Below are 72089 nucleotides of genomic sequence, written 5' to 3'. Positions count from 1 at the left end.
GATAAATGGAAGGAATTTGCAACTTACTTGTCAGTGGAAGGTCAATTTGAATTAGGCAGTGATCAGCGTGTTTGTAAATATTGTGATAACAAATTAGGAGAGAACAAAATGCCTACAAGAGCAGTACATAATAAGTTAGAATTAGTAGCTATTCCAGAGGAACTGGCAGATTTGAATATATATGAGTCAGTTCTAATTCAATCTGTTCATCCATTTCAAACTATAATTTGCATGGAGCCAAAATCAGGTAAACTGTCACCAACAGACTTACAAAGAGGGCTGAAAGGAAGAGTAGTGTACTTACCTTTGGATTTTAAGAAAAATATTGAAATTGTTGGTGGAGACAAAGATGAAAATGAAGCAGTAGTCATTCTAGTAAATGGAGTACCAACAAAGAGTCGGAAAATATGGCAAGAATTTGTTGATGAAAAAACTTCAAAAGGCTACTTTATATCTTGTGGTGAATAATATTTTTTATAAAAATGTAAATGTGGAAGAACAGGTAATAAGTTTGGAAGATTAATCTGAAATTTCAAGTGGTCGAATAGAGAAAGTGGACAAGTCAAGGAGTGAAGAAGTTTATGAATATTACACAACATGTCCTCGACATTCAAAAGAAGTAATAGGAACAGCATTGAGTTATTTCAAATGAAAAAAGCAAAGGGAACTCCAATGAGTGTATGGGAGAAAAGCTTAGAAGCTTGTTGTTTCCACAGCTGTTTCCCACTGGAGAAGGTGGACGATATGATGACCGACCTGTACGGATTCCAGCTTCAGAATATCACTAAACAAGATTATACTCTGAAGATGCTAGATTCCGGCAGTGTATTCCATATATACATTTCACCTTTTGTTTGAAAGTGATCTGTCTTCTCTGTCCCATGCAGTGAACCACATACTGAAAACTGGAGTTCATCAATCATTTCTTTCAGCAAAAGACTTTGTGGAGAAAGTTCAAGAAACAGATGAAAATTTAGAGGCACAGTTAATTAATTTGATGGCATGTCAACGAGGAACAAATGAGTATTGGTATCGTCGTCATGGAAAACTGAAGTGTATGTTACAGAACTTAGGTACACCAACATGGTGTGTGACACTTAGCTGTGCAGAGTATGCATGGGAAGATTTGCTTGCATTTCTATGAGAAGCAAATTCCAAAATAAAGAATGTTGAAATGAAGACACCTGGAGAAATGTGTTCTTTGGATCCTGTAAATGTGTGAAGATATTTTAATCATAGGTTTCAAGCTATGATGTCTTTCATCTGCAATAAAAAGAATCCACCTCTTGGAGAAGTTACCGATTTCTTTTGGAGAAAGGAGTACCAAGCAAGAGGTGCTCCTCATATACATATGTAATTGTGGATCAAGGATGCACCTAAATTTGGAAGTGATTCAGATGAAATAGTATTGTCTTTCATTGAACAGTATGTGACATAAGAGGTTTCAAGAGAAGGAGGAGATAGAAGCTTGAGACAGCAAGTTTTACGTTTCTATAGTCACCGTTGTGGAAAGTACTGCCGACGAAAATACAAGTCTAAAGGAAAATTTTATACCAAGTGTCGGTTTGGATTTCCACGTCCAGTAATCACTAAAGGAAGAGTACATACTTTTTTTTCTTCTGTAAGGCACGTAATAACTAACAAATCTCCAAAGAATACCTACAACTTAAAAAGAACAGAACTGTCAAATTATATTAATGACTACAATCCAGTTATTTTAAAAATGTGGAATGCAACCATGAACATCCAATATGTTGCAGACAACTCAATTGCTGTTGCACGCTATGTAACATCATACATAACGAAATCATAAAAAAACGGGATGAAACAAATGTGGAAGGAAATTGCACAAGAGAAGAGCCTTAGCAAAAAATTGTACAGCTTTACTTTAAAAATGCTTTCCCACAGAGAAATTGGATGAATGTTCAAACAGCTTGTCCTCTTCAAGTTTATATTCAAAATCAAGAGGGATCATTTGGGTAAGTGTAGGTCTTGCCTGATCACGGAATAGAGTGTTGAAATCATTAGAAGAAATTGAATACTTAGCAGCAAATGAACCAGACAGTACAGACATTCTTAAAACTAATATGTTGGATACATACTATCCGAAAAGGAGTCGACATCTGGAACAGCTATGTCTGTATGAAGTACTTCAACATTACAGCTTCAAAAGAAATGTTAAACAGAATTTAAGAGAAGGAAAATATGCAGTAGTTGGATGTCATGGATGTTTAGTAAAACACACAAAAGGAAACCTTATCAACCACAAGAAACTCAGCTGTGAAACTCCAGATAAGTGAGAATTTTACTATTTAGCACTTCTCCAACTGTTCAAACCATGGCATCACGAAAGTGAATTACTTGGAGTTTTTGACTGCTACGAAGATTCTTTTAATGCATGTAAATATAGCATTGCATGTTCAATTTTCCCTACATATTTAAAAATGTTGAATGATGAAGTTGGATTCATTGGAAGGACAAGTAATTCCAAGGCGAAACGTATCATAAAGCATAGGAGGAATGAATCCATACAGGGAAGGAGGCCGCAGTATTAACTGCCAAACTTGTGGCCCGTGGCTACCCCAAGAAACTGGTCAACAGAGCAAGAAAACGAGCATGGTATAATCATCGCGACACTTTACTTACCCCTAAAGAAAAGAGATCAAACAGCCAGATCCCATTTGTGTCTACCTTCTCACCCTCCAGCAACAAACTAGCCAAGACCATCAAATCTAACTGGAACATTCTAGCCCCACTGACCATCTTTAACAAACCCCCTCTATTCTCTTACCGCAGGGGCAAAAATATAGCTGACCACCTGTTACATGCGATCACTTGGCCACCTTCATCTGCCATATCGGAGTCTATTCATAGCTCATGGAAACTACCACCGGTACGGGGCCACTACAGATGCCAAAGATGCGCAGCATGCTCCTCTACGACCGACGCAAAAACTTTTGAGCATAACGGTTTGAAAGTTGATCTGAACTCCTTCACCAACTGCAGATCCCAAAGCGTGATCTACCTGATAAAATGCCCCTGCAACAAACTCTACATCGGACAAACCACCCAGATGGTCAAGGACCGCATCCTGCAGCATCGTAGCCGCATTAGATGTGGGGTCCTAACAGCCCCTTTGGTCTCCCACTTCAAAGAAAAAAATCACAATGAAACCGAGTTCACCTGGCTGGTAATTGACAAACCGTCCACTCCATTGAGAGGCGGAGACATTCAAAGACTTCTGAATAGATGTGAATGCCGTTGGATTGCTCGCTTCAACACCATTGAACAGGGCTTGAATTCCCTTGACGAATGGAACTCAACCCTTGCATAATTATGTGCTACTGACCTTCTGCCATATCTGTCTAGCTGATACGTTCTCCAGCACTACCAATCTTGTTTACCTACCTTCTTCTGGGTTTCCTTCTCTTTAAAACCCCTGCCTCCCCCCTCCCCCCTTTCTGTGGCCTTCCTTCCCCCCCCCCTTCACTTCCTTCCCTTCCCTTTCTCTATCTCATTACGATTACTTTGTTGTTTACCCCCAATTACATATGTAATTTTGTCAAACTTGGTTGCAATTTCCCTTTTTTCTCATATGCCATATGTACTTTTGTTGAACTTGGTTGCAATTTGCTTTTTTGTCTCCCCTGTTCCCACCCCTCCTTTTCCATCCTCGTCTGTGTTAATTAGTGTATTTCCCCATGATCTGTAATCTGAAATGTTTTCTCCTCGATTTATACGATGGCATTGTAACAATATTGCAACAACTGTTATTACACTTTTTTGTCTTTCCCTCTTTCTTCCTTCTTGTTTGAGCGTTGCATGCGCCGTTCCACCTTCGTGACTCATGTCTCGGTTACTATGACTCCCTACCCCGCGCCTCGCAACAAATCACTACTCTGCTTCCATTTGCATGCGCCTCATCCGTTCTCTCCCCTCCTGCGATTTGTCCTCTTAACTCGTGACCCGGAAGCTCTGCCTCTACTTCTTCTGCCCAGGGCCCTTGCACTTCACTCGCCACCTGATTCGCGCCGGCCAGCCTCCAGCCACGGACCCCTTTCCGGTGATTCATTCGCCTTCACTTGTGAGTACTTCTCCCCCCGTTTGGCCCTCTCCCTTCACTCCGCTATCTGGCCCGATTTAACCCCCCCTCCCTTCTCCTTTTTCAGCTTTTCCATCAACTGCGTCCCCCGTCCTTTTTCAAGTAAGTGTGGCCCCCATTTCCTTCCTCATTGTCGCTCCCGCACCTGGCCTTCCCCTTACCTCCCCTTTCTCCCCCTCTAGTTTAGACCCTCACGGACCTCCCGACTTCCCCCGAGGTCGTTCCCTGCTGGTTAATTCTGCCCACCAGTTCCGTGCAAGTAAGTTCTTCCGTTCCTTCACGGAGTACACATTGCCTGTGGCCCGCGCGTTGCCTGTTTTTGATCACTTGTCCCCCCGCTATTCACTTCACCGGACCATCTTGCTTGCGCACAGTCATCAACTGTAGTCTTGATTCGCAGTCTAGATCACGCATTAGACGCCAACTACCAGGGCATTTCACGATGCTCATTTTCACACCGATTTATGTTCACGACTTCATATAGTCCCCTAGGCAGTGCACGCATTCATTCGTCCATTGCTCTCTTCGCATGCGTGAGTCACTCGTTTCGGTCTCTGCATACTATGCACTATAACCATTCCTTCTGACACTTCTAACAATTGTCTTTTTGTCCACATCCCCCTGTTGCCCCCTCACCCTTGGCCGCCCAGTAGTCCTTCACTCTTGGTCGCCTTCCGTCGCCCATAGTCACCACTTCGCGGCATGGCTCTCCCTTTCCTCTTTCTACGGTCCATTTGAAATCGAGTTCTTTTTCCTTTTTTTGAGATTTGTCTCTCCTTTTGACCCTAGCACTGCCCCAAATTTGTGTAACCAGTCCTGATGATGGCCTAGAGTATTACGGGCCGAAACGCCGTCGACCGACTTCAACAGCGTTACTTTTGGCGTATTTGTACCATGGGCATTTGCTCTATTGTTCCTTGGAGATTTCTACATTAATTGTGTAAATGCCCTAATTCTGGCATATTTAATGAACCATTGTTCTTTTTGTTGCGCCCTTTCACCGCTGTACATACCACTTTATGTGTCACTTGCGCGTCACAAATTCCACGAGTACCTGTGCACAGTATTTTGTTGGTTACATTTTCACTAATTGTCACGCAGTGCTTTTTACCTATGTAATATGTACATATGACGTAATATGTCCATCATGTGTTGAAAATATAAATTCCTCCATGCATTCTTGGTCTCCCTGTGTCTTCCCTGTATGGATTCATTCTTCCTATGCTTTATGATACATTTCGCCTTGGAATTACTTGTCCTTCCAATGAATCCTACATTGAGACATTGTTGTTAGATGCCATGTACCGCCCCAGTCTCACTGTGGTTTATGGGCTACCTCCTGTGGTCTGATACTGTCAATGATGAAGTTGAACAGGAAAAGACTATTACAGCTGAAGTTGCTATTGAAAGTTCTTAAGATAGTCAAAGTTCTGGTCCATGTAGTCAAGATGCACTTGGGCAACCAATAGTGGAAAATGAAGCAGCGATTGCTATGCATGAAGTCAAAATTGCAATGCAACAAGCACAAGAGGAGAATATTACATTGGAAAAGTCAGAAGAACAAGTAAATATTGAACAGAAAGAAATATATGTACAAGTGAGAGAACAGGTAGAACATGGTTTGTTACATGAAAAGAAAGAACCTGTATGTTCATCATTTAAACCAAAGCTGAAACGGGTAAATGTTTTTAATTAAAAATTTGACCAGTTATCTGCAAAAAACTACTGGTTCACATTTATCTTATGTGGTAACTGCTCCAACTGGATTAGCTGTGCACAATGTTAAAGGAATAACTTTGCATAGAATACTGATGTTACCAGTTGAGCATGATAACAAATTAGAATATCAGAAGTTGTCTGGAGAAGCTTCTTATGAAGTGTCAAGAGTGCTGAAGAAGATGAAACTTTTAATTATTGATGAGGTGAGCATGGTCTCAAACTTAATGCTTGCTTTCGTGCATTTAAGAATGCAACAGGTATTAAAAACAGATTACGACATTCTCTTTGGAGGAAAACATTTAGGGGCCGATTCCGATCCTGGATAAACCGGGTACGAACCGTCGGACGGAGCGTTTTCTCCGTCCGACTCGTACCCGGTCGAAATACCTTACAAACATGCAAGTACGATTCGTACGCAAACACCATTTGCGTACGAATCGTAAAAAACACCGACCGAACAAAAAATACCCACAATTCCGATCCGGGACACCGCGGACGTGACGTCCGGACGGAGTCAGGCAGCGTTTCACGAACCAGCAAGTACGATTCGTACCGACGTCACTCCGCACGGACAATATTTTACGGGAAATCATGACGACGCGCACAAGGAGCACCTGTACGCGACGGACAGCCATGGACCCCAACCTACGTGTCATCCCGGCCCTCATTGCAGTCCACCTGGTGTACAGGAACCGACGCAGACGCTGCAGAAGGTCAGAACAACACCCAGGGTCAAAGGGGGGGGGGGCAGGGGCAGGAAACATAACCCCCACCCAAGTCCAAAATCAAACATGCCCTGTACATACCTGACCCGCAGGGCCTGGTCACTTCGGGGGTGGGGGCGTCTCCACCAAGGCCTGCGTCCGCCACAACGGAAGTCAACATGGACACGAACCGGCAACACAACAATTGTGGTACGCACCGTACCCACGCCTTAAGAGCGTGGGTACGAGTCGTACCACGCCCACCCCTACGTCACCCCAACATTGGCGGGAACGGCCCGTACCCACATCCCAAAGGCATGGGTACGAGCCGTACCGCCATTCTTGGGGTGACGTAGGGGTGGGCGTGCTACGACCCGTACCCACGCTCTTAAGGCGTGGGTACGGTGCGTACCCCTATGGCACCCCAACAATGGTGGTACGGCCCGTACCCACGCCCCCAGAGCATGGGTACGGCCCGTACCACGCATACCCCTACGTCACCGCCACAATGGTGGTACGGCCCGTACCCACGTCCCACAGGCATGGGTACGGCCCGTACCACCATTGCAGTGGCGATGTAGGGGTACGCTTGGTACGGGCCATACCTACATCCTAAAGGCATGGGTACGGTACGTACCCCTACGGCACCCCAACAATGGGGGTACGACCCGTACCCATGCCTCTAGGACGTGGGTACGGCTCGTACCAAGCGTACCCCTACATCACCACTGCAATGGTGGTACGGGCCGTACCCAGGCCGTAGGACGTGGGTACGGGTCGTACCACACCAGTGGACAGACACATAGGGGTGTGTGGCCATCAGCCCCAGCAGTGCCCAGACATAGGAGGGGTGGGTGCAGAGTCCCCCCAGCAGTGCCCAGACATATGAGGGGTGGGTGCAGAGTCCCCCCAGCAGTGCCCAGACATAGGAGGGGTGTGTGCCTATCACTCCCAGCAGTGCCCAGACATAGGAGGGGTGTGTGCCTATCACTCCCAGCAGTGCCCAGACATAGGAGGGGTGGGTGCAGAGTCCCCCCAGCAGTGCCCAAACATAGGAGGGGTGTGTGCCTATCACTCCCAGCAGTGCCCAGACCTAGGAGGGGTGGGTGCCAATCATTCCCAGCAGTGCCCAGACATAGGAGGGGTGGGTGCAGAGTCCTCCCAGCAGTGCCCAGGCATATGAGGGGTGTGTGCCTATCACTCCCAGCAGTGCCCAGACATAGGAGGGGTGGGTGCCTATCACTCCCAGCAGTGCCCAGACATAGGAGGGGTGGGTGCAGAGTCCCCCAGCAGTGTCCAGACCTAGGAGGGGTGGGTGCCTATCATTCCCAGCAGTGCCCAGACATAGGAGGGGTGGGTGCAGAGTCCTCCCAGCAGTGCCCAGACATAGGAGGGGTGGGTGCAGAGTCCACCCAGCAGTGCCCAGACATAGGAGGGGTGTGTGCAGAGTCCTCCCAGCAGTGCCCAGACATAGGAGGGGTGTGTGCAGAGTCCTCCCAGCAGTGCCCAGACATAGGAGGGGTGTGTGCAGAGTCCTCCCAGCAGTGCCCAGACATAGGAGGGGTGGGTGCATAGTCCCCCCAGCAGTGCCCAGACATAGGAGGGGTGTGTGCCTATCACTCCCAGCAGTGCCCAGACCTAGGAGGGGTGGGTGCCTATCATTCCCAGCAGTGCCCAGACATAGGAGGGGTGGGTGCAGAGTCCCCCCAGCAGTGCCCACACATAGGAGGGGTGTGTGCAGAGTCCTCCCAGCAGTGCCCAGACATAGGAGGGGTGGGTGCAGAGTCCTCCCAGCAGTGCCCAGACATATGAGGGGTGTGTGCCTATCACTCCCAGCAGTGCCCAGACATAGGAGGGGTGGGTGCAGAGTCCCCCCAGCAGTGCCCAGACATAGGAGGGGTGTGTGCAGAGTCCTCCCAGCAGTTCCCAGACATAGGAGGGGTGTATGCAGAGTCCTCCCAGCAGTGGCCAGACATAGGAGGGGTGGGTGCAGAGTCCTCCCAGCAGTGCCCAGACATAGGAGGGGTGTGTGCAGAGTCCTCCCAGCAGTGCCCAGACATAGGAGGTGTGTGTGCAGAGTCCTCCCAGAAGTGCCCAGACATATGAGGGGTGTGTGCCTATCACTCCCAGCAGTGCCCAGACATAGGAGGGGTGTGTGCCTATCACTCCCAGCAGTGCCCAGACATAGGAGGGGTGGGTGTCTATCACTCCCAGCAGTGCCCAGACATAGGAGGGGTGGGTGCAGAGTCCTCCCAGCAGTGCCCAGACATATGAGGGGTGTGTGCCTATCACTCCCAGCAGTGCCCAGACATAGGAGGGGTGGGTGCAGAGTCCCCCCAGCAGTGCCCAGACATAGGAGGGGTGTGTGCAGAGTCCTCCCAGCAGTGCCCAGACATAGGAGGGGTGTGTGCAGAGTCCTCCCAGCAGTGCCCAGACATAGGAGGGGTGGGTGCAGAGTCCCCCCAGCAGTGCCCAGACATAGGAGGGGTGTGTGCCTATCACTCCCAGCAGTGCCCAGACCTAGAAGGGGTGGGTGCCTATCATTCCCAGCAGTGCCCAGACATAGGAGCGGTGGGTGCAGAGTCCTCCCAGCAGTGCCCAGACATAGGAGGGGTGTGTGCAGAGTCCTCCCAGCAGTGCCCAGACATAGGAGGGGTGGGTGCAGAGTCCCCCCAGCAGTGCCCAGACATAGGAGGTGTGTGTGCCTATCACTCCCAGCAGTGCCCAGACCTAGGAGGGGTGGGTGCCTATCATTCCCAGCAGTGCCCAGACATAGGAGGGGTGTGTGCAGAGTCCTCCCAGCAGTGCCCAGACATAGGAGGGGTGTGTGCAGAGTCCTCCCAGCAGTGCCCAGACATAGGAGGGGTGGGTGCAGAGTCCTCCCTGCAGTGCCCAGACATATGAGGGGTGTGTGCCTATCACTCCCAGCAGTGCCCAGACATAGGAGGGGTGGGTGCAGAGTCCCCCCAGCAGTGCCCAGACATAGGAGGGGTGTGTGCAGAGTCCTCCCAGCAGTGCCCAGACATAGGAGGGGTGTGTGCAGAGTCCTCCCAGAAGTGCCCAGACATAGGAGGGGTGTGTGCAGAGTCCTCCCAGCAGTGCCCAGACATATGAGGGGTGTGTGCCTATCACTCCCAGCAGTGCCCAGACATAGGAGGGGTGTGTGCCTATCACTCCCAGCAGTGCCCAGACATAGGAGGGGTGGGTGCCTATCACTCCCAGCAGTGCCCAGACATAGGAGGGGTGGGTGCAGAGTCCTCCCAGCAGTGCCCAGACATATGAGGGGTGTGTGCCTATCACTCCCAGCAGTGCCCAGACATAGGAGGGGTGGGTGCAGAGTCCCTCCAGCAGTGCCCAGACATAGGAGGGGTGTGTGCCTATCACTCACAGCAGTGCCCAGACCTAGGAGGGGTGGGTGCCTATCATTCCCAGCTGTGCCCAGACATAGGAGGGGTGGGTGCAGAGTCCTCCCAGCAGTGCCCAGACATATGAGGGGTGTGTGCCTATCACTCCCAGCAGTGCCCAGACATAGGAGGGGTGGGTGCAGAGTCCCCCCAGCAGTGCCCAGACATAGGAGGGGTGTGTGTCTATCACTCCCAGCAGTGCCCAGACCTAGGAGGGGTGGGTGCCTATCATTCCCAGCAGTGCCCAGACATAGGAGGGGTGGGTGCAGAGTCCTCCCAGCAGTGCCCAGACATATGAGGGGTGTGTGCCTATCACTCCCAGCAGTGCCCAGACATAGGAGGGGTGGGTGCAGAGTCCCCCCAGCAGTGCCCAGACATAGGAGGGGTGTGTGCAGAGTCCTCCCAGCAGTGCCCAGACATAGGAGGGGTGGGTGCAGAATCCTCCCAGCAGTGCCCAGACATATGAGGGGTGTGTGCCTATCACTCCCAGCAGTGCCCAGACATAGGAGGGGTGGGTGCAGAGTCCCCCCAGCAGTGCCCAGACATAGGAGGGGTGTGTGCAGAGTCCTCCCAGCAGTGCCCAGACATAGGAGGGGTGTGTGCAGAGTCCTCCCAGCAGTGGCCAGACATAGGAGGGGTGGGTGCAGAGTCCTCCCAGCAGTGCCCAGACATAGGAGGGGTGTGTGCAGAGTCCTCCCAGCAGTGCCCAGACATAGGAGGTGTGTGTGCAGAGTCCTCCCAGAAGTGCCCAGACATATGAGGGGTGTGTGCCTATCACTCCCAGCAGTGCCCAGACATAGGAGGGGTGTGTGCCTATCACTCCCAGCAGTGCCCAGACATAGGAGGGGTGGGTGTCTATCACTCCCAGCAGTGCCCAGACATAGGAGGGGTGGGTGCAGAGTCCTCCCAGCAGTGCCCAGACATATGAGGGGTGTGTGCCTATCACTCCCAGCAGTGCCCAGACATAGGAGGGGTGGGTGCAGAGTCCCCCCAGCAGTGCCCAGACATAGGAGGGGTGTGTGCAGAGTCCTCCCAGCAGTGCCCAGACATAGGAGGGGTGTGTGCAGAGTCCTCCCAGCAGTGCCCAGACATAGGAGGGGTGGGTGCAGAGTCCCCCCAGCAGTGCCCAGACATAGGAGGGGTGTGTGCCTATCACTCCCAGCAGTGCCCAGACCTAGAAGGGGTGGGTGCCTATCATTCCCAGCAGTGCCCAGACATAGGAGCGGTGGGTGCAGAGTCCTCCCAGCAGTGCCCAGACATAGGAGGGGTGTGTGCAGAGTCCTCCCAGCAGTGCCCAGACATAGGAGGGGTGGGTGCAGAGTCCCCCCAGCAGTGCCCAGACATAGGAGGTGTGTGTGCCTATCACTCCCAGCAGTGCCCAGACCTAGGAGGGGTGGGTGCCTATCATTCCCAGCAGTGCCCAGACATAGGAGGGGTGGGCGCAGAGTCCTCCCAGCAGTGCCCAGACATATGAGGGGTGTGTGCCTATCACTCCCAGCAGTGCCCAGACATAGGAGGGGTGGGTGTAGAGTCCCCCCAGCAGTGCCCAGACATAGGAGGGGTGTGTGCAGAGTCCTCCCAGCAGTGCCCAGACATAGGAGGGGTGGGTGCAGAGTCCTCCCTGCAGTGCCCAGACATATGAGGGGTGTGTGCCTATCACTCCCAGCAGTGCCCAGACATAGGAGGGGTGGGTGCAGAGTCCCCCCAGCAGTGCCCAGACATAGGAGGGGTGTGTGCAGAGTCCTCCCAGCAGTGCCCAGACATAGGAGGGGTGTGTGCAGAGTCCTCCCAGAAGTGCCCAGACATAGGAGGGGTGTGTGCAGAGTCCTCCCAGCAGTGCCCAGACATATGAGGGTTGTGTGCCTATCACTCCCAGCAGTGCCCAGACATAGGAGGGGTGTGTGCCTATCACTCCCAGCAGTGCCCAGACATAGGAGGGGTGGGTGCCTATCACTCCCAGCAGTGCCCAGACATAGGAGGGGTGGGTGCAGAGTCCTCCCAGCAGTGCCCAGACATATGAGGGGTGTGTGCCTATCACTCCCAGCAGTGCCCAGACATAGGAGGGGTGGGTGCAGAGTCCCTCCAGCAGTGCCCAGACATAGGAGGGGTGTGTGCCTATCACTCACAGCAGTGCCCAGACCTAGGAGGGGTGGGTGCCTATCATTCCCAGCTGTGCCCAGACATAGGAGGGGTGGGTGCAGAGTCCTCCCAGCAGTGCCCAGACATATGAGGGGTGTGTGCCTATCACTCCCAGCAGTGCCCAGACATAGGAGGGGTGGGTGCAGAGTCCCCCCAGCAGTGCCCAGACATAGGAGGGGTGTGTGTCTATCACTCCCAGCAGTGCCCAGACCTAGGAGGGGTGGGTGCCTATCATTCCCAGCAGTGCCCAGACATAGGAGGGGTGGGTGCAGAGTCCTCCCAGCAGTGCCCAGACATATGAGGGGTGTGTGCCTATCACTCCCAGCAGTGCCCAGACATAGGAGGGGTGGGTGCAGAGTCCCCCCAGCAGTGCCCAGACATAGGAGGGGTGTGTGCAGAGTCCTCCCAGCAGTGCCCAGACATAGGAGGGGTGGGTGCAGAGTCCTCCCAGCAGTGCCCAGACATATGAGGGGTGTGTGCCTATCACTCCCAGCAGTGCCCAGACATAGGAGGGGTGGGTGCAGAGTCCCCCCAGCAGTGCCCAGACATAGGAGGGGTGTGTGCAGAGTCCTCCCAGCAGTGCCCAGACATAGGAGGGGTGTGTGCAGAGTCCTCCCAGCAGTGGCCAGACATAGGAGGGGTGGGTGCAGAGTCCTCCCAGCAGTGCCCAGACATAGGAGGGGTGTGTGCAGAGTCCTCCCAGCAGTGCCCAGACATAGGAGGGGTGTGTGCAGAGTCCTCCCAGCAGTGCCCAGACATAGGAGGGGTGTGTGCCTATCACTCCCAGCAGTGCCCAGACATAGGAGGGGTGGGTGCCTATCACTCCCAGCAGTGCCCAGACATAGGAGGGGTGGGTGCAGATGCCTCCCAGCAGTGCCCAGACATATGAGGGGTGTGTGCCTATCACTCACAGCAGTGCCCAGACATAGGAGGGGTGGGTGCCTATCACTCCCAGCAGTACCCAGACATAGGAGGGGTGGTTGCAGAGTCCTCCCAGCAGTGCCCAGACATAGGAGGGGTGTGTGCAGAGTCCTCCCAGCAGTGCCCAGACATAGGAGGGGTGGGTGCAGAGTCCCCCAGCAGTGCCCAGACATAGGAGGGGTGTGTGCCTATCATTCCCAGCAGTGCCCAGACCTAGGAGGGGTGGGTGCCTATCATTCCCAGCAGTGCCCAGACATAGGAGGGGTGGGTGCAGAGTCCTCCCAGCAGTGCCCAGACATATGAGGGGTGTGTGCCTATCACTCCCAGCAGTGCCGAGACATAGGAGGGGTGGGTGCAGAGTCCCCCCAGCAGTGCCCAGACATAGGAGGGGTGTGTGCAGAGTCCTCCCAGCAGTGCCCAGACATAGGAGGGGTGGGTGCAGAGTCCCCCCAGTAGTGCCCAGACATATGACGCATGCATACCCACCCCTGATGCTGGCAGCACAATACACACAATGAGAGCATGCAACAAGCCTGTATACTCATGTGCCACCCTACTAAACTAAGAGACCCAAAGGGAACACACACTGTCACGCACATTCCAGGACTGATAGGAATGTACAGGTGCTGGGGCAGCCAACAACTTGTTGCCTCCCATGGAAGGAAAAGGGTGGAGTACCCACAGATACAATGCCCACAAGGGAACATGTCCACATGAATTCATGTCAATATACTCCATACACTAGTACAGTGACCACCAAGGATGCCACAAATGATGCAGGTGGAGACATTGCTGAGCAGGCATGGCCAAAGTTGAAGGGATCCGTCACACATCCAGGATATGTAGACACAGCTCAGCACAACAATTGGGAAACAGCCTGCAGGGAAGATGTCAGGGTCCACAGAGGAAGGAACACACCTTGGGACAATATCACCATACAGTAAGAGCACACGTGATCAAAGATTATTTGCAGAGCCCTTGTGATGGCACACAGATACCAGGGTCCACCCCATGAGCAGCACACTACAACATTTCCCAGACACCTAACACATTATCACCACCCCAAATCATGGAGCAGCACCACCAACAGCAAGTCCAGGAAAGCATAAGTGTGCAAAAGAAAAACAAAATGCTTTATTCAGCATTCAAAATAAATTGTTTTAAATGTCCACTATTTACAAGGCCCATGGGCCAGGCCATCAGCAAAGTCCTGGGGGGGTACACATCGGGACGTGTGTCCCCTAGCTTGCCTGCACAGTTCACATGTCCATTTCATCCACCGAAGGGGGGGCATCATGTGGGGGGAAGGACCAGGCACCGCAGGGACAGGAGGGGCAAGGGTAGGTGTTGTGGGTGCAGGGACGGACGACTCCACCACAGGGGGTGGGGCAGCGCCAAAGGTGGATTCCAGCACGGCGCTACACACTACTGCCAGGTCGCCCAGCGTCTCCCCTGCACCCGAATGAACCACTGGCCCCAAGGAGGGGGGGGTCGGAGGGATGGGTTGCAGCGCTCCCGGGGGGGTGTGGACAGGGGACTCTACTCCCGTGGCCGGGCACTGCCTCCACCGCTTGCGGGGTGGTGCCACACTGGGGCTGAGGGACACAGTGGCCACCAAGGACTCATTCGGTGACAGTTGGCCAGGAGAGCTAAGGGGAGTGGTTTTGGAGGAAGTGGGTCTTGAGGAATGTGGACTCCCACTCTGGCTGCATGCCTGCCGTTTGCCCCCAGACCCAGTGGGTGTGCCTACTTCCCCCTGTGTGTGCATGACTGGAGGAGTGCGCTTTGCCTTCCCTGGTGGTGTGCTGCCTGTGTCTGGTGGGGTGCGTGCATGGGGACGTCTGGGTGTGCGTGGGACAGGCATGGGAGTAGGAAGTGTGGATGGTGCAGGGGTAGGGGGGACGGAGCACTGCTGGAGATCCACTGCTGCAGTCAGTGAGGAGTCTATGGACTTCAGCAACATCCGTTGATCAGACATCGCTGCTGACATGCCCTCCATGTACGACAACATCTGTGTCAGCAGTCTGGTGTGCTCATGGAGGCCAGTAAGTGTTGGACCTGGCCCTTTTTGCAGGGTCATCCCTAAACTTTTTGCCTTCCTCCTGTAGTTTTTCTGACCTGTTGTTGGTTGTTTTATGACTTGGCACCTTACCACTGCTGACCAGTGCTAAGGTGCATATGCTCTCCCTATGGTAAAATGTATACATTGATTGGTGTCCATGTTTGGCTTATTTGGTTTACTATCAGCCCCTAGTAAAGTGCACCAGGAGTGCCAGGGCTTGTAAATACAAATGCTGCTGGTGGGCTTGCAGCACTGGTTGTGCCACCCACAGAAGCGGCCTAGTATGTGTCTAGGGTCTGCCATTGCAGAACCTGCGCGCGGTCTGGTACCGTCGCGCTGACTGCGCAAGTGCACCCACTTGCCAGTCCCTAAACCTTCCCTTAACTACATATTAGTCACCCCTCTGGTAGGCCCAAGGGCAGGGTGCATTGTAGGCATAAGGTAGGACATGCCCTGATGTGTGAGGCATGTCCTAATAGTGAATTACAGCCATTTTCGTTTTTCACTATTGAAGGCTACCTGCTCTCCATAGGCCAGAATGGGCTGCTGGAATTACTACACGCTGTAATCCCAGTGGACTCACAGAGCATGGTGGAAAGTTATATTTAGTATGCCTGAACTCAGAATAATAAAATACTTCTTTTAGTAAAGTTTATATTAATATCCTGTGTTTGTAAATACTACTTTTAGAAAGTTAGTATTTACTGACCTGGCCATTTCAGTCCACCTCTGCGCTGTGTGTGTGTGTTCTGCCTAGTAACAGGGAAGGAGCAGGGCTGGGGAATTCCAGGAGACAGGCTGGCTGCCAGGTGGTGGGTAGAGAGATTACACCAGGATGGGTGGGAGGAGTACACCTTGACTCTTGAATAGACCTGTGCTCTGACTTGGGCAGAGACATCAGCCGCTCCACAGGGGGCGGAGCCGGCTTTGTGCTGGCAGAGCACAGGTCTATTCAAGAGTCAAGGTGTACTCCTCCCACCCATCCTGGTGTAATCTCTCTACCCACCACCTGGCAGCCAGCCTGTCTCCTGGAATTCCCCAGCCCTGCTCCTTCCCTGTTACTAGGCAGAACACACACACACAGCGCAGAGGCGGACTGAAATGGCCAGGTCAGTAAATACTAACTTTCTAAAGGTAGTATTTACAAACACAGGATATTAATATAAACTTTACTAAAAGAAGCATTTTATCATTCTGAGTTCAGGCATACTAAATATAACTTTCTACCATGCTCTATGAGTCCACTGGGATTACAGCGTGTAGTAATTCCAGCAGCCCATTCTGGCCTATGGAGAGCAGGTAGCCTTCAATAGTGAAAAACGAAAATAGCTGTAATTCACTATTAGGACATGCCACACACATCAGGGCATGTCCTACCTTATGCCTACAATGCACCCTGCCCTTGGGCCTACCAGAGGGGTGACTAATATGTAGTTAAGGGAAGGTTTAGGGACTGGCAAGTGGGTGCACTTGCGCAGTCAGCGCGACGGTACCAGACCGCGCGCAGGTTCTGCAATGGCAGACCCTAGACACATTTTACTAGGCCGCTTCTGTGGGTGGCACAACCAGTGCTGCAAGCCCACCAGCAGCATTTGTATTTACAAGCCCTGGCACTCCTGGTGCACTTTACTAGGGGCAGATAGCAAACCAAATAAGCCAAACATGGACACCAATCAATGTATACATTTTACCATAGGGAGAGCATATGCACCTTAGCACTGGTCAGCAGTGGTAAGGTGCCCAGAGTCATAAAACATCCAACAACAGGTCAGAAAAACTACAGGAGGAAGGCAAAAAGTTTAGGGATGACCCTGCAAAAAGGGCCAGGTCCAACAGTAAGCATCGATGCCTGACCAACCTGCAACTGCTGCTGAATGTCCACAGACTCGGCATTGACGGCAGCAGGGGAGACAGGGGCAGGGGGTGTGGTGCCTGGCACGAAGGAGACCTGTTGGCGCCTAGCACGGTGGGAAGGGACCCGAGCAGGTGGGAGGCGGGTGATGGGAATGGAGGGGGCGGCGACAGATGGAGTGCTGCTCTCAGCTCTGGGAGCAGCGTCCCCCCTCTCAGGGAGCTCAGCCTCAGACCCGTCAGCGTCATAGTCGGTGGTGGGACTGGACAGGTCCTCCGCCGCACTCCCCTCGGCCTCCTTGCCACTCGCTGAGACAGACTCGCCAGCACTGGTGGCACCGCTGCTGGATCCCTCCTCAATTTCCGTGCCAGTGTCTCCCTCGGTCTCCCCCGACGCTGCTGTGAGCAAGGTGAAGAGACAGGAAATAATCAGACACCTGTATACATATGACACATGATTCAAAACTACATAGGTCACAGTGCATAGCATGAAAAGCAACATGAGTAACATCTACAATACTACGCACATATGTAGGCCCTGCACCACACAGTTGGTTGACCCACCATGCCACTGAGAAACAATGGAGAGCATGACACAACAGCAAAGAACTTGATATCAAATTAGACAGAGGAGCAAGTCTCTGGGGACAGTCGAGTACAGCATCTGGACCACACACCGTAGCCAAAAAAGGGATGAGCAGGAACCATGTCTTGTAACTTTTGGCACATGCTGCTTAGCAAATACATTAAACCCTGCCCAACATGACTGGGTCACTGCATGTTGAGTGTATGTCCAGACAATCATCACACACAGGCCAGACCTGGCAAGGACACATATCGTTTGGACATGTAGGCCTTGCCCGCAGAAACCCCCCCCTACCTGAGACAATGTGAGTGACACAGAGGAAGTACTTACACCTCTTACTCAGGGATTACTAAAATGCCCTTCAATAAATCCTGAATGTACACGAACTAACCCTTGTGCGCCTGTCCACACATAAAATTGACAAACAACCATCATCAGATAGTTGTACCAAAACACACTGGCACCGGCCACTGTGAGTATGCACAAGCCAAATTGGGTCACCCTGTACAGTGGACACATGTAGCACACTTTACGTATATACACATTAGGCCAGGGTACAATGCCACAGAGCCCAACCTATGCTGAAGACACAGTGACTGTCCACATTGTTGGATGACACACATGATACCTAGGAAAAGGTGCCCCAGGGGACTGTAGTGGCCACACTCCTCCATGGTCCGGGATGGATATGACTGCAACAGAAGCAAACGTCACTGCACTATGCATATCTCCCACTCATGCACATCATGTCTGAGGCCACAACATTGGTCATGCATGCTGTAAGGCAGTACACTTTTCAGACACACTCCTATGTCGGGACTCAGCATCAGTGCCAAATAACATGGACCCCACATTGACTGAACTGGCCAGGGCACAGGCAAGGTCCCAACACATGTTACACACCACCCCCACACATGATGCTGCAAGCATTGGGCACTTGGATTAACTGGCAGCCTAGATGACCTTGTGCAAGAGTGACTACACACAGACCAGGGAACACGTGTCAAGGAGGGGAAGGGAGGAAGAACAGCACCGGTTTACTTTGGGGAACAGGATATGTACTGCACATATGAACCCTGGCAGTGTATCCATGCAACTGCGCACTTCCAAAAGCTGGTGACACACAACAAATACACATGTACCTATTCCCTTCCTGCTGCTGCTTCTCTGCTAGGCGCCTATCCAAGTCAGGGAAGACCACCGCCAGCACACGCTTCATCTGGTGGGTCAGGCGCCGGCGCCCACGGTTCTTGTGGCTCTCAGGTGAGTCCCCCAGCAGGACCCAGGCGATCCCCCTGGTCCAGCACCGGATATCCTGCCAGCGTTTCCTCACCTGGGGCAGGCGCCGCCTCCGACCCTCCACCGACCTCACGGCACTGACGGCTTCCCTCCAGATCTCCCCCTTGGCATGGACGCCTACCTGTGAGGATGACAAAGTGAGACAACTTCAATACACCTGCTACATGTCACAGAGACACACATTTGAACAATTTGGCTGGTTTGAACAGGGCATAGTATGCAGCAAAATCATTGCACCTTCATCATAGGGACATTATCCTCTGGGGAAGGCCAAATGCACGACGTGGCATTGAAAGTACACAGGTGGAATGAGGGGTGCAACACAATCACTGATCCCGGCTCACACTGTGCATCACAAGCTACACCACGATTATGTACAGCACCTCAAAGCAGTCACATGCCCCAGGCCACTGGTGCAACCTCAGCAGGGTACACAGACACACACAGGCACAGGACAATCACCTGCCATTGGCAACTGCGGGTACAAACATCACTCTGCACATGTGGCACTAGACCGGGGGGTGTACAGGTGTGGGGCAGGCTCAGCACGTCAGACACACAGCACTGCTCCCTGCTCACATCAGATGGGTAGGGTATATGCATCCCTCATGCAGCTGGGGTGCAACACTCCACGTAGACACTCACCCACATGACAGGGGACTTACACACACACCAATGTCCAGGGGACGAACACATCATTTGGACACTCACCACAGGTACACTCAACTCACACACATCTGTGGGTACAGTCACCTGTCACACTGGGGGGACCACAGAATCACATCAGGACTGTAGAAACAACATTCCCAAGAGGATTAGCCAGGCTGAATGTGGCATGCACCATGCAGTGATTGTCACAGTAAGCACCATTCAAGTGAGGAGTGCATACATGCACTACAGCATGCTCTGCATGGGAGACATGAGGCATTCCCCCCCCTGGGACCCACTCTGAAGAACATTGCATGTCTGTCACACCTGGACACAATGCCAGAAGTGACAGTCACAAAACAGGGGCACAGTCTGAGCTAATGGAGTCAGCACTCACCTGCTCCCCTGGTCTCCCATACAGGCAAGGGTACTGTGGGAAGATCACGTCTAGCAGGGCCTGGTTCTCCTCCTGGGTGAATGGCTGGGCCCTCTCCACAGACCTGGACATGGTGCCAGAGGAATCACGAGCAGCAGCAGTGGTGTGGAATGAAAGGTTGTGCAGGCAAATGCTCTCTAATGGGGCCTGGCTGCCTTATATTTGCCTTGCTGGCCTGTTTCATTTACAGGAGTACAGAGTAATTGGTCAATCTCATTTGCATCCTACGTTTCCTACAATCCCTTTAAACCTACCCCAGTGGGTGCCTTTGCATGTTATAAAAAATTAGCATGATGTCAAGTCAACAACCACTTTGCAACTTTGTATATTGTCTCCAACCGACTTCTGCTGGCCACCTGATGAAAAATGTGAACTTGAAACTGGTTCTCCATGACAACCAGCATGCATTTAGGCCCTTATAATTGTCCCTCATGTGTTCCCTATGTAATTTCACTATACACACACAGGTACGGAGCGTTCCACGCCCCTAGGGCACCACTACTCCAGTGATACGGTCCGTACACGCGTGTGTAGGGTCCGTATCACTATGGTAGTGCAGCCGTAGGCGTACGCCATAGGGATACAGTCCGTACACGCGTGTGTAGGGTCCGTACCACTATCGTTGTGTCGCCGTAGGCGTACGCCATAGGGATACGGTCCGTACACACGTGTGTAGGGTCCGTACCACTATGGTTGTGTCGCTGTAGGCATACGCCATAGGGATACGGTCCATACACGCATGTGTAGGGTCCGTACCACTATGGTTGTGTCACCGTAGGTGTACGCCATAGGGATACGGTCCGTACACGCGTGTGTAGGGTCCGTATCACTATGGTAGTGTTGCCATACGCGTACGCCATGGTGATACGGACCTTACACATGCGTGTACGGACCGTATCCCTATGGCGTATGCCTACGGCGACACAACCATAGTGGTACGGACCCTACACATGCGTGTACGGACCGTATCACTATGGCGTACGCCTACGGCAACACAACCATAGTGGTACAGACCCTACACACGCGTGTACGGACCATATCACTATGGCGTATGCCTATGGCGACACAACCATAGTGGTACGGACCCTACACACGTGTGTACGGACCGTATCACTATGGCGTATGCCTACGGCGACACAACCATAGTGGTACGGACCCTACACACGCGTGTACGGACCGTATCCCTATGGCGTACGCCTACGGCTGCACTACCATAGTAATAAGGACCCTACACACGCCCTCAGAGCGTGTGTACGGTGCGTTTCACACCTTACACTGGTGACAGGCGGCACACAGAAAGGAACTGAGCTGTCATACTTGGCCGAGGCTGGACATCAAGTCATTGTCAGTGCAGTCCTACATGTCTCAGGCCTAGGTGTGTCAGGCTGTGATGTTGCACAAATCTCCTCATGTTTGAACCCAGTAGATGTGTGATGAGCTGTGTACACATGTCATGTGTGATGGTGCACTATGTGCCACACATCCCCTTCACACCTTTGACATGTGTGCATGTAGTACAGACTTGTTGAGCACTGCGTCACTGGCATGGCACAGTCGCCAACACCCGCAACTGTCCCCTGATGCCAGGTACACGGATAATGATACCTGACATGTGACTACCGGCGTTGCACGATGTGAGTATGTCATGTGTGTGTCATGTGTTCCCATAAGCTTGCTGTTGGTGTTCCGTCAAATGCATCTGCAGTTGCTGCATCCAACATGTGCATGTGTGTGGATGGGCACGGCACACTATTATGCACACCAGGACACATGTGGAATCAGACGTAATGTGTGTATGTATGCATCGGACATGGACTTGCAAGACAAGGACATATCTGCGTAGTTTCAATGTATGTGTGATCAGTTTTGACATGTACCCCTTCATGGCGAGGTGTGTGGTCTGTCCTTTTTTCAGGGACATGTGACCTGTGCCTCTAGTGTTCCGCAACCTGTCTGTATGATAAACATCCTTCTCCTGCACACATGTGGATGTCTGTCACTCCTGTAATGCGTCTGCCTGTTCACTTACACTGGCCCACAGCTAGTCTTATGCCATGTCATGTTGAGCTTGTGAATCCACGTTTGTAGATGGCTCTTGGTAGGAGTGTCACCTGCCTGGCATATGTGTCCTGGATATATTGCACAGACCTGACTCTGCATGTAGCATATGTGTATTGGCTGTTCAACATGTGCTCAGTACATTGACAGTGTTGTTGTACTGTTCTCACTCTTCGTTGTCCCTTCCAAATTACTGCAGGGCTCCGCCTCTCCCCCGACCAATCCCAGACTTGGCTGCACTGAGGGAACGTGACTGTATACGCCGCTACCGCTTCAACCAACGGTTGATTCTGAACTTGACAGCAAGGCTGGCACCACACCTCCAACCGCTACACAGGTATCCTACTGCACTGACACCCAAGATGAAGGTGATGGCAGCCCTACATTTCTTTGCCACGGGTACGTTCCAACATACCATTGCTCATGTTGGTGGCATGTCCCAGACCATGTTCAGCCGTGTCCTGCATGATTTTTTAGAGGCCATGTTGGTTCACCTGGATGAGTTTATACATTTCCCAACTCCTGAGCAGTTGACAGGTGTCAAGGGTGACTTCTAAGCCCTGGGAGGGATGCCCCATGTCATTGGGTCTATTGATGGGACACATGTGGCTTTCGTACCACCACAGGCACAGGAGGTAGCCTATAGGAACAGGAAACATTACCACTCCATTAATGCCCTTGTGGTGTGTCTTGCTAACATGGTGATTTCCCATGTCTGTGCTCGTTTTCCAGGATCAGCACACGATGCCTACATCATGAGGCGTAGCAGGGTGCCTGAAATGATGCTGCAGCTGCGCAATGAACGAGCATGTCTTGTTCGTGGGTATACTCTGTTACTCCTGTATCTAGCGTCATCTTTCTGTCTTACTGCTTCTCCTGACCCACTTCTGTCCATGATGTTTCCATGTAGGGGACTCTGGCTATCCCAACATGCCATGGCTGATCACACCTCTCCGCAACCCCAGAACGGCTGCCAATCACTGGTACAACAACGCCCATGGGCAGACCAGGCGAGTGATAGAGAGGACCTTTGGCCTCCTGAAGAGCAGATTCCGGTGCCTCGACAAGACCGGCGGCGCACTCCCATATGCACCGGTGAAGGTCTGCAAAATCTTCCTCGTGTGCTGCATGCTGCACAACATGGCAGTGGAGAAAGCTGTGCCACTCATCCTGGATCCGGATGAGCAGGAACATCCACCCGTGGAGGACGAGGGGCTTGGTGACGAGGCAAGTGATGTTGAGGAGGAGGAGGAAGAGGACATCCGGAGTCGGCTCATACGCAACTTCTTTGCTTAGTGGTGAGTTGCAGTGTCTGAGTGTGCACGCATTGAGCCTTGTGTGGCATGTGTTGCAATATGTGGGTCCATCTGCATGTCTGGCAAGTGAGTCAGAGGTGTGTTTTGATGTGTCACTCGAGTGATGGTGTAATAACAGTATGTCTTACCTGAGACACTATTTTCACCTAGCATGTTGACAACCTTATACGTGTCGAGTACATGCCCATGCATGCGGATGTGCTTCTTTTGGCTCACTTCTTGTGTGTCTCTCATCCCCAGGTATTTGCGCATGCTGTCTGCTGGTGGCATTGTTGTGCTCCTGCTATTCCTCATGAATACAGCAACGTGTGCTGAATCAGCGTAACAGCGCACGGACATGTCGTAAAATCACCTTAGGGTAAGGGATGCACCACGGCTTTTTGGGTGTGCTATGTGTTTGGAATGTGTGTGCACTGCTTCTGTTCATGTTTGGTTACTTAGCATGCATGTAGAATCACCATGGGTCACATGACATGGAGCTGGATTTACCTGAATTGATAGTCACACTGCGTGACAGTCATCTGTAATGTGATTGTGGATTGTGATGAAGGCATCAATGTGTGTAACACTGCCCTCGGAAACATACGGGATGCACCGGGTTGACATAGTGTGGGACATCCCCATTAGTGGTTCAATGGTGAATTGCAGCCTCTCCGTGAGCAGCATGGGGTGTTTGCCTCAAACCTGTCACTTGTGTGCAAGTTCTATGGGATTCCTGCATCTGTGGTGCAAAGGGGGGTGCCAGTGTAGGTTCCACATGTTCATCTACATGACCTGTGCACGTGTTAAATATAGATGCATTTGCCTTCCGGCAAACATGACTAATAAAGGTGTCCCTCAGCCTCCAAGGTGCCTCATCTCTGTCAATGCAGGTATCTTGCCACTGTGCATGCGGCATGTCTGGCATAGTTGTCACAGATTGTGCATATGAGTCTATGTGTAGAGTAGCAAGATACAAGCTGGTTGTCAGGGATTATGATATGTATTGTGCACGATGTACATGACTGTGTAGGTATTTTGCCATCTCAGTCCCCACAACGGCCACTTTGCTGCATGTGCATCCATTGTCTGTGTGTGTGCCATGTTGAACCAGACACTCCTCCCTTCTCATACACCTTTTGAAGTAGTCCTTTATGACATGCTTGTGTTAGTGTGCAACTTGTGGCATGGTTTCCAGGACATGGCGCATGCTGCTGCAGGCCCTGCAGCAAGGGCACACAGAGTTTCTATATTTGCCCTCACACACACGCCTCTAAGACGCACACCCCTTCCTCCCTCCTCCCATTCATTTTGGTGTAATCTGCTTGTGTGTGACACAGTTGCGGTGGCAAAGGCTGGACCGTCTGCACATGCTACATGCACATTGCACGTGCCTCATGTCCTTGCATATGCCACATCACGCTACACCATGATGTTGAGGCCACTCACCAAGCAATGTCCATCCAATACATCTGTTGCATGCACTCAGGCATGCACTCATCGCCCACACAACACCTTTGCATAATGAGTGTGCAACTCCAACTGCCTACACAGCGCTGGCACGCCTTCCAGGTCCTGTCACACCAACCAGGTCATGTCCCTCCTACTCCCCACCAGCTCTGTACCCCAACATGGCCATGTGAGTGGTACTCCAGGCCTCTGCATGTAGTATGGTGTCGTTGTGGGACACATGGCACAGGTAACATGTCTCAGCGTGTCAGTCTACAATGTGTCCAGGATACCCCTCTACACCATGACATGCGCACTGCATCTCATCATCATCTGGTGTCCCATTGACAGGCAGGTGCTCCTCACCCTCCCCAAAGACGCAGTCCTTGCCAGTTCCCATATTGAAGAATGCATGGTATCCATTGGCAGATGGCTGCACGTTGGCCACCTGATGCTGGACTTGTACAGGACTGAGGTGTTCATCTGCGGATTGTCCCCTTACAGCTGGGTCAACTGCTTGTGTCCCACCCGCAAGGGCCCTGCACAGGCACACAGTGTCCACGCACACAAGCTGGTGTGCATCATGGAATGCTTGCTCACATGTGCTTTGCTGATCACCAGCATCTGTACCACAGGCCTCAGCATACTCTGCATTATGCACAAGGTCCACTGTTCGATCCACCTCAAGGCAAGACAGACCATCCCCCAGGTCAACTTCGACATCCATGTCCAATCCTACCCTGCACTCTAGGGAGAAGTACCTTACAACTCCCATGACACTTGTCCACATCCAGGGTGCATCTGCACAGCTCTGCTTCAACATCCGGCAACCCAGCCACATCACCGTCCAGCAGGGATTGCGGCAATGGATCACTGTCATCTGCAGGATGACCTTCACAATCCACGGCCACACTCAGGATGCAGCCCACGACCACGCCCCAAACACAACCATGTGGCACTGTCATCCAAGACCCCATTGTGCCATCTCCATGCATCCAACCTTGGCCTGGCCACCATTCTCCACATCCACCTGACTCCTGCTTGCAGGACATAGTTCTCCCACCTGGCTACACATACCTGGGACTCCCACCCCAGGACACTCCACATGATCCCTGACCTCTGCGCATGACTGTTGCTCTTCGAAATAGGTCTGTCCGCACAGTTGTGCAGGCACCCCCTCAGCTGGTTGGGCCCTTCACGGGTGAGTATGGTGCTCCATGTCTGTATTGGATGATACATTGTGACCCATGTGTGTCCTGTGCCAGACTCAGACCCCAGGGTATGCATGGTTGGAGTTACTTCAAAACTCAGGCATGGTTTGACTTGCCAACACACACATGTAATGGAATAATGCTAAATGACGGCATCATCTCGTGATTTCTAATATTTTTATTAGTGGTGGGGTACGTGTTTGGGGGGATGCAATTAGGTGCTGTACCGGGGGAATAGAATCCAAAGTTCACAGGGGGAGATGGTATCCTTGCCATTGGAAGTCATCAGAGTCCATGCCACAGTCTTTGTCAACATTGGTCAGACAGTGACCAGCAAGTCCATGTGGCAGAGAATGTCATTGGATGAGGTGCTGCTGTTGCGCCAGAGGGCCAGGTGCCAGGCCAGGTGACCTGGGAGATGGTGATGGTCTGCTGACTCTCACGGTCTTTTGCGTGGACGACCCACCTTCCTCCGGGGACCCTCAGATGCAGACCTTGACGATGCTGGGGACGCTCCGTCAGATTAATCCTCCTCCTCCTCCCTCCCTGTGTCTGGTGCTGGTCTACACCTGGTGGCACAGGGAGGGTTTGCCAGGCTTTGGGCGATCTGACGAAGTGATTGGCTCACGTCCCTGTGCACCGCCAGGAGCTCAGCCAGTCTTGCCTCCATCCGTCCTTGGTGTTGTTGATGACTGGCATGATGCTCGACCTGCAGGTTCCTAATCTCATCGAGGGTCCCCTGCATCTCGGAGAGTCTTGTCACGACCTGGTCCATGCCTCTGGTGTCACGCCGGTATGTGTCCAAGATGTTGCGGACGTGTGACAAAACCGGTTCCTCAGCTGGCTGGTCAGGTTCGCGCCTCCGCCGTCCTCCACTCCCACCACCCCTGCCCACTTGAGCCTGGCCTGCCCTTGTGGGCACGTCGGGTCTCCAGGACCCCTGAGGGATGGCATTTGCGGGGTTGCCTGCCTCCTCCTGGGTGCCCGGGGTCCCTCGTCCCTCCTGGTCAGACTGGCTGTGTTGTGTGCGAGCAGGGCTCCTGTGTGTATCCTGGGATGTGGCAGGATTGGGGGTGGTGGTTGGCACAGTTGTACCTGACGCAGGTGCTGCAGGTGCTGCAGGTGCTTGGGCACCAGAGGGGCCAGGTTGGTCGGGGTCATCCACGGTGTGGTGAGAGTCGTCGCTGCCGGTGGGATCATCGTCACGCAGATCCGGGTCCTGTGTGTCTTCCCCCCCAATGTTGGGGGGAGATCGACGACGTTGCCCTGTGTGTGAGAGAGAGACAATGTTAATGGTGTTACATGCGTCATCCATGTTTCATACATATTCAAGTTGGCACAGTTGCTCTGGGTAGTTGGATATGTCTGGCATTCCTCTCACAGTGCACTTGTGGATGGGTATGTTGCGGGGGTCAGATTGATATGTACTCCTGGTTATTTGGCCTGTCTAATGAGTGTTGGGATGCTTATTTGACTATGGATTGGTCTTGTTGTGTCACATATCCATTGTGGGAGTGCCAATTTGTGTTGGCTGCCCCGGGGGTGTGTGCTTGTGTAAGGGGGGGTGTGTGACCGGGCATGCTGTTGGGTGTGGTGTGATTTGTCATTGGGTCGGCCAGGTGATGTGTCTATCCCCTCATGGTGCCTGCTGGCATGACAGCGAATGTGAGTTCCTGTGGTAGGTAGGTGGCATGTGGAGTTGGTGTTTGAGTGTACAGTGGTCACAGGTTTGCCTTGTGCTGTCTACAGCAGGGCCAAGTGTCATAATAATAATAATAATACAGCATTTTGTAGAGCGCGAACAGCTACCTCACAAGGAGGTGTCCCGGCGCTGAAGACCGCTGGGGAACCCGTCCTGGCTTTCCCTGTGAGATGGTCCCTTTCTGGGTGTCTCCAAGGTGAAACCAGGCATCCCCGGCATCTGTGGGGGGCCGTTGTAGAGATGAGGCAAGTGTAATGCCCAGAGTTGCCGAGTGTGTTCCTGGTTAGAGTAGGTACCGAGGCGAGAATTAACGAGTCCGTTTTTTGACCCTGGTCTACAACCCTGCCGCGTCGGGAATTGAACCCTGGTCCCTGGCCGAATCTCTGCTTACGGGTCAGCCGCCTCTAACCAGTGAGCCACACCTCTCCACTTTGTCTGTTCTTGGCAAGTCCCTGTGCATTGTGCATGGGTATGTCCCTTGGCCATGGCTGTCAACACTTTTCCTATGTATGACACACTCTTAGTTGTTGCATCAGTTTTGAACGCAGTGAGCAGTGTAGCAAGTGTGCGTAGCGAGCGCTGCAGAACCGACTTACGTGTTGCACTGTACGCGGCCAAATGTTGCTTTGTCATGTCTATTGGAGAATGCAGGTAGGAAACTTATGCATTTGTGACTGGGTTCTAACAAACACAGTGAGTGGGTATACTGGGTGTGAGGTTAGGTTTGTGCCTCCAGCGAGGATCGACTCGTGCACAGTTTGACACATGGGCCAGTGCTTTCCAAACGAATGAGGGGTGTTTCACGCACTGCCAGACCTTGTAAACATGCACACAGTCCACCTGCTGATGAGCGGACATGCCCACACCACCCAAGGGTGATTTTGTCTCCCTCTGTCTCTCTCTCTCCCTCCCTCTGTCACCCTCCTCCCTCCCTCTGTCTGTCTCCCTCTGTCAGCCTCTGTCTCCCTCCCTCTCTCTCCCTCTCCCGCCCTCTGTCTGTCTCCCTCTGTCGCCCTCTGTCTCCCTCCCTCTCTCTCCCTCTCCCTCCGTCTGTCTATCACCCTCTGTCGCCCTCTGTCGCCCTCTGTCTCCCTCCCTCTCTCTCCCTCTCCCTCCCTCTGTCTGTCTCCCTCTGTCGCCCTCTGTCTCCCTCCCTCTCTCTCCCTCTCCCTCCCACTCTCTCCCTCTCCCTCCGTCTGTCTGTCACCCTCTGTCACCCTCTGTCGCCCTCTGTCTCCCTCCCTCTCTCTCTCTCTCCCTCCCTCTGTCTGTCGCCCTCTGTCGCCCTCTGTCTCCCTCCCTCTCCCTCCCTCTGTCTGTCTGCCTCTGTCGCCCTCTGTCTCCCTTCCTCTCCCTCCCTCTGTCTGTCTCCCTCTGTCGCCCTCTGTCTCCCTCCCTCTCTCTCCCTCTCCCTCCCTCTCTCTCCCTCTCCCTCCGTCTGTCTGTCACCCTCTGTCGCCCTCTGTCACCCTCTGTCTCCCTCCCTCTCTCTCCCTCTCCCTCCCTCTGTCACCCTCTGTCTCCCTCCCTCTCTCTCCTTCTCCCTCTCCCTCCATCTGTCTGTCACCCTCTGTCGCCCTCTGTCGCCCTCTGTTTCCCTCCCTCTCTCTCCCTCTCCCTCCCTCTGTCTGTCTCCCTCTGTCGCCCTCTGTCGCCCTCCCTCTCTCTCCCTCTCCCTCCCTCTGTCTCCCTCTCCCTCCGTCTGTCTGTCTCCCTCTGTCGCCCTCTGTCGCCCTCCCTCCCTCTCCCTCTCCCTCCGTCTGTCTGTCACCCTCTGTCACCTCAGCACAGCTTCCTGGGCACACACACTTTGCAGGTCTTTCAAAGGCCATTGGCTTGTTCATGTGGCTTTGTTTAGAATCTCCCGGACCCCATTGGGCAGAGTGTCTCTGAGTCTGCGCTGCAGCGGCGGTGTGTGCTGACACTCTTTCACAGTGTTGCCTCTTCATTAGCTGCTGTTATGTGCGAATTGGGCCTTCATACCCATGTCATCCTGCGACGCGGCCGCCATTTGCAGGCGACACAGTACAGTGTCAGGACACACTGTTTGTATAGCTCTGCCCTAGGCCATATGGGCTGAGGGCATTGGTGTCTGCTTCTGAGTTGCACAATGTGACTTTGGAGGCCCCCCTCCCGGCATCATGGACATCCTGTCTTGTGTTGGTGTTTTGTGTGGCCTGTGACTTGACATGGCCTTGCTTGGTGCATGGGGCATGGAGCCGATAGTGGCATGTGCGTGTAGTTGGAATGTGGTTGCGTCCGGTGATGGATTTGGGGTATTTACGTGCATTATCGGGAGCTGGGTTAGTGGATGCGGTTCCCCCCATGTGGGGTGATTTGTTTGTGTACTCACCAGGCTCGGCGAGTCCTTCTACTCCGTGTACTCCCACCGGCGGCAGCGTGCGCATCACCTTCTCCTCCCAGGGATGGTAGTGTACCGGTCTGCGGGGCGGCCCACCTCCAGTGAGGTTCCCCTGGTTGTATTTGTCGGTCATTTTGCGGCGGACCGTCCTCCGCAGATCGTACCACCTGGCTTGGCATTCATGCCTGGTCCTTCTGATGGGCGCAACAGCATTCACCCTCTCGATGATCCTCTGCCACATGGCTGATTTTTCTGATGCGCTGGTCTGTCTGACCAATGTTCCAAAGAGCTGTGGCTCGACTCTGATGATTTCGTTGACAAGGATCTCCAGCTCCGCTGTTGTGAACTTTGGATTCCTGTCTGTGGGCATGGTGTGGGGTGTGGGTGTGGATGGTTGTGGGTGTGTGTGTGGGGTTGTGAAGGTGTGTGTGTGAATGTGATGAGGGGGTGTTTGTGAAGGTGGTTGTGTGAAGGTGTGTAAGTGTAAGGTGTAGTAAAGGTTCAAGTCTGGTGCTGTGGGTTGTCTGTGGGGTCTGGCAGCAGTGGGTCTGTTGCAAAGGCTCATGGTTTGTGTGTGTGGCCCTTTTTATTGGTCCATTTGTGGGTGTGGCTGTGTTTGAACTTTGGGTGGGTGTGTTATAAGTGGTGGATGTGTTTTGGGCCTCTGTTTACCTGTTTGGCTGTTGCAGGTCAGTGTATTGGATGTATTTTGGCTTGTTGGACGTGTTTTGTGGTGTTGTGCGATTCGAATTGACTCTCCCTGTGGTGTTTTGCAGTGTCCTGGATCAGTACATGTGTTTTTCGCGTCTGTGCGGTGCGTACATCGGCCATGTTGTTGTACAGTGCTCACATTTGCTATGGCTTGGTACGATTCGTACATGCATACGGCTGGGTGAGGGTGCTGGTGGAGGGGCCTCGGGTAGGTTGCGTACAGGCACGGGCAGGGTGTGGGGGCCTGGGGGTACATGCCGTACATATGTGAACCGAGGGTACGACGCGTACACGGGTGGGCTGGGGGTACGGCGCGTACATACGGGGTGCTGGGGGTACGGTGTGTGCCCCCACCCCCGTATGGACGGTGCGTACCCCCAGCCTTGGTATGTACGCAGCGTCCCCCAGCACATACCCCCACCCCCCGTATGTACGCACAGTACCCCCAGCCCCCGTATGTACGCACTGTACACCCGCCCCCCGTATGTACGTGCCGTACCCCCAGCCCCCCCTATGGACAGAGCGTACCCCCCCCTAGGTACGGAGCGTACCACCACCCCCGTAGGTATGCTGTGGACCCCCACACCGTACATACGGGGGGTGGGGGTACGCTCCGTACCTACGGGAGTGATGGTACGCTCCGTACCTAGGGGGGGGGTACGGTCCGTACCTACGGGGTGGGGGTACGCTCCGTACCTACGGGGTGGTGGTACGCTCCGTACCTACGGGGGGTGGGGGTACGCTCCGTACCTACGGGTTGGGGTGGGGGTACGGCGCGGACATGGGGGGGTGCTGGGGTAAGGTGCGTACGTGGGGGTGTGTGCTGGGGGGGTGTTCGGCACGTATGCGGGCACATATTTGGACGTCTCCATAGTTGCTATGGGAGTTCGCACCATACGGTGTTTTTTCCATACGGTTGTGCATTGGACGGACGGGACAGATCGTACTTGCGCGCTCGGACTTCAGTTTCCCGATTCGTATGTAAAACTGTCCGGGGACGTGTCGGACACTTTTTCCGACCCGAGGACGTGTCGGGGTATTTTCCCAATGCGATTCTTATGGAATTTTTGACATACGAATCGTACTTGCCAGTTTGTACGGGACTTGTACGATTCGTACGGTAAAAAAAACGGATACAATTCGTACGGGGGAAATTTTTAACGGATCGGAATCGGCCCCTTAATTGTATTTGGAGGTCTGCTACAACTAACTCCTGTAAAAGGAGAACCAGTCTTTAAAACTCTTCTACATGAAGACACTAGGAAATCTTTGGAAAGTATTGGAAATGTGAATCTCTGGTTAAATTTTGAATATAAAGACCTCACTCAGAATATGCGACAAGCAAGTGATGAAGAGTATGGAAATATTCTGAAAGATGTAAGAATTGGTGTTCTAAGCAAACATGGTAAACAAGCTTTACAAAGTCGTTACAACTGAAAACACAACAGCAGCAGTTTCCTTTCGGTTTAGCATATGCAATAACCATTCATAAATCTAAAGGTTTACGTGTAGATAATGCTTTAGTAAATGTTGGAAGAACTGTATTTAAAGAGGGAATGGCATATGTTGCATTATCTCGAGTTAGAACATTGTCTGGTTTGTATTTAATTGATTTCGATGAGGACAAGGTTAGTGCTGATGTAAATTGTGTAAGAGAATATAATTGTTTAAGAAGACTTTATGCACCAACTTTAGGTGAATATCCTATTTATGAAAAGCGTGTTGTGTGTTCAAAATGGAAACATGTTGATGAATCAAGTGTGGTTGAAAAATTAAGAACTGACAGAAGTAAGATCCATACTGCTTCAGGTATTTCCCAACTCTTGGATACATGTACTGGATCTTTAACGTTCAGCCCTAATATTCAACAAGATGCACAAGAGTTTCTGATTGTTATGCTTGGAGTATTAGAAGATGAAGGAATCCAGATTGAGAGTTTATTTGGACTCAGTTACAAACGGGATCACAAATGTGAACAGTGTTCATTAACTTCCAGCACTATAGTTGACAGAGAACGATTTCTATATTTAACAATACCTGACTGCAAATCTGTACCTTTTCTGAAATTAGTAAAAGAAGCAAATCATGATATGAAATGTTCTCGTTGTCAATCAGAAATGTTATCTACATTATGCCTACAAAGATATGGGAAATATCTCATTTTAATGCTACAACGCTGTAGACCAAATGGAAGAAAAGTGGAAACGAAAATAATTTTTTTTGTTGCTAGTCAAGTATCTATTCCTGGAAGAACTTTCGCAACACTGGCTATTGTTTTCCATGCTGGAGCTACTATCACATGTGGACATTTTACTGTATATTTAAAATACAATAATGGTTGGAGTCACTGTAACGATACACACTTGGAAATAAAACCAAGATTGCCTTATGAATTACACAACTCATATTTAATATTTCTCAAACAAAAATTTTAGATACATTATTCGGCCTAGAGGAAAAATGGGAAGATGCTTTAAGGAATTCGTACTGGATAATTTAACAAAAAAAATAAATTGACACATTATTTGGCCTTGAGGAAATGTGTGAACGGAAACTACAGAGTAAAGGTAAGATTTAAAAATTGGAAATAGGATAGGATGTGTTATTTGTGTTGATTTCGTATTGTGGTTGCAAGAATTAGTCATTTGTTTTTTTTCACAATCTAGTTAATTGTTTTTTTTTCCCAGCTGCTTATGATGATACTACACTGACATCACTGTGAATAGTGAAGTTAAGTAGAATCTGATAACAGCTGAATAAGGGAGAAAAATATGTTTTCAAAATGTTAAATTATGTTGTATTATTTGATAAGTAACACTGTAATTTCTGAAATATATTACATTACAGGTAGGTCGCTCCCCCTCCGCACAGCTCTGACTTTGTGTGTCCCTGCCCCAGCTGCCGCTGCTGAGGAATCGTAAGTTTGTTCATCTTCCGCCTACTGTTTTACTGTATTGCCTGTATTTTCTTTGTTGTGTCTGTGACCGCTGTTTCTGTCTTCCCCCGCTGCCTGCACGTGGTCCTTGCCCGTTTTCTTCCTTCTGTACCCCTCACTGCCCCCGTGTCACTGCCCAGTTTTCCTTTCTGTACCCCTCGCGGCCCCGTGTCCCACTGCCCGGTTTTGCCTTCTGTTTCCCAGCTGCCCCGTATTTCTGTGTCCCTTTTGCCTTCTGTGCCACTCGTTTTTTACTGACTTCTGTGCCCTTTGCTTTCTGTGCCACTCGTTTCCCCCTCGTTTTTGTGCCCCTTTTGCTTTCTGTACAAAAGGGGGTGGTGATGGACGGAGCATCAGAACCAATCAACACTCACACCCAGTCAAGAGATCTGGGTTTGATCCATCACCGTTCTTTAGCCCACTCTGCCACCCCAGTTCAGACATGACCATATGCAAATCAGTCTGACCCTGTGCCTCATGGGAACAGTCCCGCCCGAACTGCCAAACCGGCTGAAATGCCAGAAACCGGTCCTAGGAAGCTTGTTTCCGGTCCAGGAAAGGCATGGCTTGGCAGTTCGGGCTGGACTGTTCCCATGAGGCACAGGGTCAGACTGATTTGCATATGGCCATGTCTGAACTGGGGTCGCAGAGTGGGCTAATGAACGCTGATGGATCAAACCCAGACCTGTTGACTGGGTGTGAGTGTTTAATTGGTTCTGATGCTCAGTCCATCACCACCCCCTTTTGTACCGCTTTGTTCACCATAAGTTGGCAGGGTATGCTCAGACGTGAGTCCCTTGCTCACTTTGCCACTGGATTCAAGCAAGCCTGGCTGAAGACGGCTGAAATGCCAGAAACCGGTCCTAGGAAGCTTGTTTCCGGTCCGGGAAAGGCATGGCTTGGCAGTTCGGGCTGGACTGTTACCATGAGGCACAGGGTCAGACTGATTTGCATATGGCCATGTCTGAACTGGGGTGGCAGAGTGGGCTAAAGAACGGTGATGGATCAAACCCAGATCTGTTGACTGGGTGTGAGTGTTTGATTGGTTCTGATGCTTTGTCCATCACCACCCCCTTTTGTACCGCTTTGTTCGCCATAAGTTGTCAGGGTATGCTCAGACGTGAGTCCCTTGCTCACTTTGCCACTGGATTCAAGCAAGCCTGGCTGAAGACGGCTGAAATGCCAGAAACCGGTCCTAGGAAGCTTGTTTCCGGTCCAGGAAAGGCATGGCTTGGCAGTTCGGGCTGGACTGTTCCCATGAGGCACAGGGTCAGACTGATTAGCATATGGCCATGTCTGAACTGGGGTGGCAGAGTGGGCTAAAGAACGGTGATGGATCAAACCCAGATCTGTTGACTGGGTGTGAGTGTTTGATTGGTTCTGATGCTCCGTCCATCACCACCCCCTTTTGTACCGCTTTGTTCGCCATAAGTTGGCAGGGTATGCTCAGACGTGAGTCCCTTGCTCACTTTGCCACTGGATTCAAGCAAGCCTGGCTGAAGACGGCTGAAATGCCAGAAACCGGTCCTAGGAAGCTTGTTTCCGGTCCAGGAAAGGCATGGCTTGGCAGTTCGGGCTGGACTGTTCCCATGAGGCACAGGGTCAGACTGATTTGCATATGGCCATGTCTGAATTGGGATGGCAGAGTGGGCTAAAGAACGGTGATGGATCAAACCCAGATCTGTTTACTGGGGGTGAGTGTTTGATTGGTTCTGATGCTCCGTCCATCACCACCCCCTTTTTTACCGCTTTGTTCGCCATAAGTTGGCAGGGTATGCTCAGACGTGAGTCCCTTGCTCACTTTGCCACTGGATTCAAGCAAGCCTGGCTGAAGACGGCTGAAATGCCAGAAACCGGTCCTAGGAAGCTTGTTTCCGGTCCAGGAAAGACATGGCTTGGCAGTTCGGGCTGGACTGTTCCCATGAGGCACAGGGTCAGACTGATTAGCATATGGCCATGTCTGAACTGGGGTGGCAGAGTGCGCTAAAGAACGGTGATGGATCAAACCCAGATCTGTTGACTGGGTGTGAGTGTTTGATTGGTTCTGATGCTCCGTCCATCACCACCCCCTTTTGTACCGCTTTGTTCGCCATAAGTTGGCAGGGAATGCTCAGACGTGAGTCCCTTGCTCACTTTGCCACTGGATTCAAGCAAGCCTGGCTGAAGATGGCTGAAATGCCAGAAACCGGTCCTAGGAAGCTTGTTTCCGGTCCAGGAAAGGCATGGCTTGGCAGTTCAGGCTGGACTGTTCCCATGAGGCACAGGGTCAGACTGATTAGCAAATGGCCATGTCTGAACTGGGGTGGCAGAGTGGGCTAAAGAACGGTGATGGATCAAACCCAGACCTGTTGACTGGGTGTGAGTGTTTGATTGGTTCTGATGCTCCGTCCATCACCACCCCCTTTTGTACCGCTTTGTTCGTCATAAGTTGGCAGGGTATGCTCAGACGTGAGTCCCTTGCTCACTTTGCCACTGGATTCAAGCAAGCCTGGCTGAAGACGGCTGAAATGCCAGAAACCGGTCCTAGGAAGCTTGTTTCCGGTCCAGGAAAGGCATGGCTTGGCAGTTCGGGCTGGACTGTTCCCATGAGGCACAGGGTCAGACTGATTTGCATATGGCCATGTCTGAACTGGGGTGGCAGAGTGGGCTAAAGAACGGTGATGGATCAAACCCAGATCTGTTGACTGGGTGTGAGTGTTTGATTGATTCTGATGCTCCGTCCATCACCACCCCCTTTTGTACCGCTTTGTTCGCCATAAGTTGGCAGGGTATGCTCAGACGTGAGTCCCTTGCTCACTTTGCCACTGGATTCAAGCAAGCCTGGCTGAAGACGGCTGAAATGCCAGAAACCGGTCCTAGGAAGCTTGTTTCCGGTCCAGGAAAGGCATGGCTTGGCAGTTCGGGCTGGACTGTTCCCATGAGGCACAGGGTCAGACTGATTAGCATATGGCCATGTCTGAACTGGGGTGGCAGAGTGGGCTAAAGAACGCTGATGGATCAAACCCAGATCTGTTGACTGGGTGTGAGTGTTTGATTGGTTCTGATGCTCCGTCCATCACCACCCCCTTTTGTACCGCTTTGTTCGCCATAAGTTGGCAGGGTATGCTCAGACGTGAGTCCCTTGCTCACTTTGCCACTGGATTCAAGCAAGCCTGGCTGAAGACGGCTGAAATGCCAGAAACCGGTGCTAGGAAGCTTGTTTCCGGTCCAGGAAAGGCATGGCTTGGCAGTTCAGGCTGGACTGTTCCCATGAGGCACAGGGTCAGACTGATTTGCATATGGCCATGTCTGAACTGGGGTGGCAGAGTGGGCTAAAGAACGGTGATGGATCAAACCCAGATCTGTTGACTGGGTGTGAGTGTTTGATTGGTTCTGATGCTCCGTCCATCACCACCCCCTTTTGTACCGCTTTGTTCGCCATAAGTTGGCAGGGTATGCTCAGACGTGAGTCCCTTGCTCACTTTGCCACTGGATTCAAGCAAGCCTGGCTGAAGACGGCTGAAATGCCAGAAACCGGTGCTAGGAAGCTTGTTTCCGGTCCAGGAAAGGCATGGCTTGGCAGTTCAGGCTGGACTGTTCCCATGAGGCACAGGGTCAGACTGATTTGCATATGGCCATGTCTGAACTGGGGTGGCAGAGTGGGCTAAAGAACGGTGATGGATCAAACCCAGATCTGTTGACTGGGTGTGAGTGTTTGATTGGTTCTGATGCTCCGTCCATTACCACCCCCTTTTGTACCGCTTTGTTCGCCATAAGTTGGCAGGGAATGCTCAGACGTGAGTCCCTTGCTCACTTTGCCACTGGATTCAAGCAAGCCTGGCTGAAGACGGCTGAAATGCCAGAAACCGGTCCTAGGAAGCTTGTTTCCGGTCCAGGGAAGACATGGCTTGGCAGTTTGGGCTGGACTGTTCCCATGAGGCACAGGGTCAGACTGATTTGCATATGGCCATGTCTGAACTGGGGTGGCAGAGTGGGCTAAAGAATGGTGATGGATCAAACCCAGATCTGTTGACTGGGTGTGAGTGTTTGATTGGTTCTGATGCTCCGTCCATCACCACCCCCTTTTGTACCGCTTTGTTCGCCATACGTTGGCAGGGTATGCTCAGACGTGAGTCCCTTGCTCACTTTGCCACTGGATTCAAGCAAGCCTGGCTGAAGACGGCTGAAATGCCAGAAACCAGTCCTAGGAAGCTTGTTTCCGGTCCAGGAAAGGCATGGCTTGGCAGTTCGGGCTGGACTGTTCCCATGAGGCACAGGGTCAGATTTGCATAAGGCCATGTCTGAACTGGGGTGGCAGAGTGGGCTAAAGAACAGTGATGGATGAAACCCAGATCTGTTGACTGGGTGTGAGTGTTTGATTGGTTCTGATGCTCCGTCCATCACCACCACCCCCTTTTGTACCCTTTTGCTTTCTGTGCCATTCGTTTTTTTATTGATTTCTGTGCCCTTTGCCTCCTGTGCCACACGTTTCCCCCTCGTTTTTGTGCCCCTTTTGCCTTCTGTGCCACTCAATTTTTTTATTGATTTCTGTGCCCTTTGCCTCCTGTGCCACACGTTTCCCCCTCATTTTTCTGCCCCTTTTGCCTTCTATACCACTCGTTTTTTATAGATTTTTGTGCCCTTTTGCCCTATTATGTGCCCTTTTTCCTTTTGTTCCCTCCGCTGTCCCTCACCGCCCGGCCGCTGTGTCACCTGCAGCCCCGCCCCCCTGACTGCCAACTGCCCATTCGCTGTCCCCGCCTCCCACCTCCCAGCTGCTCCTCCCTCCCACCTCCCCATATATGCCGGCCGCTGTGCGGCCGGGCAGCTGGCATGCCGAAGGCACGCCTAAGGCAAGCCCATCTGTGCCCGTCCGCGCCTGGACCGCGCCCAGCGCCAGAACCCTTGGCCCCCGCTCCTGCCACGAAGACCACCGCCGCTACTACGCCAGCACACTCCATGCCCTCAACCCCGGACGGACCCACACCTGCTTTAAGGCCGCCCCAAACACACACATGGTCCCTTCACCTGCCGGAACTGCAGCTACACCAGCCTCAGAACTGACGAACCACCCGGCAAGAATGACTGCACCCACCTGCGATGCATACTACTGAACACCTGCTCCGCGCGCAAACACGCCGTCGAGCTCTGGGACCTGCTCGACACAACATCCCCGGACGTCGCCTTCCTGATAGAGACCTAATTGAACGACTCCTCCGCACCTGACATCACCATAGCCATCCCAGACGGCTACAAGGTCACCCGCAGAGACCGCACCAACGGAGTCGGAGGAGGAATCGCCATAGTCCACAAGAACAGCATCAGGGTCGCGACTAGTACCGCCGCCGCGCTTAGCACTGCCAAACACATGCACTTCCAGATCTATACAGACCCCAACTCCACCCTCAGAGGCACCCTCGTCTACCGACCCCCCGGACCCCGCCCCCAGTTCAGCGACTTCATCGCCGACTTCATCAGCACGCACGCCCTGACCTCCACGACTACATCCTCCTCGGAGACCTGAACTTTCACCTTGAGAACAACAACGACAACAACTCCACAACCCTGATTGATAACCTCACCAACCTCGGACTAAAGCAACTCGTCACAACGCCCACCCACTCCGCTGGCCACTCGCTCGACCCCGTCTTCTCCTCAAGCCCGCACGTCTCCGTCAGCCACACCACCGAACTTCTCTGGACCGACCACCGCTGCATCCACTTCACCTTCCAGAAACCCACCACACACCACCGCACCCAACAGATCCCCCGCCGCTGCTGGAGCAAAATCACTGAAGACCAACTACATGCAAACCTCGCTCTCAGCCCACCCACCGAACCCTCCAACACCGACGATGCTGCCCACAGCCTTAGACGCTGGATCGAAGACTGCGCCAACACCCTCGCCCCGCTGAAGAAACCCCCCAACAGAGACACCAGCAAGAGGGTCAGCTGGTTCACCCCAGAACTCCTAGCCTCCAAGCAAGCCTGCCGGAAACTAGAGAAGAAATGGCACAGTGAACAAACTCCGGACAACCGCGCAGCACACAAGGACGCCATCCGCAACCACCACCACCTCATCAGGGCCGCCAAGAGAACCTCGTTGAAAGACCGCCTCGACAACAACGCACACAATAGCAAGGAGCTCTTCAACATCGTGAAGGAACTCTCCAACCCCAGCTCCAACACCGTTGTTCCGCCGTCACAAGCCCTGTGCAACTCCCTCGCCACCTTCTTCCACCGCAAGATAGCAGACATCCACGACAGCTTCAACACCCAGACAGACCCAACAGACAGCAACACAACAGACTCTCCGCACACCATCGACCACGACCCCCTGCTAGCCTGGGCCAACGTGTGCATCGTTGACACCATCAAGACCATGAGCACAATCCACTCCGGCTCTCCGTCAGATCCCTTCCCGCACCACGTATTCAACAAAGCAAGCAGCTCCATCGCACCCCACCTGCACAACATCATCAATCTCTCCCTCGAGACCGCAACCTTCCCAGAGAGCTGGAAACACGCCGAGATCAATGCCCTACTGAAAAAACCCAAGACTGACCCAAGAGACCTCAAGAACTTCCGGCCCATCTCTCTGCTCCCCTTCCTGGCCAAGGTCATCGAGAAAATCGTCAACAGACAGCTAACCGGATACCTCGAAGAAAACAGGATCCTGGACCCTTCTCAGTCGGGGTTCTGCAGCAACCACAGCACTGAGACCACCCTCATCGCTGCCACCGACGACATCAGGACCCTGCTGGACAACGGCATAGACCCCAGCACTAATCCTCCTAGACCTCTCCGCCGCCTTCAACACCATCTGCCACCGCACACTACGTGTACGCCTCCACGCCGCAGGGATCGGAGATAAGGCGCTGGAATGGACCACCTCCTTCCTCTCTGGCAGAACCCAGAGGGTCCGCCTCCCCCATTCCGGTCCGAAGCCTCCGAGATCATCTGCGGCATACCCCAGGGATCCTCCCTCAGCCCGACACTGTTCAACATTTACATGGCCCCGCTCACACACGTCGCCCGACAGCACAACCTCAACATAATCTCCTACACCGACGACACTCAACTGATCCTCTCCCTCACCAAGGACCCCATCACCACCAAAGCCAACCTCCACGAAGGAATGAAGGCCGTCGCCGACTGGATGAAGATCAGCCATCTGAAGCTGAACTCGGACAAGATGGAGTTCCTCGTCCTCAGCTCCAACCCTTCAGCCTGGGATGACTCCTGTTGGCCGACGGCACTGGGAGCAGCCCCGACACCCACTGACCGCGCACGCAACCTGGGAATCATCCTCGACTCAACGCTCTCAATGACCAAGCAGGTCAACGGCGTCTCCTCCTCCTGCTTCCACACCCTCCGTATGCTCCTCAAGATCTACAGATGGATCCCGACATATACAAGAAAGACAGTCACCCAGGCCCTCGTCAGCAGCAGACTCGACTACGGAAACGCCCTCTACGCAGGAGCCCCGACCAAGCTCATCAAACGACTACAACGCATCCAAAACACCTCAGCACGACTGATCCTCGACGTACCATGCCACGGCCACATCACCCCCAACCTGAGGGACCTGCACTGGCTCCCCGTCAGCAAGAGGATATCCTTCAAGCTCCTCATCCACGCACACAAGGAACTCCACAAGACCGGCACAGCCTATCTCAACAGACTGCTCTCCTTCTACATCCCCAACCACCAGCTACGCTCCGCCGACCTCTCACTCGCCACCGTCCCGTGCATCCGTAGAACAACCACCGGCGGGAGATGCTTCTCCCACCTCGCCGCCAAGACATGGAACACCCTTCCACTGAGCCTACAACAGACCCAAGACTTGCTGACCTTCAGGAGGATGCTCAAGACCTGGCTGTTCGATCAGTAGCGGCCCCTCCAGTGCCTTAAGACCCTCGCGGGTATGTAGTGGGCTTTACAAATGATTGATTGATTGATTGAAAACAGTTTTACAGTTTATTTTCTTTTATGTTGTGGAAAAGTTAGAAAAAGGAGTAATAAAGACAAATAGCAGAATAGTAGTTTCATGTTTAAAAAACCTTTGAAATTCACTGAAAAAACCAGAGGTTTCAGGGACGTTATAGTTAGAAATTAGCATTTAAAAAACCTTTGAAATTCACTGAAAAAAACATAGGTTTCAGGGACATTATAGTTAGCTGGACATTTCACTCATAAAAAACCAGAGGAATTCCACCGTTATAGTTAGTTCAGCTAACTATAACTCGTGCCCCCACAATGCACTGCTGATGACGTCACATATTACATCATTTATTACATGGTCAGTGACATCACTGATGACATCTCAAATGACATCACTGATGACATTATCCACGTGATAATCTGATGCACCTCCTCATACCCTAGTATAACCTTTGATACACCCACTCTAAAATACAGACTACCATTTTCGAAATCATCGACACACCAATACCAGTTACTACATACGCACTCACTGATTCCTAGGTCTACACACACATCCACTCATTCACCCATACAATCACATACAGTCACTCATCAATACAACACTATCATATGCACTCATACACCTATACAGTCACACACCGCCACTCATCCATGGAGTTACTCACACACCTAGTCAGTCATGCAAAGAATCAATCACACTCCCATTTCCTCACCAATACAGTTATACACACACCACCTCACTTATTCAAACATATACTAACACATACTTACTCTCTTATACAATCACTGATACAAGTACTCACTCATCCATACAGACACTCTCACATCCACTGACTCTCACGTATAGTCATTTATATACTCCAACTCTCACATACACTGCCTTTAACATATGTTGTTACTTGGACATGAACCACTGAGACATCCAATCTCTCACCAACACACCCATACATATACTCACCCACCCATACAGCTGTTTCCACATGCACTCTTGAACCCATACACCCAGTGAATCAACCACTCACACATCTATGCACAGAGTCACACACCTCCCACCCACCCACATACACACACAGTCTCCTATACAAATACTTAGGCAACCAATCAATAACCCATATAGACACTCATGTAGCTACTGACCAACACATGTAGCAGCTTACACAACAACAGACACACTGATACACATATTCAGACAGTTTAGTCACTAACCCATGCATTCAGTAAGACACATGTAATCACTCACTTATACAGTCAGTCACGCACCTATGAAATCCTCCATCCAGACACTTATACAGCCACTCATTCTTCAATACAACTTGCATATATATAAAACATATTTAAACTTTACAGAAACACACAATCACTGGATGATGTCATCAGTTATGTCATTTGAGATGTCATCAGTGATGTCATCAGTGATGTCACTGACCATGTCATGAATGATTAAATATGCGATGTCATCAGCAGTGCATTGCGGGGGCGCGAGTTATAGTTAGCTGAACTAACTATTACGGTGGAATCTCTCCGGTTTTGTATGAGTGACCAGCTAACTATAACATCCCTGAAACCTATGGGGTTTTCAGTGAATTTCAAAGGTTTTTTAAATGCTAATTTCTAACTATAACATCCCTGAAACCTATGTTTTTTTCAGTGAATATATATATATATGTGTGTGTGGGTGTGTGTGTGTATATATACATATTTTACTTACTACCTATGCCTGACTATGTTTCCATAGGAAAATAATTTTTTGACTTGCCTATATCCTTGGCGCCGTTTGACAAATTGTCACTGGATTATCCAGAAAAAGTGCGCTGGTAATTCCATTTGAAGACACACAGATGATGGACGAACTGCAGAGCAAATCAAACATTCACCCCAGTCAAGAGATCTGGGTTCAATCCATCGTTCTTTTCCTCACCATTCCACCCCTGTTTATACTCAGCCATATGCAAATCAGTCTTGACCCTGTGCCTCATGGGAACAGTCCAGCCCGAACTGCCAAGCCAGGTGCTCCTTGAACTGGAAATAGGCATCCTGGGACTGGTTTCGGGGCATCACCCCTCATCAGCCAGACTAGCTTGAATCCAGTGGCACGGTCAGCCTGGGACCCAAGTCTGGGTAATTCTAGTTGTGCATGGAAAGTTTCAAGATGATCTGTCAAGCGGGGGACCGAGAAAAAGGGGGAGATACAATAAAAGTGTGTTTCCCATGTTAATTCCGATAGAGTCTAACCAGAGCTGCAGCCCAAACACCAAATTTGGCAGAACAGTAGATTTTGTTCATCAGATCACACTTTTTATTTGGTGTAAATTCATTCACTAGTTTTTGAGGAATAAAAGGAAATCCAAAGTTCTATAATTGGGTGGAGCCTAAGCACAGATCTCGTGGTGAGACCTTATTGGCTGTCAGCACTTTAACCAGAATGTGATGGCAAACATCTTGGGACCAATATACATGATCGCACCCCACTGAAATGCATTGTAGTAATGGCAGGTTTTGAGGGTCAAAAAAAGGAGAACGTATAAAGGGTGATAACAGATTTTAGTTACAATATAAATCATTAGTTGCTAAGGTGATTTTACCCTGAGAAAAAGGCTTCTACTGGGATTTCAAGAATCATGTTCGAGAGAAAACAGTTTTCTCATGATTTTCCCATATAGGTTATAGAAGGGGCTCCAGAAGCTTAAAAGAGAGCATATTTTCAGTAAATTCACACTATGTTTCTCAGCGATAATAGAATGAAGTCTGACATTCTCACTAAAACATGTACTTGCAACAGGAGCCTGTCTGTGGATTTCCTTGTGTTCTACTGCATCCTCCCAGAGTGTTCTAAAGAACAGCTAGAGCTCTAACAGTCTTACTTATGACAAAAGTGTGGCACACCTGAAGCTATCTTGATTGAATCAAACTGGTAATACCTAAAATATTTAATTTAGAAAGGAACAAAATGAGAGGGTTCATTTTGTCATAGAAATTCTTATTAGTGCTGTAGAAAGAAAATGTTGGACATGTTATAAGTGCGATCTCAAATTCGTCCTCTTTTATTTAAAACATTTTGACATGTAGACTGAAAAATGCACTTTCAACACCAGCAGCAGACTGCCAGTTAATTCCCTAGTAATCAGCAGTTTACTACAGTGTTCTGATGAGCAACTAAAGTGCTAATATTCTGAATTTCTTTTCTGTTTGAATCTGCTTATTAAAGTTTTTACTTTTGTGCTTACATCACTTTAATAATACAAATGGCAGTTATTACAGCAGACAGTTTGAACTGTGAAGGATATACAACACTGGTAGAGCACTATGAATGACTTGCTATGCCTCTATTACAAATCAGTCACAATAGTAAATAGCCCTCAGTCACCCCTATAAAGGCGGTGAATGCGTGGCTGTATCACCATGGTGCAACCCCACCAGCCATCTGGCCACCTATTGTAACTGGGAGGCTAGATAATATTGCTTCATATTAGGGACAGTCAGTCCTCCCTGATCTGTGGGCAAATATAATTTGAAAATCGCTACCTGGCAGCAGGATCCATTCCAGAAAAATTCTCTCATGATACGCTCAAATGAGCAAAAAAAAAGGCTTGAGATAATATGGCAAATCAGTGAAATAGTATAACATCTGCTGGAGGACCACCATTTTCAGTAGTGCTATTCGACCCATGACTGATAGAGGAAGCATGCACCAGAACAACATCTGTGACCGAATAGCCGACGTAGTCATGCCAATATTACCGGCAAGGAGATCAGCAGGTTTGTGATAGATTCTAATCCCAAGATAGAGGAAGGTATTAGGTTGCCACGCAATGGGGACATCGCAGAGCATCAGGACAGGATCGGGACATGTGGAAGTGTGTTCCCGGGTGATGGGTTGGAGTTGAGTATAATTTTGGTGTTCGGTACCTTCTCCTTGAGCTTGCAATGGTCTGCATGAAGGAGATTGAAGTCTACCCTGACCTTGTCAATCTGCCCCTCCATGGATTAGCGTGTCATCTTCTCCACTGCTTGCAAGACCGGGTCCACTATCATGCCTAGCAACACTTCAGAAAGGGGAGACTGGTTGGCAGTCCAGGCAGGAGCCGGTGGCACCATGGAGCGGAGTCAACCCATGGCCAGCTGCTGGGCTCTTGGCATCAGAAGGAGTGATGGCAAGTGGGCTGTAATGAAAGGAGGAAGATGCGTGCACATGTAAATGAGGCAGCATCGTCCCAGTGCCTCAACCTCCACTGCAGCGTGGCCAGCAGGAGAAGTCACAAACACTTACAGGCCCTGTGCGGGGATAGGATCAGGGGCCACAGCCAGTGCTGGTGACTCCATGCAAGAGAGCAAACAGGGGGGGAGTGGGCACCAACACACCAGGCAGCGCCACAGCGAAGGTGGGGTGTCGGAGCACAGCAGTTTTGTGTGGACGAGATCCTTAGTGCGTGGTAAATAGACACCCACCCCCCTGACCCTCCTAGAGGAGTGGTCATAGAGCTAGACATTTTTTGCATATTCAATTAGCCTCATGGTATCGGGTACTTAATGAGATAGATACTCTAGTACTTCTATACAGATCAGGCTTTTAGCCATTACAACTGACAATTGAAATATGTATTTGAGATCAATTGTTTCTGTGTGGCTACTGTGGGATTAGTCCTTTATATTTGTTTATGTTTGTTTTTTTATTGGCAGCTTTTTTATTCTCTTTGGACATTTGAGGCTTCACTACCAGATTGCCTAAGTGACTTGACTTGACTCACGCAATTGGTGGGTTCTTTTGTTTGTTTATATAGTGTATTATCTCTTTTCTAAAAAACAGAGGATTTACCCATGTATTGGTCTCCATACAGGGAACCATAGGTTTTAATATAAAGTGATAGATGGTTATCTTGGACTTCTTTCTTTTCACATGGTGTAGTCACAGGTTTTGCTCTCTTTACATGCCTTGCTATTTCTAGTGCCGTCACAATGATGGATGCTTTGCATTGATCTATTTTTACTGCGGCACGGGGTCTTTTTGGTTAATCGCCTTCCCTTCCTCTTCTTTCTTTCCCTATTTTTCTTGTTAAGAAAAATATGGTTAGGATTAAAAGTGATACCGGATAAACATTATAATATGTTAATCTGTGTTTGTAAGTTTATATATTGTACTTATCTCCGTCTTTTCCAGCCTTGAAAAAGTCTGAATACGCACTATGGTACAGACGAAACACGTGTTGGCTTGGTTTATATCTATTGCTGTGAAACTTGCTATACAGAAATAAAGAAGATGAATTGATGTCGAGTGTGGAGAATTCATTGACAGAAAATAAGGCCATATTAATCTTGATCTGTTTAAATTGTGTCATCAAGATATTTACACTCATTTACTATCTGTATTTTGGGCGAAAAGCGCCAAATGTGACTGGATCAGGGAGTGCTATTACTGAGTATTCTTCATTTGTATGTGCAGGTTTTTGCTGACTTGCCAATAGCACTGTTGGGTAATCGGTGCAACGAGTGTATACAGCACCCCATATTGTCAATTGTAACAACGCTATGAATTGCTAAAAGAATTGACTGGATTCATCAACTTTAAGTGCGGCTCATCCCTGTTGAGGGATTTCTATTACCCATTATATTAGAAGCTGTATTCCTATTTTATGTTAAGTTAGCTGATGGTAGGCCTGAATAACTTTAAATTCATTTCATGACTAACTCTTAATCTTGCTTTGCTTGTACTGTAAAATGTTGCATGTATTTTGTGTGCAGGTGGACAAGACATCATTAGTCTATTGTTTAGTCGACAGAGAGGCCTCGGAAGGAATGTGATAACACAGGAGAGACGAGTTCTCGTGGGAGACGGAGATGGCATGAAGGATGTGTGGGATGATTTGCCATGTGAAGAAGGAGGTGCAGAAGGACAATGAGACAATGGAAAGTTACCCAAAGCCTGAAGGAGGTGCTTGTATCTGGTGATAGTTTTATATTAATGAAGTTAGGGACCTCTCCTGGCAATTGTGGCTTTATGCTGCATGACGCTATTAGGAGATTCTTCTTCGGAAGACTCTGCACGCTGACACCTTTATGTGTTCCTTTGAAATAGCTTAGATTAGAGGTCCCATTTACGTAGTGTGGGGATAGTCAAGGAAACTGTAGGATTTGTTAAAGGAGTTTGATGTAATCTAATTTACATTTTTATCTTTTAATTATCTATATAGCAATAACCGAATGAGTCCTATTCTTTTGTTATATAGGGTGAAATGATTCTGGATATCTGGCTTCATCCTGTTTTCTCTGTATTTTTATACTATCATGATAAGAGTAATATAATTGAATGTGTTTCAAAACTTATAATAAAATTGACTAACGACAACCTGGTTGTGGACCTGAGTTCCTGGAAATTCCCTGTTGTTTGGGCTGATAGATTGAACAGTTACTTACCTCTCACGCTGCTTAACAAAGAGCCATCGACCAAGGAAAGGGGTTGAGGTTCGGCATTATCAATGGGTAGGTTGGAAGGGCAGTGGCAGCACAACGGACCATGAAGGGCAGGGGAAAGGGAGACGGAGAAGCAGGCCAAGCATGCAGAACAGGCAAGAGAGGCTGTGGGAATATAACAGGCCACTGAGGACAGAAGGAAGAGGCAGAAGCAGTACAACCATATGTGCCAACAGACCTGATTCAGGCAGGAGACTCCTGATGTTTTTAAGGTTTTATCTGTCTCCTGCTTACAATCTCCTCTTTTTCAATGTAAGTCAATAAGAAAAATCTATTCCCCAGGTTTTTTTCCAAAATCTCCCTCAACCAAGTTCAAAATGTTGGCAAGTATGGTACACTGGATCAATGCAGGGGCACCAAACTGACCTTACACAGCAGGCATCAAGGGCTGCAGCAGCAAAATAAACCACACAGGGCAAGCGGAACGGCAGTGCAGCACAACAGACCATGGAAGGTAATAGGGAGGGAACAGGGCCATGCACATGGACATCAGAGAGCAGAGGGGAAAGCGGCATGGGCAGCAAGCTGACCATTTGGCACAGACAGGAGGGACAGTTGCAGCATAACGGACCAAGAAGAGCAGGAGGGATGGGTCAGGGGCATGACAACAGACCTGGCAAGGCAGGAGAGAGAGGATATGGGCCTGCACATAGAAAACAGAGGACAGGGGGCAAGGGGATTGGGCTGGAGCAGCATTTAGACCTTGGAGGGAAGACGGGATAGGCACTGGAAGCACAACACACCATGGAGGGCAGCAGTGAGACTATAATGGCATACACACAGACAACGGTGGGAGGGAGGGGGTCAGGGGCCGCAAGCTGACCAGACAAGGCAGGTGTGAGGGGCTATGGCAGCAAAGAAGGCCATGTACTACAAGTGGGAGGGTTAGTGGCAGCACAAAAGCCATGGTGGGCAGAAGGGATGGGTAGGGGCTGGACATAAGCAAGAGAGGGGAATGGGCTTCACAACAGATCATGCAGGGTAGGCAGGAGGAGAAGTTGCAGAACAACAGAGCATTAATGGCAGAAAGAAGTGGCAGCAATATGACCCATGGAGGACAGAAGGGAGGGGATATGGGCATGGAACTCAGAGTAGATGTGAAGGGCAGTGAGCAAAAAGGAGGGAGCAAGAGCATGCACACAGACATCAGAGGGCAGAGGAAGGAGTTGAGGGGCAACAAGTTCAGCATGGAGGTTAAACAGGAGGACAATGATGGGGCATAGAATTGGGCAACAGAGGGCAGGGACAGCAAGCTAAATGGAGGGCAGTGGCAGTACATTGTACCATGCAGGGCAGAAGGGAGGGGGCTGCTGCATGGACTCAGACAACAGGCAGTAGGGAGGAGGTAGATGGACAGCAAGCTAACTGTTCATGGTAAGCTTGAAGGGCAGTGACAGCAAGAAGGCCACACAGGGATGTAATAAGGGAGCAGGAGCATGGACTTGAACAATAGATGGCAAGGAGAAGGGGGGCAGGAGCAGCAAGCTTTTTTGGGGACAACCAAAGCCAGGCCCTGCATCAAACTCCCCCCACCATGATTGCATTGCGCATTTTACTTAACGTTCCAAAGAAATTCACTGAAAAAAACCAAAGGTTACAGGGACGTTATAGTTAGGAAGTAGAATTTAAAAAAACGTAGAAATTCACTAGAAAAACAAAGGTTATAAGGACGTTATAGTTGGGTTCAGATTTTAGATTCACAAAACTTTAGAGACGTTATAGTTAGATTTTACAAGCACTTAACTATAGAAATTCAGCAGTTATAGTTAGAGTTATTTCAAGTAACTATAAATCGTGCCTTAAGGTAACTATAACTCGTGCCCTCACCATGCACTGCTAATTACCCGGAAAAGTTAAATTATGGATGAGAAAACTGTGCATGGCGAGGGCGCCAGTTATAGTTTACTTAGGTTACAAGTTATAGTTACTTGAAATAACTCTAACACCTTAATTTCTATGGTTTTGTGTGTGTAAAATCTCACTCTAACGTCCCTTTAACCTTTGGTATATATATAAAACCTACTGGCAGTCGCCAGTAGGTAGTTAAAGTTCGGACCAAAGTTTCCATAGGAAAAGCGTTTCTTTTTTTGCCAATAACTTTGGCGGCACTTGCTGAATCGCTACAAAATTTTCAAAAAACTTCCCCTTTTTGGTTCACCTCTTGTGTTGAAAGATTCGGTGTGATCTGTCAAAAATAAAGGGGGGTCCCAAAACACGTTTTCCCTATGTTATGCCTATCTGGATTTTTTATTTTTTTAACACGACTACAGGCCGAACTGCTGAATGGAATTACACCAAATTTGGCAGAAAGCTAGATATTGGTTCAGAAAGCGTGCTTTTGTGATTTGGTGAAAATCCATTCAGTAGTTTTGTAGATATCAAACTTAAAGAAATATAGATATCTGGGGATTCGCGAATCCTACAAAATATTGATCTGCTGCCAACACTTCAACCAGGAAGTGTTGGCAGCCATCTTGGAACTCGGCTTGAAGAAAAGGAGTACGGGTAGGAATACCCTGATGCCCCCAGATATGGTGGGGTTAAAAAAAAAATGTATTTAAATTTTGATGCAGAGTCATGGATGGATCCGCTGGCTCCTGCCTGTCTTTTTTTTTAAAGACCCTGGGTGGGCTAAATCCCGGGGGCATGAATGAGGAGGGCTCATGCGGCCCCCATTCTAGGCTTATGCAAAGCCCTGGGACTGCCACCTCCCTGGACAGTTAACAATACAAATACGGGGGCCCACTCCACCCCCTGCAGCCCCATGGACAACCATCTTGCCAGGGCTGAAGTTAACTTTAGGGAGGCCGTGGGGCCCCCCTCATGGAGCCCTAGATGGCCCGGGGGACCACTACCCCCCCAGGGCCGACTCCAGCAATGTCCCAGGGTGCCCAGACCCGGGACATTGCAGTTTGCTATAGCTTGGGTGTAGTACCGCTCCCGCCAAGCCATAGCAAACAGTGCTCAGCTTTCAGCAAGCGAAAACAAAACATGTTCTCGCTTGCCAAAAGCAGAGCACATCTGTTTCCCTGCCCGCTGTCAAGGGAGCAGGGAAACAGAGAATTTTTTTTTAGATCTAGGGAGCTGCATGTTAGCAGGTCCCTGGGTCTCAAAGCAATGCCAGCTCACACAGGATGCAGGTAGTAGGCAGGGACCATGGGGGCCTTTATGCCCAACCCATGGACCACAGCTTTAAAAAATTGGGTGCCCGGGCCGGGCCTTAGTGGATGAGGACCCGGGGCAAAAATCGCCCCGGGAGGTGGGCTGCACAGTCCCCCCTCCCTTTAAAAAAAAAATTTAATTAATTAAAGGAACCTGCCTGGAAAGAGAGGGGCATAGACCAGTAACTCTGTTTTAGATGCAATACTTCTGTACTAGTTTTATCGATTTTATTCTTGATTTTTTTTGGCAGTTTGATTTAATTTATACAGGTTGATATTAAGTTATTTATAACTTTCAGTTTCTTTAAACTCTTCTACCCGCTCTTTTTTCCTACCCGCTGTGTCTGTGTCTCGCCCGCTCTCAGGTCCACCGTGGGTTTTTCCGTCAGAGTGGAGGGAGTGAGCGAACACGACAGCTATGCGCGAACTGGGCGTGCTGCGTGCGCACCCCTGCATCTTTCAGGTTAGACATGGACCATAGGCAGAAACATACTTACTCAACTTTGTAACTCCTTGAAGTTAGACGCTTATGTAATGCTGACTGTATCAATAGCCGTCATGACCTGTCTGGGGTCTTTTCTGATATAGAGGGACCTTTCTCGTGCAAACACTGCTAGTTTCAAAGAAGGGAGCTGAAGCAGAAGTCAGTGGCCCAACTTCCTCAAGATCAAGCGACAAAGAATTATAATCTAGATACGTCCCCTACCCCCCTGGATATCCTGCCTACCAGACCCGCTCAGGGATGGAAAAACTTTTTGAGCAATGTTAGATCTTTACCTAAGCACGACACTGAAGTCAGGGACTTACTTTTCTCAGAAAAACCTGACCTCTGGTTTCTTACTGAAGCCTTGCTCAAACCTAGTTCCACCCCCTCCATTGCGTTGGCACTCCCTGAGGGCTACTGTATCCAAAGGTTGGATAGGGAGTCTGAGGTCAGTGGAGGTATAGCTATTGTTCATAAAGATGCTATTAAGATATCAAAGCTTGAGCACTGTTGCAATGATAAAATAGAAATCTATGTTTTAGAATTAATTTTCTGACTCATTACTGCTGGAAAGGCGCCCTTGTATACCGGCCCCCTGGTCCCCTCTGGGACTTTTCGCACCATTTGATGGCTCCCCACACTATTTCCACCAAACATCTCCTTTTATTAGGGGAGTTCAATATACATAATGAAATTACTTCTAACTCAGATACCACTGTGTTCCTTGCCGATTTGCCCACTATAGGACTAGAAAAAATTAACAAAGGTCCTGCTCATCTTGCGGGACATATGTTAGATCTTATTCTGACCAACTCCTCAAACATTCTCTGTGAGGCTCCACGTCCTCTGGTCAGATCATTCCCTAATTGATTTCCAAATCTGTGGGCCTAGGGTCAAACCTGTCCCCAAACCATTCTCAATACTTTCAGAAGACTGTGGCACAAAATTACACCTTACCTCTTTATGAATAAATGTTCGGTAAATATTAACCAGGAATCAAGGAACATTGGCTATTGCTTAACTGACTACCATACCACAGTAAAACCAGCCATAGATAATCTGGCCCCATTGAAACCACATTCTAATACGACCCAACGAACACATGCAGCATGGTATTCTCAGGAACTGCGTAAGGAGAAATGCCTTTGTAAAAAATGTGGAGAGACGGTAGCGTCACTTCCATGATCAGAACGACAGAGAAAAGTATAAGACCTCTATAGCTCTTTATCATAAGAACATAAAAAATGCCCATAGAGTTTATATTGCATCACAACTTAACCAGAGAGGGAATTCTCCTAAAGAATTATATCAATTTTGTCTTTTACTAACCCGAAGGCTTGTAATAATGAAGTTCCTCCATCTCAAGAACTTTGTGATGAGATCGCTAATCATTTTCAACATAAAATCAATCCCATCTATGACAAATTTACTGAAGGCAGGAGCCCCGTGAATGAAACTTTAAACCTCTGTCCTCTGACTTTGACCAACAGTCATCTCTTGGATAGTTTTACTCCACTCACAGTAGATATAGTGGAGACAATTTTGAAAAAGTCCAGATCACCTATGGATGTCATTCCAGCTAGAATCTATTCTCTACTGCACAAACAGCTGGTTTGGCTATCTGCTCAATACTTAATCTCTCTATGAGGGAGGGGCAACTTCCACTAGAGTGGAAGGCCGCACAAATAATCACCATCTGAAAGAAGGCTGTAGAGGATCTAACTACCGCCCGATCTCTTTTGTCTCTTTTGAGTAAACTATTAGAACAAGCATTGGCATAGCCAATAGGTCTCGCCTTTGGAAAATTGTAAGTAAAAAAAAAACTGAAGTGTAAGACTTGACGTTTACATTTCTGCATCCTAAATACGAAGTAAATGTAAACGTGAAGTCTTATACTTACTTACAAGGTCCTGTAGTGTGCGCTCTAGTCTAGTGTGGCTACGCAGCGCGCGAGGGCAGAGCGCGCAATTAGGCAATGCGCATGCGCGAACAGCGGAACGGGATAGAGAGCGGAGCCGCGGCACCGAGTAGGTTGTGCTGGCCCGGCGCTCTTGCGTTTGTAACCAAATAAAGCTCAAATATTGTTCCTGCAACCCCTGGAGTCGTGTGTTCCTTTGGGGAGATACTTACAACATTACAGTGGCGACGAGGGTGGGATATATCTGCAACCACAGACAGCAGAGAAACCCTGACCCACCGCTTGTGAGCACAGGCCAGAGCAGCAGTAGCCAGCCAAGGGGAAGACAGGAAGAAGACCATTCCCAGGAAGGAAACACACGGAGAGCGTGGCAGAGGCAGCGGGAAAACAAAAAAAAGGTACAGACTACGTGCAGAGACCAATAGAAGGCGCGAAACCGCAATAGGCACACGCAAGGCCCAGTCACAGTGAACCTGGCGGAAGCAGCAGCACGCGGCGACGGGGGGTCGGAAGAGGCGCAACAGGAGCAGGCGCAACCAGAGAGGGGAGACACGCCAGATAGTCCGAGAGGCCCAGGAGCGGCGCCAGTAGGACGGGGGGAGATGAGCACCCAAGGATCTTCACTGACGGCGCTAATACCATTTCTGCCAAGAAAAGGAGAACCCCAAATGAAGTGGGAAGATTGGCGGGAATATTTTAAGAACTACCTAGCGGCGCTTGAAGATGAAAACGGAGAAGCGTTCCCCAGCACGAGAAAGAAAAGAATACTCCTGCACAATTTAGGCCCGGAGGGCATAAGGGTCTACCAGAATCTAGTACCGCAACCCCGGCAAAACGCGGACGATGACGTATTTAAACACGCCATGGAGGACCTCGATGCCCATTACCGCCCAGCGGTGAGTGTTTCGATAGATAGGTACAACTTCCAACAGAGGAAACAAGAGCAGGGAGAAACCATTGATGAATACGTAGAGGCATTGAAGAAACTGGCGGTGACATGCAAATACGGAGCATTGCACGATGAGTTCATCAAGGACCAAATCGTCATGCATACTACGAACAAGAGCGTACAAGACAAGCTGTGGGCGAACAGTATGGCGCCACTAAAAGAAGTGATCGCGATGGTGAAGAAAGCGGAGTTAACAAAAAGGTGCGCGGAAGCGGCGAAAAGGGAGGTGGTCCCGAAGACCATGGTGAACAAAGTGGATGACGCAGAAGCACAGGGAAGAAGCAAACATCCGCCCCAGGAGAGTAAAGGACCCCCGAAATGGAAAGGAAAAAGTGGACAAACGTGGAAGCCGACTAGAGACAACAACGGAGCGTGTTACCGATGCGGCAGCCCAGCACATACAGCTCAGGACAAGAGATGCCCAGCGTTCCGTGCGAAGTGCATGTTCTGCGGCATAATCGGCCACTATGAGAAAGTCTGCCGAAGGAAGACGAAGAGGCCCATGGTGAAGTACGTGGAACAAGAGCAACGGGAGGAGGAAGAAGAGCAGGAGGAAGACGTGGAGGTACTTTGTGTCGATGACCAGGTGCTGGGGATAGACGGGAAGAGAACTCGCAAACCACAATGCGACATGAAGATAGGAGGGGTGAAAATCCAGATAGTAATAGACTCGGGATCCCCGTACACCATCCTCCAAAAAGCAGTATGGAAGGAACAATTCGAACCCACGTTGGGAACGAGGCTGGAACCACCAGACATACGCCCTGTATCGTATACAGGGGACCCGATACCCATGGTGGGGTACAGGAAGTTAACCTCCGAATTCAGAGGTAGACAAGCCGACTGCAAATTGTACATAGCGGAGAAAGGCCCCTCCGTACTGGGATGGATGGACCAAGGGGATCTAGGGATCAAACTAGACCCGGGAGGCGACACACAAGTCCTTATGACAGCGCCAGGGAGCTGGCCGGTATTGGATGCAATGAAGAACAAATTCCCGAAGGTGTTCGGAGGAAAGGTGGGGAAGCTGGAGAAATTTACACACAAGATAGTGCTCAAAGAAAACTCCAGACCAGTGTCCCACAAAGTCAGGAATATACCCCTAGCGGTGAAAGACGCGGTGCAGACGGAGCTACACAGACTGGAAAAGGCGGGGATAATAGAGCCGATCAACAGTGCGGAATGGCTCGCCCCCTTGGTTGTGGCGATGAAACCAAATGGGAAAGTCTGTTTGTGTGTGGACCTTCGGGAACTAAACAAGTGTCTTATAGTAGAAAATTTCCCGTTACCACGCATCGAAGAAATGCTAGCCAAGACCAAAGGGGTAAAGTGGTTCTCCACCATCGACCTAACGTCTGCCTATCACCAGATAGACCTACACCCGACAAGCCGGAAATTGACATTGTTTATCACACCCTTTGGGTGCTACCAATTCCGGAGAATGCCATTCGGTCTCGCCTCAGCAGCGGCGGTGTTCCAAAAATTGATGCATCGCTTGTTTCAGGACATCGAGGGCATCCAGTATTTTCAGGACGATATACTAGTGATGGGAACAGATAGAAGAAACCATGATGAGAGGCTGGAAAAGGTACTCAAAGTACTAGAGAACAAGGGGCTGACTGCAGAATGGGAGAAGTGCCGGCTGGGGATGACATCCGTCACGTATCTAGGTCACGAGATAGGAGGACACGGCATCACCCCTAAAAGAGCAAATGTGGAGGCGATATGCAAGGCGACGGCACCCAACAACAAAGAAGAAGTAAGGTCCTTCTTAGGGATGGCAGAGTATTACAGCAAGTTCGTGCCACACTTTGCCACCAAGACACATCACCTCAGACAACTAACGAGGGATAAAACGACTTACAAATGGACGGAGGACACACAGAAGGAATTTGATGACCTGAAGAAAGACATCAGTCAAGCGGTGCCCTTGCAAGGTTATGATCCACTCGGCCGGTCAATACTGATGACAGATGCCAGCGAAAAAGGACTAGGGGCAGTACTCATGCAGGAAAGAAGTGATGGACTGGTGGAAACACTCAGCTTCGCGTCCAGAACGCTATCACCCACTGAACAGAAGTACAGTGTGATTGAGAAAGAGATGTTAGCTGTGGTGTGGGCTATGGGAAAATATCGCCAATTCTTATGGGGCACAAGATTCCTTCTTAAGACGGACCACAAGCCCTTGGTCAAGGTGCTCACCTCTAGCGGGCACGCTGGCGCCACACCCCGCATAGCAAAAATGACTCTCAAACTGCTAGAGTACAGATACGACGTGGAGTACATTCCGGGGACGAGGAACAAGGTGGCAGATTACCTTAGCAGAGCAGCAGCCATGGAAGGAGACAGAGGCTACACGGCTACAGAGGAAGACGAGATGGTGGCAGTAATGGAAGACCCAGAAAGAGTAATAAGCAAACAAGACTGGATACAGGCGTATGGAGAAGATGAGGAAATTCACAAAGTCAAAGAACACATAATACGGGGATGGCCGGAGATGAAATGGCTAGGAGAGGCACTCCGAAAATATTATGAAGTCCGAGAAGAATTATCAGTGGGGAACGAAGGAATATTCCTGTACAGGAGAGACAAAGTGGTTCCCCCGGCAGCAGTGGTCCCCCGATTAATCGCAATGCTACACGAAGGACACTTGGGAATAGTAAAATCTAAGGCGAGAGCGAAGCACATGTACTGGTGGCCAGGAATGGACGCTCAGGTGGAAAGACAAGTGAGAGAGTGCAACCAGTGCCAAAGAGCAGACAAAACACTGGTTCCCCTACGGCCGGCGCTAGGGAAATTCCCCCTACCAAGTGGGCCGTGGGAAGACATGGCGGTGGACATCCTGGGACCGGTGCTGGACACCCACGGTACGCCCCAATACCTCTGTGTCCTGGTCGACAAGTATTCCATATGGCCGGAAATACATATACAGGAAGAAATGGAAGCAGAGACAGTGATAACATTTCTCACCTCGGTCTTCCTAAGGGAAGGCATTCCTAGAACGATATTGAGTGATAATGGACCCCAATTTAGATCCGAAAAATGGAACAAGTACGCGGAACGCAATGGGATCAAATTGCTACATACTGCAGTGTACCACCCGTCGAGCAATGGACAGGTGGAACGTTTCAACAGGGTGCTAATGGGATCCATCCAAGCAGCCATCATGATGGGGAAAGACTGGGAGAAGGAGATACAGAACACGATGTGGGCCTACCGCATCACCCCCACGGGGACAGGGTATAGCCCCTTCCAAATCCTAAGGGGGAGACACCCCTTCACCAAGGACAACGTAATGTGGAGGGAGAAGACGATCACAAGCAAATGGTCTCCAGCGGTAGTACAACACAACCTGGAGAAGGCCCAGAGAGTGTACACGGAGTACTACAACCAGAGACGGAAGGTCAAAGACGCCACTCTGGAGAAAGGGGAGTGGGTGAGAGTCAAGTTAGCGGTACGAAGGAAGAAGGGAGACAGCAAGTACAGTCCACCTCTACAGGTGGAGGAGGTGTATGAGAGAGCTGCCTTACTCAGCGAGGGGAACGTGTGGTCCCATGACCGCATGGCGAAATGCAACAAGATCCTAAAATGGCCAGAGGAAGAGAACGAGAAAATAACCCATGAAACATATACAAAAGACAATGAAGGGAGTAAACTCCCTGAAGGAAGAGACATACAAGAGAGAGAGTACAGCGAGGAGCAGGAAGATCAGGGGACGATGGAGTCGGAAGAGCTACCGACGGAGGAAGGTCGCAGCCCGGACAGAGTGGGGCGAGGTGACCCCCGAGGTATGGAGGGGAGCCCAGCCGTAAGCAGCGATCCTGGAAATTCCTGCACCCCGGTAAGACGTACCCGAGCCGGCAGAGTGATTGTGAGGCCTAGCCGCTTCAAAGACTTTGAGCTAGATGGAGGGTGTATACCCTAGAGACTGTGAGGACTGCATGTTAATTGGGCCATGGAAAAGGAGGGAGATATGTAGTGTGCGCTCTAGTCCGTGCACGCTGCGTGGCCACGCAGCGCGTGAGGGCAGAGCGCGCAATTAGGCAATGCGCATGCGCGAACAGCGGAACGGGATAGAGAGCGGAGCCGCGGCACCGAGTAGGTTGTGCTGGCCCGGCGCTCTTGCGTGTGTAACCAAATAAAGCTCAAATATTGTTCCTGCAACCCCTGGAGTCGTGTGTTCCTTTGGGGAGATACTTACAACATTACAGGTCCCAAAAGCGAGACCTATTGGCTATGCCAATGCTTGTTTTGTTGGCATCCACAGAAAATACACTGGACAGGCTGATAAAAACCAGCTGAGGTGGCAACCCTAGGGCTAATGCAAGGCCAGACGTACGTCCTATTTCACAAGCTTCCAGCCTTCCAAAGCGTACTAGTCACTCAGCAATCCTGAAGCCAAGAAGTTCGTTCACATAGTATCCAATGGGCACGTGCGTATGGGGGCGCCGGATCTGGAATTCAGATATTCAAAACAAAACCGTAACACTTGGAGGTATTCGTACTGCCTGTCTAAATCATGTCACAGACGTCTCTCTCTCTCGAGGCATCGTGGGGCGTGCGTGCTCGCCAGCTGACGCGCTAAGCCCCGCCCCTGCTCTGACCCGTCCCCTGAATGCGGGCCCCGGGGGAAGTGAAGGTCGCAGACCAGTCTTCCCCCGGGGAATTCGCGCAACGACCGGAAGGACATGGTGGGGGTGGGATCATAGGAAGGAGAGGGGCGGGAGTTGGGAGGGTATATAGGTGTCAGGAGAGGAGATCCGGCCTCTTCCTGACACCTGAGCACCACCGGGAGGGAGAGAGAAAAGTTTGTTGTGAGGAAGTGTAGCGGAGGCCGATTTGTCGATCGGCTGATGGTCGGAGGATTCGCGAAATGTCCGGCCTGGGCTAGGGAGAGCGTCTCAGTTTGCGAGGCCCCCTATGAGGATATGCGGCGCGGCGGCTGGCTTGACCGTGGTAAGGTGACCGCGAGTCCGATCGGCCGGGCGCGGCGTTTGCGGCCGGGCGTGTCCTGCAGGCACAGGCCTGGAGTGTCGTGGCTGGGGGGTGTGCACATGCGAGGAATAGCTAGCTGCGGCTAGCACCGGCAACGTGGAAGCGGCAGGTAGGGGGGGGGGTATTCTGAGCGGGAGGGGGAGCGGGAGCCCTACCGCGTGCTCGTCGGCGGGGGTTGGGTAACGCTGCCTTCGCCTGCTGGGGGGGGGGGAGCTGGGAGACAGTGCGCGCGTCTGCTGTGGGCCCCGTAGTGGCGGCAGGCGGGTTTTGAGGCAGGGACGGCGGGATCGGCTGCGCTGCCGCTTCTGTGCAGGGTATCAGGGTTCGAGCCTCGAGGCCGCGCCCTCGTCTCACGATTCTGGGCTTATTCACTTAACCCCCCCATGCATGAAGGTGTAACGTATATACGGAGCTCGGTGAAGCGCTCCAATGCCTTCGGGTCGAGTTTGCGCTCAAGTTCGCATGCTGTGCTTCTGGGCAAATTAGTTCACTCCCCATTGCCTGAATGTGTAATGTGAACAAGGATCACTTGACCCCCCCCCTATGCATGGAGGTGTAACGTATATACGGAGCTCGGTAAAGCGCTCCAATGCCTTCGGGTCGAGTTCGCGCGCAAGTCGCATGCTGTGATTCTGGGCAAAGTATTTCACTCCCCATTGCCTGAATGTGTAATGTAAACAAGGAGCTATGTGAAGCGCTCCAATACCTTCGAGCAGAGTTCGCGCTCGGCAGGGTGCAGGTATGGGCTCCTTAATTCTTGGATCTTCACCATTTAATTTGTTTATGGTGCACTGGGGGGCCACCCGGGGGTTCGGCAGAGGAGGGGGGGGGGCAGGTGACGGGTTGTTGTCCGTGTCAGTCGTGCTGCGAGGGGGGGCTAGGTCAGGGGTGAGGGACTGCCAGTGCGGCACGAGGCCCGGTGGTGCTTGGGCCCACCTGGTTGCGGCGACCCGGTGGGGGGGGGGATCCGTGACCGGCGCATAAGGCCGGCAGATAGGGGGTGGGGCCAGCGGGGCGCACAACGGCTCTGAGACGCTGGCCAGAAGCAGTAGGGGGGTCCGCGGCGGCCTGCCCTCCTTCGAGGGATTCGCGCATTGAGCAACGCAAACTTGTGAATCCTACTGAGTTCAGAGTATGTGCGGTGTGATGGGTGGTATGGCTGGGGTTGGGGGTGCAGATGGAAGTCTGTGACGGTGCGACGGAAGTGGAGTTGGTGTGCTGGGTACAGTGCGAGTGGCGAGATGTTCGATGGCTTGGCGTTATACTGTGCGGACTAGGTGTTCGCGCCCTGGTTGGCACCGGGTGCGAATGTCTAGGTCAGTGCAAGGAGCGACAGGCGTCTCCGACGGGGGCCTTGGAGAGGGGGATTGCCTGGGGCGGTGGGGGGGTTGTGCAGGTAACCAGTCCATTGTGTTATTTGTTTCAGGCGAGGGCGGCCTCAGACGGCGCAGGGGCAAGGAGCTCCGGGCTGGAAGAGGTGGTCCTGGACGGACGCTCAGGTAACTGACTGCGGGGGGGAGTTTTTAAGTTTGGGTGTCGTACTTTGCCGATACCGTGTTCACGCCCTGGTTGTCACCGGGTGCTCAATTTCTGTCGGGAGGCACTGGTATTTCCTTCAATGAGGTGGGACAATGCTGGAGGCCTGGGGGACCCAGGGCCCACATGACGCACAACTGGTCAGCGGGGGAGTTTGGTGGTGATACATGCCAGGAGTGGTACGTCGCCGATGAGGCCTTGGAGTGGGGGTTTGCCCTGGAAGGGGAGGGGGGGGGAGTGCTGGTAACCAGTACATTTTGTTATGTGTTGCAGGCGAGTGCGGCCTCAGACGGCGCAGGGGCAAAGTGCTCCGGTCTGGAAGAGAAGGTCCTGGACGGACGCTCAGGTAAAGGACTGGGGGGGGTTTATGTCTTGATCGTGCTTTGCCGACACCGTGTCCACGCCCTGGTTGTCACCGGGTGCTCAATTTCTCGGTTATGCAATGGTCTTTCCTTCAATGAGGTTGGGACGATGCTGGAGGCCTGGGGATCCCAGGGCCCACATGACGCACATCTGGTCAGCGGGGGAGTTCGGTGGTGATATATGCCAGGAGTGGTACGTCGCCAATGGGGCCTTGGAGTAGGGGTTTGCACTGGAGGGGGGGGGTGTGCAGGTAACCAGTCCATTCTGTTGTTTGTTTCAGGCGAGTGCTGCCTCAGACGGAGCAGGGGCAAGGAGCTCCGGGCTGGAAGTGGAGGTCCTGGACGGACGCTCAGGTAAAGGACCGGGGGGGTGTAAGTCTTGGTGTCGTACGTTGCCGATACCGTGTCCACGCCCTGGTTGTCACCGGGTGCTCATTTTTCTACGTGTATGCACTGGTATGGTGTCGTACGTTGCCGATACCGTGTCCACGCCCTGGTTGTCACCAGGAGCTCATTTTCTACGTGTATGCAATGGTATGGTGTCGTACGTTGCCGATACCGTGTCCACGCCCTGGTTGTCACCGGGTGCTCATTTTCTACGTGTATGCAATGGTATTTCCTTCAATAAGGTTGGGACAATGCTGGAGGCCTGGGGAACCCAGGGCCCACATGACGCACTGCTGGTCAGCAGGGAGTTCGGTGGTGCTACATGCAAGGATTGGTCCGTCGCCAATGGGGCCTTGGAGTGGGGGATTGCCCTGGAGGGGGGGGGGGGGGTGCAGGTAACCAGTCCATTTTGTTGTTGTTTCAGGCGAGTGCTGCTGCAGACGGAGCAGGGGGCAAGGAGTTCCAAGGGATGGCAGCTCCGGTCTGGAAGAGGAGGTCCTGGGCGGACGCTCAGGTAAATGAATGGGGAAGTTAATGTCTCGGAGTTGTACTTGGAAGCTTAGGTTTCACGCCCTGGTTGGCACCGGGTGCTCCTTCCTCGGTGTATGCCAGGGTAGTCCTTCAGTAAGGTGGCAGCGGGGGCAGCAAGGGAGTTCGGTGGTGATACATGCAGGGGCCTGGGGGGCCTCAGTATCGGGAGCGCGAGGGTCGCGAGGCGTGACGAGGGCAGTGTGCTGCAGGTAGGGACTTGCATGGGGTGTGGGACTGGTAGAGGTAGTTTGTGGGCCACTTGATAAGATATTCACCTCTCGGCGTAGCAGTAAAGGGGGCTGCGGGGGTGCGCCGGTGGGGTTAGCGGAGGAGACGGAGAAGGCCTGGGCCGCTGCTTGAGGGAACCAGACGGGGTTGAGGGTTTTTTCAGGCACTGCACGTGGCGTTTGGGGATCGTCACGGGATTTGTAGCTGGCAATTAGTTGGCAGCAGGGATTCTGGCTTGCAGGGCGCAGTTTAGGTAGGGGGGCCGGGACCTAGGTCTCCATGGTGAGTCTTGTGCCTACAATGGTGAAGGATCTCGCAGGACAAGGGTTTGGAGTTCCGTACACGCTGCCGGTGTCGTAAGGTGGTAAATGTCACACTCTTCTTTAAACATCGGGGAGAGGCGTTCCGGGTCGGGGGGAGGAGCCAACACACGGTGGTCGTGTCGTAACGCTACTGACACTATGGCGATTTCGTCGGGGGCATCTGGGAGTATGGTAGTGCGGGACACAGGAGACGAGATGAAGTGGTACCGGTGGAGCAGCGGACGTGGGCGCAGTGGCTGTGGTGAGGGGGTGCGCAGGGGGGGGGTTGAGGCACCAGTGCTTGGGGGTACGCAAAGGGAGGCCTATGACTGGGGACTTGGGGTTGCCAAATGTGGAAGGTAGTTTTAACGGCGCTACAGACTATTTCGGTTTCGTTCAAGGACTGGGGCCGATGGGCAGTGGCTCCTTTAAGGAGCGGCACGAATCTTACGCCTGAGGGAGGGCACAGAGGTGTCATCTGGAAGACTGTTCAGGGGTGGGGGGGGAAATCGGAGGTGGGGGAGAGGGCAGTATAGGAGGGGGTGTGGGGCCGTTATAGTACACAGAAGGGTTTGGGCGGGGGTTTTGGAGAGATTGGGGATGGAAGGGACAGGGACATAATACTTACGGGACTAATCATTCTTTTTCTACTGCAGGTAGGGGGAGTGGCCTGGGATCCAGTGTGGTCGCATGGACAGGCGGACACTCTCCCAAACGTTGGGCAGCAACAGCGGCGACATAGCGGGTGTACGGCTGTCCTCTGGTGGGAGAAAGCAGTCATTTGGGATGTTTGATGATTGTGGGGGGAACGGTGGAATTGACTCAAGGTGAGCTTGGCGGCCAGTGGGTGTGACTGTGCCATGCGATATGGGGACTGGCTCCACTACAAGCAAAGGCATTGGAGAGGAGGTTCTTCGGAACAGGGCAGGTCTGGTTTACTCCAAGAGGCTTGGCAAGGGATATGTTTCAATGACAAGGAACTTGGGAAGCTGGTTAGGGAGAAGCGCTGCGCATTGCAATGAAGGGCTCTGGGGGACGTTTAGCATGCTTACAAGGAGTCAGGCTGCAGCGAATGAGGCTGTTTGGGGGACGCTGGTGGCCTGGTTGGGGAGGGGGGCGCTTTCATGGATGGGGAGGCTCCTGGACCGGTTTCTTGGTTACAAGGGTCACTGGAGTAAGGGTGGATGGGCATCCACCGATGGTGCATTGCAGAGGAGGACCTTTTTGGGGGCGGTTAAACATGCTTTATAGCTAATAGCCCACAGGTAGGGGGTACTGTTTGGGGGACGGTTGGTTGGGATGGAGCACTTTTCATGGCTGGATTGCCCTGGATATGCACATTGTTGGAAAAGTACGCTGGCTTTATGGGTGGATGGTAGGCCACCGATGGTGCCTTGCAGAGGATGGTTTTTGAGGGCTGTCGGACATGCTTACGGGGGACAGGCCCGCAGGTAATGGGACTTTTGGAAGAGGCACAGGCGGTCTTGTTGGGGGCTGGGACGCTCTTCAGGGATGGGGGATTGGGCTGGAAGGTTACGGGATTTCAACGGATACTGGCGGTGCGGGTGGATTGGCATCCACCGACGGGGCCTTGCCAAGAAGCGGACGGGGTTCGTGTGGGAAACGCTGCTTGTTGCCGCGGGACATAGTTCTCAGGGGTGGATGGTCATCCACCGGGTGCCTGGAGCGTTAGGGTGGCAACCTGGGGGGACCGGTGGTCCTACATAGAATAGGTGCGCCTTTCGCAGTCTGGGGTGTCCCGGTGAGAGAGGAAGTTGTACGAGATGTAGGTTTTAGGGGATGGGGGGTCATCCACAGGGTGCCGCAAGGTAGACTGGATGGAGGCGAAAGGCGCACTAGAATTGGGGGTGGGGCAGGGAACCGCCCTCCGGGGGTTTCCCTGGTTGGCGGTACTTTGGAGGGGTGGGTAGTCACATACGGGCGGATCCACCCCTCGGGAGGGGAGAACGGTACACAGGTGACTGATAGCGGGCGCGGGAAGCAATGACCAATGAAGGAAATTACACTGAGGATGCTTGGAGGGCAAGTGATGGGGAGAGGAAGGAGGTCACCGAGTGAATGGGGGAAGAGTCTAACAGGTGAGATGGTTTTGAGAATGGATGAAAGGAGAATGAGTCGGTATGGGTTGGGGAAAGTATATTTATTGCATTTATGTACTGTCGAATAAAGTCTAAATGATTGCAACCATGTCCTAATAAAATGGCCTTTTACACTTCAAGTAACAGCGTGGAGTGTGGTTCTTGCGCGATGCGGGCCCCGGGGGAAGTGAAGGTCGCAGACCAGTCTTCCACCGGGGAATTCGCGCAACGACCGGAAGGACATGGTGGGGGTGGGATCATAGGAAGGAGAGGGGCGGGAGTTGGGAGGGTATATAGGTGTCAGGAGAGGAGGATCCGGCCTCTTCCTGACACCTGAGCACCACCGGAGGGAGAGAGAAAAGTTTGTCTGCCCACCCACCCTACAGACATTAAGCGAAGGGTTGGGATAGATTTTGGGCTGAGCGTGCCAGTTTAGGGCAGGGTTGCAGAGTAGAGGCGTCACGGTACTTTGGAGGGGTGGGTAGTCACATACGGGCGGATCCACCCCTCGGGAGGGGAGAACGGTACACAGGTGACTGATAGCGGGCGCGGGAAGCAATGACCAATGAAGGAAATTACACTGAGGATGCTTGGAGGGCAAGTGATGGGGAGAGGAAGGAGGTCACCGAGTGAATGGGGGAAGAGTCTAACAGGTGAGATGGTTTTGAGAATGGATGAAAGGAGAATGAGTCGGTATGGGTTGGGGAAAGTATATTTATTGCATTTATGTACTGTCGAATAAAGTCTAAATGATTGCAACCATGTCCTAATAAAATGGCCTTTTACACTTCAAGTAACAGCGTGGAGTGTGGTTCTTGCGCGAGCCTGCGCGAGACCTCGCGCTTCCACGCACTGTACACATTCCAGCATCAGCTGAACCCAAGTAATCCTTAATGAGCGCTCGAATCTTGTGATAAATTTCATAATTATGCAACCCCTACAAATAGGCACCGAAATTAAACCTAGCTGCAGAAATTGTTTTATTAATGGCAGGCTATTGCAGCTTTGATTTTCACAAAACCCATCCTTGATGGAGGTGCCGGGCATTAATTAAAACCGATTCAATTACGAAAATGTGACTAGCACATGTGCTTATTTACCTGGCGAGAGCTAACTTGGGAAGCCAGGTGTCTTTCCACATTCGTTTTCTCTCCCGTTTCTTTCCTCCTGGCTCACCTTCAGAAGAGCAGGCCCTGCATTATATGTTTCACAGATGAGAAAAGTGATTAAAATCCCGAGCATTTCTAAATTATTAATGGCCGATTCAGTGCTCTTATAGAAGAGCGAACTACAGAAGAAACTGTTACTCGTTCGTGGATTTTTCTCATGCATAATAAGAAGGTGAGAGCATATTACTGACAATGCTCTCTAAATTAACAAGAACAAATCTTTCCACAAGGTGCTACGAGCTCTGTTAATAAATGATGAATTGTGCCACCTAGTGGCTCTTTAATTTAGACACGAAAAGAGATATTCTGACTGCAGACAATATCCATAAATTTATGAACAAATGAATATAATCTGAAAGCAATGGGTTTAACTGTATTTAGCAAAATATGCTTATTTTGTTTTAACGTAGGCACATAATCGCTAACAGCGTAATGCTATCTGTTGTAATAACTTTCGAGTTCGGTCTTTCTGACTATTTTAGGGCCTTATATACAAAGCATTTGCCATTCGCAAACCAGACGTGAACTGTAAAACAGCATACACTGATGTAAGAAGCCTTAATAAAACAGGCATTAGTAAATATTGCACAGTAATGCGTTGAAATACCAGTTGCTATTGTGCTACATGGAAATTGTGTTTTCTACTCAGCGGTTACCGATTACTGGCTCGCAAACATTATGTACAAAGTATTCTCAAACTGGGAATGAAGGTGAAACAAACAAATTGCATTCACAAAATACCACCTAGAGGCAGCAGATGGTAACCACGTGCAAACTATAACAAGAGCGCACGCGCCTCGCGTATTAAGTAAACAAGCATGCGCGTCTCGCGCGGCAGCAGGGCGAGGGGAGAGAGGAGGGGGCCTGCACAGGTTTCCCTTGCGGGAGCGAGCAGCAAGGCGTGATAATTACTAACATATGGCGCCGCTGCTCGCTCCCGCAACGGAATCGCCAAACGTGCACGCATTGCCATTGGAAGCAATGCAACGCGTGCACGTTTTTGCCTGCAAAAGTGTAGCGATGGCTAAAGGTCTTTTTCCTAAGCAGCGCATGCGCGCTGTGTAGGCGAGACCTAAAAACATATCAACAAACAACTCTCAGAATATATTGAATCCACTGGATGCCTCGACTCCTCACAGTCTGGGTTTAGACCAATGTACAGCACGGAGTCAGCACTGATTCCTGTCACTGATAATATAAGACACTCCCTTGACAACGGCCAGGCAGTACTATTGGTGCTGCGGGATCTGTCGGCGGCTTTCGACATGGTATCCTTTTCTATTCTGCTCAGGAGACTCAAAGAAATTAGGATCTGTGGACAAGGCTTTCAATGGTTCTCGTGTTTTCTAACCCATTGGACACAGACCATTAATCTTGGCTCCTTCCACTCTCGTACTATGGAGCTTACTAAATGAGTGCCTTAGGGATCTTGCCTTAGCCCCAGCTTATTCAACATTTATGTGGCACCGCTGGCAAAACTACTCTGAAAGCTTGGCTTTACTCCGATTTCATATGCTGATGACACCCAGCATTTACTATCATTTGATAAATACTCTAGGAATATTCAGGCCCCTTTCTCAGAAGGTATGTCAGCAATTGCTGCTTGGATCACGAATAATGTTCTACAGTTAAATGCTGGAAAAACCGGTATCATGCTTTCCGGTGACGCACCTTTGCTCTGGTGTCCAGAGTGGTGGCCACCCAAACTAGGAGCTGCCCCTGTCCATAAGACAATGGTCAAGAAGCTGGGCATATGCCTGGCCCTGAAACTTACAATGAAAGATCAGGTGACAGCTACCATAGGTTCCTGCTTCAATTTGCTAAGCCTCCTGTGCAAAGTATTTCCTTTTCTTCCCCTCACCGTGCGTAAAACACTTGTTCAGACACTGGTGATAAGCAGCCAGGATTACTGCAATGCCCTTCTGATTGCAGCATGTGAGGCTTCTCTAAACAGACTCCAGGTAGTTCAAAACACAGCGGCCATCTCGTCAAGAACCTGCCAGCCAAAACAACCTCCTCCCCCTTCTACAACATCTGCATTGGCTACCGATACGTAAGTGGGTTAGATTTAAGATATGTTGCATTGTGCACAAAGCGTTAAACAGAAAAGAACCCGGTTATTTAGTTGAAAAGCTCATCCAATACCAGCCAAATAGATTCCTTCGATCAGGGGGGAAATCTCTGCTCCTCATTCCCCGTTGCAAGAAATCTCGCATGGGTGGAAAAGCTTTTTTTCACTTAGTCATCTACTACTTAAATCAACTCCCAATTCATCTCCGTAAGTGCCTAGAAGTGCTCTATAAGTAAATAAATAAATACATAAAAATAAAATGGCCCAGCCCCGGGGATGGGGTCCCAGGGGCTGAATATTGCTCGGGAGGGGGGCTGCTCGGCCCCCTTCCCATTTATAATAATAAAACAGAAAAGGCTGGGCCCTGCATATGGGGTCCCACGGGCCGAATTCGGCCCAGGAGGGGTGCCGCGCGGCACCACTCCCCTTAGTATTAGTTTTTTATATAAATTGCAAAGGCCGGCCCTGGGAAATGGGGTCTTCAGGGCCCGAAACGGACCAGGGAAGGTGGGCCACGTGGGCCCCCTTCCTAAAAATAGAACAAAATGGAGAAAAAAAACCAGCAATTCGCCTGAAGCACCGCCTCCTTTCTCCACCACTCTGCAAACAATCCTCCTGGCGCACTGCTGTTTGGGGGATGTAGTCCCCTTGGCTGCTGATGGTCCATAGGGGCCAAAAAGACCTCCTGTTACTTCCAGTAAGGCCCACAGAGCAGGATTGCATAGAGATGACTGTAGGCCATGTCCCCTTTATCCACCACTCTACAAATATGCCTCTCGGCGCACTGCAGGTGGTGGGATGACGTTCCCTAGCCTCCTGTGGGCCTTAGGACTAAAGTGGACTTCTTCCCCCAAGCAGCAGTGTGCAAGGAAGCATATTTGCAAAGTGATTGAGAAAGGGGGTGTGGCCTCCAACAACCTCTTGGTAATCCAGCTGTGTGGAACTAATTGGAGGTAACAGGAGGGGTAGTTGGCCCCCAAAGACCTCAAGAGCCAAGGGGAGTTCATCCCCCAACTAGTAGTGCACCGGGAGGTATGTTTGCAGGTGGTGGAAAAAGGGAGCGTTGCCTCTGACAACTTCTCAGCAAGCCTGTGTGGGACTTACTGGAGGTATCATCTTAGGAGCCAACTAGCTTCCTGTTACCTCCAGTATGTCCCACACAGAGGGATTGCTAAGAGGTCTTCGGAAGACATGCCCCCTTTCTCCACAACTCTGCAAACGCAGCTCCTGGCGCACTACTGGTTAGGGGATGAAGTTCACTTCATGAGTAATGTAACATGTGGGGTCATAAGCAGTGCAATGCGGGGGACCGAGTTATAGTTAGCTCCGCTAACTATAACTGCTGAATTTCACTGGTTTTGCACAAGTGAAATCTGATCCTAATTATGAGGTCCCTGTAACCTTTGTTTTTTTCAGTGAAGAAACTATATATATATATATATTATCTACTGGCGGTCGCCAGTAGATAGTTATAGTTAGGACCCTGTTTCCATAGGAAATCCGCAACATTCTATTTGGAATAACTTTAGCGCCGGTCGATGAATCCTCGCGAAATGTTCAAAATAGGTGGGGCGCTACGCTCCGCTCCTACCCTGAAAGTCTCGGGGGGATTCGTCAAGCGGGGGCTGAGAAAAAAGGGGGGTCCCAAAACGCGTTTTTCCCATGCATTTTTCCATAGGACCTTTAGACACAGCTACAGCCCGAACGGCTGAACAGAGTTAGTTGAAATTTGGCAGAGAGGTAGTCCTCAGGTCAAGGAAGTGCCTTTTGTAGGTCTGGTGTAAATCTGTTCAGTAGTTCCTGAGAAAATAGCATTTAAATCAATATATATATGTGGGCGGAGCCTAACCACACATCTCATCCTGAGATCTGATTGGCTGTCAGCACTTCATCCAAGAAGTGTTGGCAGCCATCTTGGGACCAATATACATGATAGCACCTCATTAAAAAGCATTGCAGTTAATAGAAGGTTTTAAGACTTTAGTTACATTATAAATCATTTGTTGATGGTACCATACTCATTTTAGGAATTGTGGTATGTTCTAAGGTGATTTCACCATGTGAAAAAGCCTTCTGCTGGGATATCATGATTGAGAGAAAAATATTTTCTCATGCTTTTACCACAGAGGTTTGGAAGGTGATCTATAAGCTAAACTGAGAGCTTATTTTCTGTAAATTCACATTATCTTTCTCAGTCATGTGAGAATGAAGTCTGACATTCTCAGTAAAACATGTACATCCAACAAGGGCAGAGACTGTCAGTTGATTCCTTTGTGTTCTACTGCAGCTTTCCAGAGTGTTCCAAAGAACTACTAGAGTGCTAACCGTCCTACTTATGATAAATGTATGGCACATCTGAAGCCATCTTGCTTGGATTAAAGTGGTAACTCTTAAAACATTTAATTTAAAAAGGAACAAAATGAGGGGGTTCATTTTTCCATAAAAAGTATGATTAGTGCTGCAGAAAGAAAAATTAGGGCACATTTTGAGTGACTTCTCAAATCCTCTTCTATTTCATTAAAAAATTCTGACATGCAGACTGAAACATGCCCTTTCAATACCAGCAGCAGTTTTCCCTGGTGAGCAGTAGCTTTACTACAGTGATCTAATGAGCAACTAGAGTGCTAACATTCAGAATTTATGGCAAATGTGTGACATATCTGAATACCTTCATGATGGAATCAAAGTAAAAAACTGAAAGCATTTCCGACTGAGGAGACTGCAGTACATGAGGAAATTAGGAAACTTCATAACAAATAAATCTCCCAAGATGGCCACCGGAGACAAAAGAGCCCAAATGTAGCCCAAAATCACCCAGATATAGCCCAAATATAGCCCAATGACAGAAGTGTGCAAAACACTTATTATTTTGTGTTTTTGCAGTGTTATATAGTGCAGACTTGTCAGGTATTGGAGTGCTTTACATGAGCATTGGTTACATCACACAAGAACAAATTCATTTTGGTTGTAGACATGGGGAGACTAAGTGATTTGACCAGAATCACAGAATGTCGAGCTGAAGCAGAAACTTCAACCTGGTTCCCCAGTTGCAAAGTCTGCAGTTCTGGAAGTAACACCACATCCTCTCCCCTAAGTGCAACATTTAATCAAGTTGTCAACTAGATAAAAAAACATAAAGATAACAAATAATTTAAAAGTGCTTTGTCGCTATTTGAAAACTCAGAAAATATGTCCTTATTTTAGTCTTTTAGAGCACTAACCATAATTTTGAAGCCAATAAGACCCTCTCATATATGTAATTTCTAAAGGAATGCTCTAGGTATTACAGTTTTGATTACATTAAGATGATGTCAGGCGTTCCACACTTTTGTAATAAATATAGAATGTTAGCAATCTAGTTGTTCATTAGGATACTGTTGAGAGGCAGAGGCCAGGGGCACGGACTCTGAAAATTGAAGGCAGGTAGGAGGGTGCAAAGGCAACAATTTAACCACACTGAGCAGGCAGGAAGGGCCGTGGAAGCACAACAGACTATGGAGGGCAGTGGAAAGGGGGGCAGGGGCAACAAACCAACAATACAGGACTTGCAAGAGAGGCTGTTGGAGGGAAGATCTATTACGGGTCAAGGAAGCTAGGGGCGGTCCCCAGAGCCCCGGGAGCCACCACAGAACTGAGCAGGAGAGTGAGTCAGGGACAAAAGGGGCACCTTAATTTGAGCCGGGGTGCCTAGGAACGCTTGCTCCAAAAATGAAGAAAACAGACATATGAGACATGGAATTGGAGGCAGAATACAATGGCAGTTTAATGAGAAGATGCAACTTCAAAGAAACCGCAGAATAGAGACATAAAGTACAAAATACAGAATCCAGATAATCATACAGCTGTCATGATATTCTCTGTATCTCAATTAATGGACTGACAGAGAGAGAGAGAAAACACATCTATAAATGCA

The sequence above is a fragment of the Triturus cristatus genome, chromosome 1_1, assembly GCF_964204655.1.
Source record: "Triturus cristatus chromosome 1_1, aTriCri1.1, whole genome shotgun sequence".
NCBI lineage: Eukaryota > Metazoa > Chordata > Amphibia > Caudata > Salamandridae > Triturus > Triturus cristatus.
The sequence above is the reverse complement of the archived record's forward strand: the minus strand, read 5'-3'. Positions refer to the sequence as shown.